The following is a 64,821-nucleotide window of genomic DNA, read 5'->3' as shown; positions in this document are numbered from 1 at the left end:
AACCATAACCCCAACCACACTAATGAGGCCATATTATTATTCCTCAGGGAAATTGATACAACTGGAAAGATCTAACCCTGCCCCTCATATTTAGACCGGTTTGACAATTCATTTCACTAACTGACTATCCCTATACACCTACAAAGTAACCATCTTCACTAGCTCTACCACCTAACTGCTAGTTTCAATTATCGAAACAGGTGGGAAAGTGGGTGCGGAGGTAGTATACGGTTTACCGCCCTAGTAGGGGGGTGTACAGCGAAACGCGGGCTGATGCTACACTTGCACCCATCACCCACTACGTGGGTGGATTGGGAGAGAAAAGTAGGCCAATTCCCAATCCTCATTTACAAAAACAGCTGGCCACGTCATCACCTGACGCCCCTCTTGGTATGACTGGGTGGGGGATTAGGTGCTGGGATAACATACGGTTTACCGCCCAAGTTGGTGGGGGGGGGGGAGGGTACCGCCAAGCGAGGGCTGATGCTACACCTGCACCTACCACCCACTACAGCACCTGGGTAATCCGGATTTATGACCCGCTAAGCAATGCCATAGGTGATTGGTAGCCAATTCTCCCTCAACACTTATACTAACAATATCTATCTGCTTTCTCTTCTCACTTAAGGCATGATGGATCATTTAAACATAAGAATCAAAACTGACCTACAAACTTAGACCTTATAAGGTGGCTTAAACCCCAGCCATCATGACCCGCTGCACAATGCGGCAACGATTTGACTAATTTTTTTGAAACTTAAGGTAAGAACCCAAACATTATATCTATAAGGTGGCTAAAAGCCAAAAGCCATCAGGACCAACTACACAATGTGGCACCCAAAATTAGATAGTTAGGAAGTATGACCCCAAAATTTAGATTTATAAGGTGGCCAAAACCCAGCCATCAGGCCCCCCCACTCCGCACAAGGCAGAAAAACTTATGACTAGAGTACGAACCCCAAAATATTAACTGACTAAATACATTTTCCTAAAATAGACAAGGAAGATCCATTATACCACCTCTATCCTACAAACAGCACAAATAATGATTTTCCAAATTACAAATACGGCAAGACGACACCGTTTAACATTCGGAAAATGGGGAACAAAAAGAAACGATCCAGGATGTAAGCCGCATCTCTCCCAATCAGTCCGACATACCCTTGCCACTGCCAGACACGAATTATGTAAGTGAGTGCGTGTGGGCCATTCCCACTTACCACGAGTCTCGTGAGACATCAATGTCTCGAAAATCGGACTAATCAAATAGCACTTTCTAAGTGCGTTGGGGAACACGGCTCCATACCCCCCCCCCCCTTCGAAAAAGTCAATCAGCCCCAAACGGGGCATTAAACAGTCGTGCATGCCGTATGGGCGGATAAGACTCTAATTGAAACGACCCACCGACCATTCATTCCATTCAACCAGGAAACGTCGTCCAGTGAACATCGAAGAGCAGTACATCCGAGCGTCCACATGCGGCTATGAGTTAACCACCAAGAATGGAGAATGATGAGCCACCAGCACTACAAAGACAAGTGTCAGCAGTGGACAGCAAATGGCATTGCAGAATAACTTCACTGGAAGACAGTGAACGTTGCAGGGACAAATTACACCGGAGCACTAGTCACTGAATGACAAGGAAGGAGAAGGGAGCGGAAAAAGTATGCAGCGCATCGGCCGTGACTATCCAACAAAACAGAAGAAAAGGGAGCACGGCCATATACATGTGTAGCAGCCTCCCTAACCATCGAGTCTGAAGACTTAAGCTCGGATTTCCATCAGTGTCCGGTTATACCCACAAGTCCAGTATCAAGTCTGAGACCTAAAAATACTCAAGACTGCGAAAAGGAAATGGCGGACTTCATCTGGAGGAAGTGTACCTATGTTGTTGCATACGGATGAGGAACCCGTCAACCCGAGTAGCAGTGTAGACCATTTCCGGACTTGCCTGGAGGAGGTTCCTGAACTCGATATGAAAAGATCGAGCAACAATCATATTGCCTGGTTGAATGTATATGGTTCTCATTTTGGCTTGAGAACCATTTTTGATAATATCTGTTTTAATATTCTAATTTGATCCGTTTGGTTACCACCGATAAAATTGTTATTCTCCAAAGTTTATTATGCGTGATACAAACTAGTCATAAGTCATTCCAACTTACTGGTTTTTTTTAATTAGTTTATCGTACGGACACTTTCTACACTAAAGTCCACCTTCATAAATGAATCATTTTCAATTTTTGTTTGACTTAGTTGATTTGAATAATTGGCATTTGTATTGTCCATTAAAATAACTGGACTAGATTTGATAAATTACGGCTTGGCGTTTTAGGGCCTGTGCGTTTGCGCCTGCTTCCGGGTACCTCTCCTCCCTTGCCTCTCCCGGACTTATTGTACCGTGACGGAGATGTGAAACCATTTCCACCCGTCCAAATCAAGGTGTCCCAATGTGACGTCATAGTGGCGACCAATCGTTACGGGCGTCACAGACTGCTTTGGTCGACGCCTGGCTCAGTTGATAGCAGACTGAAATAACATCTAAATAACATGAATGGATGTTGGGTCCATTCCCACTAATGAAAGCCCTTCATTCAGGTCGTTAGGGACATTTAGTCCCACGGCCTGAAGGCTCAGTTAAATAGTGCTCTGTACGCACATAAATGCCTGGGGGATGTGACACCAATTCCTTCCCCATGGATTAATTAAATATCCTGCATTGCAGGAATAAAACAGACGTACATGTACATTCTTACGAAAACCTCTATAATCCAAGCTAAGTAAGTAAGTATTCGCACCATTCAACATTGAATAAACCAAGATGGCAAGTAACCACCTTAATAAAATGAAGAAGCTGCAAGACGTTCTGGATAATTTGGGAATGATAGAAGAAATGTTAAGTCGAGCTGGATGACGATTTTTATTTTTACAGTCCCGATAGAGTCAAGATGGAAATCAATAATCTAAGAAAATCAAAAGACATGTTAAAGGAAATCATTAAAGATGAAAAAGAGGAGAAGGAGGATGAAGAGGATAGAGAATAAAAATGAAGGAATAAAATGAAAAGATAGAAAAGGGAGAGGAGAATAAGAATATGAAGAAAGAGGAAGAGGAGAAGGAAAAATAGGATGAGGAAAACAGAAAACATAAGACAGTATCAATAACAAAACTAAGAAGAAGGTGGAGGACACGAAGAAACTAGAAGAACAAGAAGAAGAATAAACCCAAGGGCCCTTTTCAGGGCCACTCCATTGCCTCGAAAAGATTTGCTTTCTTGCCTAAAATCAGTAACTTTACGTCACCCACCTGTTCCATTCCTATTGTCCTTATACAGAACCAATACTTTTTGTAGCTCTATAGTCCCACCAATGTTAAATTCCCCAGGTTACATCCCCATCGTTCCTACGGTACAATGTTCAAATTACCCGTGTTAAATTCCCATTGCCACTATGGTACAACACTCCTAGTTTAACACTGATATCCCATTATCCCTATACTATATCCTTTAACTACTCCCGTAGGACCAAGAACAGAACGTATTAAGTTTATGGACAGAAAATCTAGCGTTTTCCTGGGAATTTAAATTGTGTTTGCTTCGGGGTTGGAGAAATAATAAATTAAGACAACTATAAATGTCTTCTGAGGTCCATGGATGCGGCTGTTAACATATAATAGTTGAAGAAACATCTATAAAAGCAGTGACGTAACTATCTCACCACGAGCCACACGTCACATTTTTTGTACACCCACCCCCTTACTCTCACTTTAGTTTTTTAATTTTTTCTTGTTGGACGAGGCCCCCAACACAGCCAGCCCCCACAGTACGACTGTACCTGCTATCACGGTAGTTACGCCACTGTATACAGGATGTAAGGGGAAAATTCTAAGTTAAACAAACCACCATACATCAGCAAGATTTAATCATCTTGTCCTTGGTTGCATTTATAATAGGCCAAATAGCAATCAGATATATTTATTATAAACCCAATATCAATCTGGGTTATTCTAATAAACCCAATAATAATCATGGTCTTTTAATATAAACCCAATAGCAATCATGATTTAAAAAAAAAATAGAAGCCGAATTGCAGTCATGGTTGATTATTATAAACTTAACAGTAATAATGGTAATTTTAAAAAAACAACACAATAGCAATTAGGGTTATTTATTATAAACATAATAGCACTCAAGGTTATTTATTATAAACCCAATAGCAATCATGGTTATTTACAATATTGTCAGTAGCAATAAGGATTATATATAAGAAACAAAATATCAATCAGGATTTCAATCAATATAATTCCTGAAAAGGATCTGGTGAGATCGAAACGCTCGATTCAAGGATAAACTTCGAAGTCAACATGGGGATACAGCTCGAGAAATTTTGAGAGACACACGGTGAAACATGTCTTAATCCTCCTCGGTATGACGCCCCAGATCAAGCCTTTAAAGTACCGCTTCGGTGGCCTAGTGGTTAGAGCGTCCGCCTCGGAAGCGGGAGCTCATGGGTTCGATCCCCGGCAGAGTCATACCAGAGACTTACAAAAATGGTACTAACAGCTGCCTCGCTTGGCGTTTAGCATTAAGAGGTTAGTGTTAGGACTGGTCAGCCTGGTGTCAGGATAATGTTACTGGGTGGGACATCATGCTACATGTCTGCGGCATGATGCCCCAGTGCTAGACATCACTATGAACTGGCACGCTGCAGACATCGTAGCGATATGACTGAAAAAGTGTTAAAGCTACGTTAAAAATCAAAATGACACACAAGCATTTGAAGTCACGTAAGCCCCAGATCAAGTCTGTGAAGTCACGTAAGCCCCAGATCAAGTTTCTGAAAAAGTCTCTGAAGTCAGGAAAAGCGAGTAGAGGTTACAATGTGTATGCAAAGGTTGATGGTTGTATAAGTATGGCATTGAACTGTATCTAAAATTATTTCTGAAGAAAACGTAACATATGTATTTAGATGATTTATTTTACTAAAATGCGGTTATCACAAATACCAGCCTTAAGCTTGATACTGAAATGGTTCAAAATCATGAAAATATTAAGTGCAGAGTGTAGACGGCGTATTTCAGACCCGTCTAATAGTGACTCTCTCCGTACATCTTTAATAAGAGACAATGTCAGCAACTGGAAAAATTGGTATTTCATACCCGTCCATCGATTTATTTATGGCATTTACGTTTACAGTGACACTTGAAAACAATCTAAGGGTCCCTTTAATATGGAATAATGCTATTGCGAGTTTTATGCGTTTGTACTCGTGAAAACTTATGAGTCGGACAAACGCAAGTGACCTTTTGTTTGTCTGGTCTGATAGGTCTAAGCTAGTATTTATATTTCTACGTTCAACCCTCTAAAATCTCTAAATGTTTAAGTGGGTTACATTAATTTTTTTGAAGGAAAAAACAACAAAAATATATAGAGGGGCTTTTGAAGATAATTACCGAATATATTCACTTATAAATCGAAAACAACTGCAAACTGCACAGACCTATATATCCTGTCTCATAATGCGCCTGCAGATCTAGATATGTTCAGTTTTTTAAGAGTAATCACTAAAACAAAGAAAATAGACCTTGACCGGCTGGCGCATTCTGCTACGGGAGATCAGGATCTTAGTTGTTTGCATATTTCCTCGGCTTATAATCAAGTACATACGGTGTATATTTGATTGGATCCATTAAGTGGTATTTCAGTGCATACTAACACAAGGAAAGTTTTTGTGCCAAGACGATTGGAGTAAAGTGTTTATCCCAAAGACACGCCACGACGGCCGACCTCTCTTGGTCTGGGCAGAAGTCGAACCCGCCCACTTCTAGATTCGAATTGGACATCGTAGTACTAGGAGACAAAATGTCTGAAATAAATACATTAAAAATATAAGAACACGTACATAGAGAAATGGGATAAAGAAGGAGTGCATTTAGACAATCATTTAGAAGTGTTGGCTTACACAAATAGTTCTGGTGAAATGCTGAGAATAGCTTCAGAATAACAAAGTAGACTGACATCAACGTTCTTAAAAAAATATACAGAAAACAAGTGAAAATGTATAGTGAAATAAAACACTGGCTTATATTAGCTGCCTTGACATGCATTGACTATTTACATAATAACAAACTAAATGCAAATTATTGAGCTATAGAAAAATTATGATGCAATACAAACAAATACCGTCTATACTCACTTATAAAACGAGTCCAACTGCCAACTGCCCAGACCCAGAGCTGCCGGCACACACTGCACCTGATGATCTGGGTCGGTGCAGTTTCTAATGAGTTATCAGTAGAACAAATAACATTGACTCTGATCTGATGGCGCATTATACTATAGCAGATCTGGATCTTTCCTGTTTAAAGTTGGATGAGATTTGAGGTTGTTAGTAACAGTAAAATATTCCCATTCAGCTTCAAATTTATCTTTAATATAAATTTGTCTGATATAAATTGGCCAGTTAATTTGGGAACACCACAAAAATCATAAGCTTACCCCAATTAGAAACCTATCAAAAACGAAAGGGAAAAACAATGATTAATGTAATTTGTTTGGTACAGGGTGTGATCTTGCTATTATGTATCAGCCTTTACATTTTGTTTTTCTATATAAATAAAAAACTATTAAAAAAACAGAACATTTTCTTCAGATTTGTGCGCTTATCTGAACCTGTTTTCATAATCTCTCTTGAGGTATTGGTGCATGTTTCAGATGGTTCTCGTTTGCGTGAAGATTAATCATACAATTTAACCATTCACATCTGACCCATTATGATTCAATTGATTATCTACAGCGTATATTCAGTAGTCTGTGCGAAGTGGAACATGCACGTTCTGAGGCTGCAGTGACCTTTCCATCTGATTATAATCTGGTGCATGTGTTTGGCTGATTGTGCCTGGATTTTTTGGTACATTTGGTTCTCTTCTTGGATTACCCCAGTGGGAACATGTTACCAACTGAGACTGGGTCCCCGAGTGGCCGAGTGATCTAAAGCGCTCTCCGTTATGGATCACTGTCATCTCACCTCTGTCTGCGTGGGTTCGAGTCTCGGATTCAGCCAATGTGGGTATGTGAGAAAGCTTGCCAGTAGCTTCTCGTGGGTCGGTGGTTCTTTCCGGGGGTTTTCCGGGTTCTTCCTCCACCATTAATACTGGCCTCCATGTATAGCCTATCGTGTGCTGAAAAATGGCGTTAAACCCTACAACAACAACAGCCAACTGAGACTGAGGTGGGTGTCTTCGACTCTTATGGCTGGGGTTGAGATGCTACTTCAAACGATTTGCATAAACTGTGTCACTTTCAGTGGTCGATTAGTGTCACGCCGACGAAGCATTATAGCCATGATCAGGTTTGATTGTTACAAAGGAGAAGGATCCACCCCATTTGTGTGTAAGTTTGGAAGACCGACCAATCAATTGTGTTGAACAAGGCTGTGCTTGCCACTTGGAATCTTGGTGCACTTGTTCTTTTGTCCTGATACTGTTTGGTCTTTTCTTTGGCTTTTTGTGTATTTTATGTTTCTTTTTTGACAGACTAAATCTGGTGATAAGCGTCCTTTCTTATTTTCTTTCTGGGTTTCATAATTTATTTAACGGGTAGTGAATGTCTGTTCCGAAAGAATGTAAAAAGCGTAGAACACATACTGATTGCGTCACAGAATTATTTCACTACTTTCTTCATCCTAGAATTTGTTTAATGCTGTTCCCAACTATGTGCTATCACCCTTGTCGAGATCTACTCCAGCTTTTTGTCAGAAACTTTATGCGATGTATGAAGTTCCTGTACCAATATCCAAAAACAAATTTTTCGGCCTCTTATTCCCTAATGAGACATCTGCTGATACGCACAGCCAATGAATTTTTGTTCTCATTTTTTTTTTGTTGAGTTTAATTATAGTAGCGTTCGCACAATTGTGCATGTGCCACTTATTTCTTACTGCACCGCAGCCTGCTAGTTGTTCCTGGGGAAGGGGATGGTGCCACCTCCCCCAGGCTTTATGGATTCAAGGAACCCTGATAGTTTGGCCTCAATCTGTGGGTCCATAAAGGTCCCTACAGTTGAATGGTTGGATGTCATTAGTGGGAAGGAGAGCTCGGGAACGGTCCTGCTTGCTTTACATCGCTGGTTTCTTGCTGCATTTGCTTGGTGTTTCTTGCGATTTTTTTTTTTGTTTTGTTCTCATTGAAAGCTTTTGGTGTTACTTTTTTGTAGACCAGTCGTAGATTGTCCATATGTACTGCGTATGTGCTTATCCAAATACTTTGATCCGTTGGTAGGCGCAGTTTCCTTATGGTAGATTTCATGTTTCATTTTTTTATCGTACACCAACCAGTTTTATCTCAAAATATTCTTTTTATATGCTTGGCATATAGAACGAGATGGGCACGACTTAGTGCATCCACTGCATTCTTTATTCCGCCGTCCCTCTAACTGTAATATATGTCGTTATTGTCTGCATAGGATTTATTACGTATCCTGAGGTGTTGGGGCTAGCTGTAGGGGTTTTGCCAGTTTAAGTAGCAACCGGGGCCTTGGATATTTACACAAGCTAGATGTATACCCCTGTCTGATTTAATGTTCAGTTGGTTCCCCTGCATCATATCCTACCCTCGTTGCGAGCATGAGGTCTTACGTGGACTATGATTCTTTCTAAACAACAACATACCAAATAGCTGTTATCATGCGATGTAGTGTAATAAGCCAAATGGGTCTCTTTAACGAGCGAATTCAACCCTGGCATGAATCCTGATAGAAGTCACTTGTTTTCCTCTGATTTCCAAGGACGTCTCTGCAACAGTCGTTGTCTACTGAAACTCCAACGCTCTAATCACTGCACGACCACAAATATCACAACTACATATTTACATCACAACTTCACAAATGCATGTCAACCTCACAACTGCATGTTTTCTCAGTATTACATTTCCGTAACGTAACGCCAGTATTTCACTCCGTAAAAATGTACAACTCAAACACCAAATACAGGGAACTATTTTTCCTACGCTATCCACTGGTCAGTCAAATCATGATTTTAAACCTCTTTTCGCCTGTAACTCTAAACCATATCTACCATCATTGCAACATAAAAGGCGTATCCATATAATGGAACAATCCCTTTTCAATTATTCCTTTGTACAAAATATATCTCCCTATCACAACAAGTTCACATAGAGACAAACAATCAATCAACACAATTAGATTTTAATAGATACTACTTGGCTAAAGGCCGACTTATGCGGCTGTGACCTAAACTCACTGCTAAACTAAACCATGTCGTCATGAAGTCTCAACAACACTGCACTCTGTGACATTTGCCCCTAGCAATTGGTTAATTACTCGGGCTGAGGAATATTTCCCCAACACCGACTTCGGATAATAATCAAACAACAAATCACGAAAATCTAATAAATCCTTAAAACGGAGAGGTATATACAAATGGTGCATAGCCATAAGTAATTAAGGTATGATTATTGCTACAAATATCTTTTCTGGAAGTTCCATTTGATACGCTTCTTTTGCACCCTTGTACAAAAATATCCACACTTTGTTTGTCCTTTGTGCGCTTAGAATACATTCATATTGTATTGCAAGTTCTTCCTGAATCGGACATTAAATGTATCCCTCACAATACTTAACTTCTTTATAAATTTTCACTTTGTATTCATTGGGGAAACAAATTGTTAAATTTGACAAAATTTGCTGAATTTTGCACTTTTCTTCCACTTCGATTAAGACCATATTGTCGTAACTATATATATATATATATATATATATATATATATATATATATATATATATATATATATATATATATATATATATATATATATATATACATATATACATATATATATACACATTAGATAGACGTTTTCTTTTGTACAGTCTATATTAGTACTCTTTGTTACCGTGTGTGTAGAATTGAACTCGTGGACGTTCTAGTAAATGTGATATTGCTTGCTATCATTATTGATTACACACATACATACATACTTACATACATACATACATACATACATACATACATACATACATACATACACACACATACACACATGCATACATACATAACATACATACATACATACATACACACACATACACACATGCATACATACGTACATACATACGTACATACATACATACATACATACATAACATACATACATACATACATACACACACATACATACATACATACATACATACATACATACATACATACATACATACATACATACATACATACATATATGTGTGTGTGTGTGGTATCAGTGAATATTATATATATGCAAGTGTCCTGATTTCGGGAGGCGACAACATTCTGTTCAGTGGAGAATTACTGATCATAATAATATTCTCAAATGTTATAATCAAAACATCTCTCAATATTGGTATTTATTAACGATACTGTATATGAGCCAATATCGCCCACAGTTCATTGCAACCTGCTCTATTGATCTCTCCCAACGTCACTCGGTTTGTTTGATTTTTGACCCGTGACCAATCGTAGTTAATAGATGAACATCGACCCTTAATAGGGCAGTTTACAACTCGGCAAAACAGTATATATATGCATGCTACTAATGTTATATTTAAATTTATAGTAACGATGCAAACAGTGATTCAAAAGAATAAAACTAATCAGGCAGAACAATAATTGTAAATGTAATCGTATACGTTGCTTGTTACAAGATTCGTGTAAAACACGAGGACATAGATGTGAAATAAGTGTATACTTACTATGTACAGTAGGCCTACATTTGCCTCCTGAAAGAAAAAAATATTGATTGTAAAGGAGGACTGTAGATAGAATCAAACACCGACTAAGCAACCTATTCAAACGCGTAGCTAATTCTGAGTGGATAAATGTAATGATAAAGTGACCGACCCTTCGGTGACTAAGGATTAAAAAAAACTATTAAAAAAAAAACAAGAATCATGTGATGGGACGTTGCCAGACGTATTTGTATTGGCATTCCAATGACATTGTGTTCAAACAAGCGAGACATAAAAAATAAAGCTAAATTACGGACGTTAATCGTGCCAAATTTATTTTTCCTTGCCCAGTGTCAGTATCTTTCCACGAGGTCTTTACACCGATACACATGGGCTGTATTCAAAGCATTTCATTTCTCTGTAGTTATATGGTCTGTATTGAAAGCATCTCATTTCTCTGTAGTTGTATGGTCTGTATTGAAAGCGTCTTATTTCTCAGTAGTTATATGGTCTGTATTGAAAGCATCTCATTTCTTGGTAGTTGCATGTCTGTATTTCAAAGCATCTCATTTATCACAGTAGTTGTATGGTCTATAGTGAAAGCATCTCATTTCTCAGTAGTTTTATAGGCCGTATTGAAAACGTCTCATTTCTCAGTAGTTGTATGGTCTGTATTGAATGCATCTCATTTCTCACAGTAGTTGTATTGAAAGCATCTCACTTATCGCAGTAGTTGTATTGAAAGCATCACATTTCTCAGAGTAGTTATATGGATTCTACTGAAAACATTTAATTCCTCACCATAGTTATTGTGAGGTTCAAAGAAATCAAGAAAGTAACTGTGGCAGTGATTGAAAGGACATATATAGCGGTGCGGTTAATCCGCTCGCTTTGTACTTTTGCGGTTTTGGATTCAAGCACAAGAACTGGCACTTGCAAAAGTTAGTAGTCACCCAGATCATGGGTATCCGCACACATTTTTTCTGAGGGGTGAGGTGGGGCATGCCATAATGGGGGAGGGGGCGGGGGGAAACGAAAACTCTAAAGGCTATATTTATAAACTGCACAATGCATTTAAAATATGGCGTCTTTCTCAATGTGACCATATACATTAATATATATTACCCTTTCATCACACCCATTTGGCAATAAGGGGCCTTTAATTGGTCATTTGGTATAGGTGAAATAAAAGACATGTTAAGAAGATATCGTTTATACAGGAACGGGACATAAATAGCATTTTTGCCCTTTCATTGCTGTTAATAGCCTCACGAAAGAACGACAGTTGTTTTTTAATGTCATACGAGATTGATGGAAGTTCTTTGCTTGATGTTAATTAGACAGCAGTTAGAAGATGATATACGTGATAAATCATACTATTTAATATTCATCCTGACGATTAAAACCAACGGAAAATACAATTTTCTTTTTAAAAGTTAACGAAGTCTTCCATTAAAATAGTATTCTCTGACATCCTGCTTAATATTGACGCATTGGCTGTCTTTCATCGGTTTGCAAACGCTATGTTGCAAAATATGCCCGTGACAGACTCCTGATATGCAAATACGAAACTTTAATCCAGTTATACAAGTAGATTTTAACTCTCCAGTGATGCAAGTAGATTTAAATTCTTACTGGTACGGTACCGACCCACCCAACTCCACCTTGTCTCTCCGTTACGACCTTACCGGCAATAAATATCTTAACGGTACGGAATACCCGACCCTACCGGCTAACTTGCATCACTACTTTTAACTTGAGTTTCGGCAGATTTAGAAAACTGGAAAATGATAACACTGAACAGAAAATCTTATCATTCTCAAGTTTGTCATTGAAGATTAAAAATAGCAATTAGAGTGAGCCCCGTTAAAACCTTACCAGCAGTTGTAATCATGTTTTGAAACGGAGGTCTGCAGTTAGTCAATAAAACGCAGTCAGCAGTCTTCGTTTTCAGACTTTGAGTAATATATTGCTGGTGCAAAATCAAAATGCCATTCTCTATAACTCATTGCGGTAGGTTCTTGAAAATGCTCGTGTTCTATATATATATATATATATATATATATATATATATATATATATATATATATATATATATATATATATATATATATATATATATATATATATATATATATGTATATATATATGTATATATATGTATATATATGTATATATATATATATGTATATAGATGTATGTATGTATATATATATATATATATATATATATATATATATATATATATATATATATATATATATATATATATATATATATATATATATATATATATATATATATATATATGTATGTATGTATGTATGTATATATATATATATATATATATATATATATATATATATATATATATATATATATATATATATATATATGTATGTATGTATGTATGTATGTATGTATATATATATATATATATATATATATATATATATATATATATATATATATATATATATATATATATATATATATATATATATATATATATATATATAATTTGTATGCATTAATGAAAGATAACAAATTTAATGCAGTAAACATGGCACTGACTCCAAACCAAACGCTGTTTATCGTAAACTGTCATAGTATAAAACTCCCAATCCTCCTTGTTTAAAATGTTTAGCCTTTCCTGTCTCAAAATAAACACCGAATTCATTCTATAATGTGCACTTAACTGCAGAAAAAACGCAGGCCTTGATCAGCCATTGCCTTGAATGGCGGAAGATGGTCGCAGTTGGATGTGTGATCTACACAAGCGGATAAAATGACTTCCTCCGCAGAATCGGACGAGTTATCCGAGTTATTTCTTAAAAAATAAATTTCTCATAGTTAATACGTAGTTTCTCATTTGAAAAATATGTAAAAGTTTGTAAACTGTACATTTTTTTTAGAAAATCAGAGAGGAAATACATGTACGTGTGCGAGCACGACAGGTTAATTAACCTGGTTAGAAAAAACAAAACTACAACATGACACACCTAGCTCCTTTGGCAGCGTATATTGAGTGGTAATAGCGTATGACTGGATGGTGTAGGAAATTTATACATGTATAATGACTGTATTGTATAAACTTAAAATATGAACTAACTTTAATACCGTATTTACCCAAATGTTAAAACTGAAGACTCAAATATTATATTACGGCAGATCAGGGTCAACAGTATTCACGTAAATGATAAATAGAACGGAGTACACCCTAATCAACTGACTCATTATATACAATAACTGTGTGACAGTGGGTACGCGATATACACGAACTAGAACGGTACCACCATGAGAACTTTGGTGGCATGTACCAGTAAAAAAATTGGATAAAGCATTCCCCATCAGTATTAATCACAGGTGTTCGACGCGAACTTAATGTTCAAAAAGCAATAACCTGAAGGAAAAAATCATACTGAGTGGCAACATTTTCTCAGATTACCCCAATGATCCGTTCTGACAAAGGACCTATCTATCATACTATACCGTATGATGGAAACGGTCCTATGTCAGAACGAGGCATGGGGGTAATATGAGGTACTTTTGTCAACCACTATGATATTTTTCCTTCAGGTTATTGCTTTTTATCAAAATTAAGCTCGCGTCGAGCACCGGTGGTATTGATTTCGAGTTAGTGGTACTTACTATACGCGATACACATTTGCAAAGCAGTGAACAAAAAGCTTCTTACCATGAGAATAGTCAGTCATAAATTATGATAGCAGAATCGAAGGAATCCACTCAACGTCAAGTGACGACTTTAATATTTTAGTGTATAACAACATATCTGTCCTGAAACGTAGGCGCTCTATAAATAGACACAGCTGTGGGATAGCAGTTATTTTGAAACGAAACAATGAGCGTGCGAGATAGCAGAACTACAGGTTGAATTGCTATATTTGATAAAGAGGTGCTTTTTGTATAAGAAGTTCGCTAGATTCAGACGGAGATGGTAGTACTAAGAACAGACTTTATAAAATGTGTGTTTGTGGGGGACGACGCAGTTGGAAAAACGAGTATGCTGATGAACTATGCCACCAGTCGATTTCCAACACAACATGTACCATCAGTTTTCGACAATTACGCCGGTAAGTAAGAGGCCAGTATCTAGGCCGTTCTAATGCGATTTGTATTCCTATCCTGTGTTTTGACTGGTTTTGAAAAGAGATTTCTCTCAACAACAAGTATTTGAACGAAACTTTGCGTTTGCGCTTCGTGGTCAATCAGGAATGTCTGCGCTCGATAGTCTCATTTCAATCCTTAACAAATAAATTATTTGCCAAGCTAGTGTGCTCTCTCTCTCTCTCTCTCTCTCTCTCTCTCTCTCTCTCTCTCTCTATATATATATATATATATATATATATATATATATATATATATATATATATATATATATATATATATATATATATAGTAAAGTACCCGTTCATGGGTATGACATGCCATAATAACGCAGCTTTAAACGAAAGAAAAGTAATTACTATTCTCTTTATTTGTTAATTTGTTTAATTGTAGATCGGTTAACTTCGTGCGGCACTGTCACTGGTGATTAATAGTCTCTCTGACATTATTCTCTGTTTTAAAGTTCTGCATCGTAGAATAGCAAAGTAAAAAATAAATCTTGTAAAGATATAAACACATTGTGTTTTTGTGGGGTTTAACGACACTTTAAACACATTATAGGCTACATTATGCCTAGACAACAGGAGCTAAGTGCTTTTCACAAGGACACGACAGGCAGCCGACCCTGGGTGGCGTGGGCGGGTATCGAACCGTCGACGCTCTATCAACTGAACTACCGCGGCTCTCCCCCTCCCCACTCCAAAAAAAAAAAACTATACAAGAGACTTTTATATATTCTCATGTTGGAGAGGTAATTTATTGAATTTCGTTAAAAAGCAGCCTGTCAATGTATTTTTATTGATGGCCGCACGACCCTAAAATCTTAACATTAGTTTCGTGTCAAGTCGGACGACAACGCAAAATTTCAAGCGCGTAAAAAAGGAGGAGAAAAAAAGACACAGAAAACCTATCTCGTCTGCTTTTTGAACCCCCTGTTGGACTTCACAAAGGAGCGTAGGCCATATCTCCATACGAATTACAACGAAATTCCGTATGAATCACATACTCGTTTAAATCAGCCACGGGGACTCTTGTCACACAAGAAATATTGTATCTTATATGGCGTTAAATTAAACGCGAAAACGATTTTTAAAGTAATGATGAACTTCGACAGATCAATCATTTTTAATCCACCCATTGACTAGATGCAAATTTTGCGAGATTATTTCTAAGTGGTATATAAGGGTGGACCACTTTGATAGCGTTAGGAACGAATTTTTCCAAAGCCTACTTTTAAAAATTAAAAACACCTTCTGTATACATGTGTTAAAAGAGTGGAGGAATTTATTAAATGTCAGTCTGCTATTGGGCGTGGATATATTGACCACCAATATAGGATTGAATAAGAAGAACTGAGTAGCATATATTAGTACCGCTCTATATAACAAGTGGAGAAATACAAAGGAAATATATTCGTGTTATTTTATCAATGAATGGACTTTGAGGCTTTTAAAGAAAGATATAAAAATGATGCAAGGACTTTACGTATCAAGGTATTAACAAATCTATTAGGAAATGCAATTTTTAAAAAAAATCTTTCAATGCACCCGTTACCACTGAGAGCTATTATCCCTTTTACAGCGATAAAATTGTAGAGACACAGAGACAAATTGTATAAAGTCGAAAGACTACTTGTTAAATTAAATGGCTTCGTTCTCAGGAATTAAATTGACAGAATGATGAATAGAAGTCATTTCACTCAAGCCATACAAAATGACCACGAACACTAACTAGCATTAAGTCCATATCCATATCACCCAGTCTTCTGTCCATTAATTACTATCTTTAACTAATTAATGTATTTGAAAATAAAGATTGGTTGTTTTCTAAGAGTACAAAGGAAACCATTCAGCGTTTGTTTCCGCAAGAGTGAATAACACGGATAAATACAAAACCGACAAGAGTGGAGTTTAATATGAAAGCTGTATTGCCTTGAAAATGTTTAAACCAGGGGTGCACAACATTTATCGGCCAAGGGCCAGATTGTATTTTCTGAGACCACTCGAGAGCCGCAAACACTAATTTCTTTAATATAATTACTGTTCACGGGCCAGATTTCTGTATTGTTTTAATTTGCCCTGAGGGCCGGACAGAACACGTTCGCGGGCAGGGGGTTGTGCACCACTGACTTAAACGGTAAACCGGAAGTATTTAAGGACATTACTCTTGTAATTAAATATTATATAGGAATTAAAACCATGAAATGTGGTACGTTGCGTGTATTAGGATTAAAATTCTCCCTACAATGGCACAAACTATTTAAATATTTTAAAAGATGAAACAAGGATAACTTTGAGAAAAGATTGCGACAGGGGAAAGTGTTAATTGTTGGCTAAAAATGTAGATAAATTTGTATACTGTTACGTGTTTATGCTATAATAAACAGTAACAAAGAAACAGTGAAGACAACAAGCTTTGTAAAATTTAACAAATAATTTATTTCCCTGGAAAAACAAGGTAAAACTGAGGAAAAGAACTCACGTTTTTAAGAATCAAATTCAAAAATAATCCAAGAATAATCCAAGAGTTATAAATTATTGGTCCTAGTAATGAAATTTTCTAATGAATTTGAGTTCGAGACCTGACGAAAATCCGAAATGGAAGGCGATGACGTATGCTATAACCTGTATAGTACGGATGTATCTACATTTCTTTTTTGAACCTCAGAAAATATTGCGGTGTTTGAATCTCGAATACAATTTCAAGAAATGTCTTTGTCCAAGAATTCGGTATGAGCACTCAAATATTTCCAGGAAAAAGAATTATTAATTCCATAAAATAAAATTTCAACTCAACTGGTCACAACAAAACACGTTTCAGTGTCGAAAGTAAAACGCCCAACTAACTAAATTTTCTATAGACAAAGGTTATACATTAATTTGAGACGCAAAACAGATTCCCGGATGAGGGTCAACCCTCCGGTAAAACCAAAATTTCTAGAACATCGTAGAAGCTATTTACATTTCTAAGATCACGTATTCGAGTACAGCATCGATCTCGCTCTGTGTATCCCACAATAAAAAATAAAAACAAATGTTGTTTACTCAACTGTTACTAATTTTGAATTAAGGTCAGGAACTAGGTCAGCATTAGGTATTTATGACTAAATGGTCAGGTCAAAACTAGTTTCTGGAAAATATCAAATTCCAGTAAACAAAATTACATTACTTTAACATGTAATGAAATAAAATAAAACAAATTTAAAACTTACAAACAGACAATTAAATTAAAATATTCATAACAATACGGAATGTGCAACAACGAGTAAGCAATTTAATAACCATGAAAATATAATTTTATATTTTAAAAAATATTTCCTCTCATTCTCTCACGAGAAACTGATATTATTTTTATTTTTATTTTCTAGCATTCGTTGATAAATATAATATATATGGTTATAATTGCATGTTTTTAGAAAGACGTTTGTAAATTTATGTGACAAACCAAAGGCTTTTCAATATTGGCATCAATACTGTTTTATCTCCGGCATTAAAATCAAGACGTCACTTTAAACCTATTTAGAAACATTGACGCCAACGATAAGGGACTGGACAATATAATGACTCGTTATTCAGATACATCATTTTGTTTTCTCGTTCTGATCATATGTATCGTGTCTATTAATCTTTCATTTGAAATATTTTTGTATGTCTATCCATCCTTTTGAATTCCATCACATAACTGTGCGGTGAAAATGACATTTTTAAATAATGCACTAGAATTACTGAACATAAATCGGATGTTTGAAGTTATGAACAAAGAATAGAATCAGATTACGCACTTGTCGTAAACAGTTAATTTCCATAGCACGAACACTTGATGCCTTATGTCGATGCGCTCTCACTTCACCCGAAACGTCATCGCCACCTTAATTTAAATTAAGCCAATTGCTTGCGGAAACAAATGGGGATTTTTCATTTTTTTTAATTTGTTGTGCTTATTTTGCAAGGAATTCTCCCAAAGTAAGGACAGTATAGAAATTTTCAGACGCTGGCCTGCAACTGTTGTTCGATAAATCAACCCCCGCAAATCTGTATTGATACTAGTGGACGATTTTGGGGTCTGGTGTGACCTGTTCATTAAAATGTGCAATTTTGCTGCATGCGAATCTTTCCCGAACCATCCTGCGTACACTTTAGACACATTGGTAACAGCCATATCAAGCGGGAAATTCAAAATGGCCACATGACATATGGTTGTGCTATTCCAGGCGGGTTTTCAAGTCACCAAACATATGATTTGCTCTGGAAATATAATGTACATGTCACCAAAAGAACCCTTCAGCCGACGGTAGCTGCATAGCCACGAGAAACACCGGTAAGTGTATAAAATGTACACCGATGTGTGCAGTCCAAATTTGGACGCAGATAATTGCAGCTTTTAACGAATATGGGATATTAGAGTCTCCCACGAAAATCAATATTATCATAGATGAAGGGCTGATTTATCGGCCTACTGCAACCCTAACACTGTTATTGTTAACATTTAATCTTTTTCCACAAAATTTAATGTAAAAATGACTATGAAAACTCAGAACGAGGCTGATCTCAGGACAAACGGTATGTGCTGTCAGTTCCATTGTTAACCTGCATCACTTAAGACAGCTTGTCAAACTCTAATCCGATAAATCACCTCCACCCCACCCACCCCCAAAAATGATGGACGATTTGTGGAAATGCTAAAATAAAATCGAGGAATTGTTTGCAGACAGACCTGTCTGCAATACATCGGTGCTTGTTTTAGACACTTACTGGTGTTTCTCGCGTCTCATAAGCTACCGTCGGTTGAGTATCATTTGGCAGTATGTACAGAATATTTTCGGATCAGTCCTATGTTTGACTTGTAAATCCGCGTGGAACAAAACAACCCTATATAATATCGGTAAGTGACTATTGTACGCTGTTGTGTTTCGGACAGAATTATATGCAGCATAATTGTACATTGTAATGAACAGGTGACATGATGTCCACCAAATCCTCCACCAGTATCAACACACTCTCTGAAATACTTCGATGGAGTGATACAGCTTAAAAAGTAGGAAAACGCTCCTCAAAATTGGCGGACAGTCTAGTCACACGCAGAAGTATATTAGACAAATAGAACCATGTCAACAGCATTAGGAATACCGAATTGTATTATCATGACTCCATGGTCTTAAACTAAGTTCTAGAAAAGAGCGAACACTAATAGTTTAGTAAATTCAACAAAAAAAATATTCCTTGGAAAAAGGGTTAAAACTTAAAAAAGAACTTATATTTTTTATGAATTATATCCCAAATAGTCCAAAAAAGCTATATCACCAGTCCTTACGAACAGTTCTGATCAACTTCCAGTGGTGTTAGAATTAGCGCTGAAGTTGTTGATGTGCATATAGTCCTGAATGCACTAATGTACCAATGCTCTTAAGTGTGATGATGTGCTAACAGTCTTCCAATTAATCAGGGTAATATAATCGAATATGCCCTTGTCTGAATTCACTATAAATCCAGATTAATGTTTCTGTCCAAGAATATTATTTAAGAGCACACCGTATTTCCAGTGAATAAATAATCTGGTTGTTTACAAGAACAAATCTTACTAAAACTATAATAAAAACATGGTAAACATAGCGTTCTTGTGGCAGACTAAGGTAAAGATCCTAAACGATAAAGATCCTAATATTTAACCCACACTCTTATAAAACTATTAGCTACGTATTATTTGTTTGCGATAATAAAACAATATCAGTGCCTCTTATCTGGAAGAACAAGAACTTGATTTTGGACAAGTTCAAGTCCAAAATACAGTTATACACAATCATGAAGAAAACTAACAATGACAAATTAAATATACATAAGTGTATGCACAAGTTCAATAAAAGAAAATGAATAAAGTAAATTCATACCTTAAGAAAAAAGGAAATACTGGAATGTTTCAACTAAGAAGCCATCTCAATCGATCTACGCCATGACGAACCGTGATCGAGTGTTACATGAACATGACGTCGTTTAGTTTGCGAATTTCATGTAGATGCAATCTCAAAAGTCAAAATTTTCAGAGGTGGGAGTGGGTCGATGTTAAAAGTTGTAACCAAGGTGGTAATTTGGGATTATACACTTCGCAGATTTGGCACGATTCATTTATGCTGCTTCTAAGCTAATTCTTATGAAAAACGCAAATGAAACTTGGTTTCCGATCTATTTTGTTGAAAGGGGCCGCGAGTGGCCTAGTGGTCTAAAGCGCTCTCCGTCACGGATCACTGCCATCTCACCTCTGTCTGAGTGGGTTCGAGTCTCGGGCTCGGCAAATGTGGATATGTGAGAAAGCTTGCCGGTAGCTTCTCGTGGGTCGGTGCTTCTTTCCGGGATTTTCCCGGTTCTTCCTCCACCATTAATACTGGCCGCCATGTATAGCCTATCTTGTGCTGAAAAATGGCGTTAAACCCTATAACAACAACAATAATTTTGTTGAAAATGGTGACTGATAAAGTGCTGCCCTGAGGTATACCCTTTGTCGGAGCATATTGTTCTGCGATTACAGTACTTATCTAAACTCGGAAATATCTATCTTTAAAAGACAGTTAGGCAGCCCTTTAGACCCAGGTTGAATCGGACATTCAGTGGTGGCGCGAGGAGGCGATGTTCTTTGGTGGATCCCTACTTTTCCACGGACCTAGAATAGCTGCAACCAATTGGTGTCCAAATCGAACCTTGCAATGGCCCGCCCCCCCCCCCATTTCTCTTCAAATTTAGTGCCCCATTTAACTTGGCGCCATAGGCAACCACCTAGTTCGCCTATATAGACGGGCCTCTCCTGCCACCATGACACTGCTACTGCGGCCATTTATTATACCGCACTTCCATTTGGTTTAATAAGATTTTGAAAAGTCAAGAAAGCAGGATACGGTATGTTCTTTCTTTATGAACGCTTATCTAATAAATGTGTATCATGTGCAACCACGAATAACGTATTCCCAGATCTGCCATCAAAGTACGTTGTGCCTTTTACTTAACATATCAGTCAAACAGCGTAGTTGTTGTTGTTGTTGTTGTAGGGTTTAACGCCATTTTCAGCACACGATAGGCTATACATGGCGACCAGTATTAATGGTGGAGGAAGAACCCGGGAAAACCCCAGAAAGAACCACCGACCCACGAACCACCGACCCACGAGAAGCTACTGGCAAGCTTTTTCACATACCCACATTAGCCGAATCCGAGACTCGAACCCACGCAGACAGAGGTGAGATGGCAGTGATCAGTAACGGAGAGCGCTTTAGACCACTCGGCCACTCGGGGCCTCCAAACAGCGTAGTAGACCCATATCTGCTAGTGCATTATGAGTCGGTAGAACTGGTGGTAGTTGTTTTTAGTACGACATACGAGTAGTAGATAAAGCAGTAGAGCAATAGCACTTGATAAAATAAATTCTAAATGATAAAAAATAATGATGAATATATAATAATGTGGGCTGCTAATCTACAGATTTAGCCTAATGTTGGCAAACAAACCCATTAAGAAGGCGGCGCGCTCTATGTTGTCTTGCCCTGGAATGAAAATAACGCTGTCAGATGATTCACTGTTTTTAATAGAAGTTCAAGGACATTTGCGTAATTAGTGCTTAAGCAGTAGCGTGATGTATATTATTAATACACGTAACTCAAAGCCTTGAACTTCACACGTATCCTACATATGCGGTAAAAGAAAGGATGACAGTTTTTGAGTAAAACAGATCGGCGGCAGATTTTAAGTTGTTGTGGGAATGGACCGTCTGCTCTGTAGAAACCCGTCTCGGGATATTTTTCTAACTTTCTATAAGTGAGTGCTTTATACAGGTTTAACGTCATACTTTGACATTAACACTACATTGAAATTAGAATAAACTGATTTTGGACTCGGCATGTGTCCGAAACGCAGGGTAATTTCATATGGCTGCAAGCAAGCTGTGAACTTATCGGTTCTTTAACATATTTGAGGGGAGATTTCTGCTCATCGTTTGTGTGATTAACTCAGTGGTCATGTAAAATTTATCAGCAAAAGCCCTGACATATATTTTATGAACTGCATTTTGTTAATCAACAGTCGCATTCTTAAAAAAATAGTAGAAAAAAAAAACATAAAACATCAAAAGTAAAACTCGTTCAAGTAAAGAAAACACATGGAACATTAAAATTGGACATTCATTGTGAAAATCATCTTTTCAGTGTGCAGTTCGGGTAGATTTGATGATAACTTGTACAAATGAACGGAATCCAAAAGAAATATCAGTCAGCAATGTTTTCTCTCCATTTACTTTCAAGTGTAGATATTTTGTTTACGGCTCGATGGAGGTTCATGTTAACACTGACGGTGGCAAATATAGGTAATAAGAATGTGAAATTAGGTTATTATTAGCCTAAAAATTTCCTAGCCTCCAGGTGTTCACTTCATTCCAAACCTACAGGGGACCCGATTTGTTGGTCCTCCCAAACGAGACTGTTCTGACCGAGATTTCACGATTTTATTTCCTTCCTTGAAAGAGGTAGTCGGCCTAGTTACAATGTCAAGTGTTTGACTGCTTTTAATGTAACGTATTTTCGTGGCTAGAGTCACACCTACGGCAAGGAAGATTTAATTTATTTTGTGGTTGACACAAGTAATTAAATTTATGCAAATTCAGTAATGCACAGTTTGTCACATGCAATTAACTGTCAGTTTGGAACGAAAGGTAATTCAGAAAACACAGGTATTTATTATAATAAATGCTGATAGATAATGAGTGTTCGCTTAAGTTAAATTAAAGTATCAGATCCGGGACGGAACATTCGGTATCTTTTGACGTTAATTAGATAACGTTTTCAAGAACTACTTGAGCAGGTGATAAAATGTTTATTGCAATAATGTAAGTTTTAAAGGAAAATATGATAGCACAGTGCAAACCAGTGCAAACTTAAGGTGGCAGAACTATTGAAGCAACCAAGATTATTTTATTTTTATAGCACTATTATTGCATAATTATTCTTCTCATTTGTCCCTCTAAAAAGACGTGTCTCCCCCAGATTGGAGAGAGGGGGACTCAGTGTCCACTGCCCATGGGATACGGCAGCAATGGTCATTAGCTTCAAACCTTTGTATGGTTGCTGTAATAGTTTAAATTATAGTCAAATGAGAAACATTATTCTGTAACATGCATGCACCCACACCCTTCTCTTGATACCTTGAACACGTCAAGTTCACTTGAAAATCTTGTTTAAACTTTCAGTGTATATTTCTCTATATGGTCAAAAGTCCCGTCCATTTCGAGTTTACGTCAAGAAATCGTGTGGTACTGACAATTGGCCATCCATTTTCATAAGAATTCAGCAAAGTTGCCAGGGATCTTACCGGTGTAATCAGATCGGAGAGCGCCAAGCCTTGCTGCCAATTGTATATAATGTGTAAATCGCTTGATATCCAGTTCAAAGATAAGTTCTATTTTTTCCGAGTACAAGGAGCTCTCATAAGCCAGGATTACATGAGGTGATGGGGTAAGGTAAGGTTATGGTAAAGAGCTAGAACAGTACCTGTACAATTCAAAGATGTCTTCTCGAGTCGACAGCTTGTATTCCATTTTACTATTAATACTGTAGTTATTGGAGGAATGTACTATCCTAAATTCAAACACTGGAAATTTTATTTATGGAAAATGTGTATCGTTTCATAATATGAAAAATACGTGGGGATGTTAAACTATTTTCAGTGCAGCGCACGTACCGTGCTAATAAAATAACGCTACCCTACCCACACAATATTGGCACCAAACACGTACAATACCGGTACCATTTACATACACAACTGGCAAATATACACATACAATACCGGTACCATTCACACACACAAATGGCAAAATACACATTCAATACCGGTACCATTCTTACACACACACACACACACAGACCTGGCAAAATACACATACAATATCGGTACCATTCACAAACACAACTGACTAAATACACATACAATACCGGTACCATTCTTACACAAGCACACACACACACACACACACCTGGCAAAATACACATACAACACTGGTACCATTCACATAGACACCTGGCAAAATACTCATACAAGACCGGTACCATTCACACACACACACACACACACACACACACACACACACACACACAAAAATGGCAAAATACACATTCAATACCGGTACCATTCTTACACACACACACACACAGAGAACTGGCAAAATACACATACAATATCGGTACCATTCACAAACACAACTGACTAAATACACATACAACACCGGTACCATTCACATAGACACCTGGCAAAATACACACACAATACCGGTACCATTCACACACACACACACACACACACACACACACACACACACACACACACACACAAACAACTGGCAAAATACACATACAATACCGGTACCATTCACATACACAACTGGCAAAATACACATACAATACCGGTACCATTGACTTACACAAATGACAAAATACACATTCAATACCGGTACCATTCACACACACAAATGGCAAAATACACATACAAGACCGGTACCATTCACACACACACACGCACACACACACGCACACACACACACACACACAACTGGCAAAATACACACACAATACCGGTACCATTCACATACACACCTGGAAAAATACTCATACAAGACCGGTACCATTCACACACACACACACACACACACACACACACACACACAAAACTGGCAAAATACACATACAAGACCGGTACCATTCACACACACACGCACACACACACACACACACAAAACTGACAAAATACACATACAAGACCGGTACCATTCAAACACACACACACACACACACACACACACACACACACACACTACCGGTACCATTCACATACACAACTGGCAAAATAGGTACCATTCACATACACAACTGGCAAAATACACACACAATACCGGTACCATTCACATACACAACTGGCAAAATACATATACCATTCTGGTATCATGCACTTACAATACTGCTAACCTCCATGTGATGGTATCATGCACGGTGCCCCGAGTGGCCGAGTGGTCTAAAGCGCTCTCCGTTACGGATCACTGCCATCTCACCTGTCTGCGCTTGTTCAAGTCTCGGATTCAGCCAACGTGGGTACGTGAGAAAGCTTGCCAGTAGCTTCTCGTGGGTCGGTGGTTCTTTCTGAGGTTTTCACGGATTCTTCCTCCACCATTAATACTGGCCGCCATGTATAGCCTATCGTGTGCTGAAAAATGGCGTTAAACCCTACAACAACAACAACAAGTATCATGCACATACAATACTGTTACCATACACAAACAATACTACTACCATGCACATACAATACTGCAAGCATACACATACAATACTACTACCATACACATACAATACTGCTAGCATACACATACAATACTGCTAGCATACACATACAATACTGCTACCATACACATACAATACTACTACCATACACATGCAATACTGCTAGCATACACATACAATACTGCAAGCATACACATACAATACTACTACCATACACATACAATACTACTACCATACACATACAATACTGCTAGCATACACATACAATACTGCTAGCATAAACATACAATACTACTACCATACACATACAATACTACTACCACACACATACAATACTGCAAGCATACACATACAATACTACTACCATACACATACAATACTGCAAGCATACACATACAATACTACTACCATACACATACAATACTGCAAGCATACACATACAATACTACTACCATACACATACAATACTACTACCATACACATACAATACTGCTAGCATACACATACAATACTGCTACCATACACATACAATACTACTACCATACACATGCAATACTGCTAGCATACACATACAATACTGCTAGCATAAACATACAATACTACTACCATACACATACAATACTACTTCCACACACATACAATACTGCAAGCATACACATACAATACTACTACCATACACATACAATACTGCAAGCATACACATACAATACTACTACCATACACATACAATACTGCAAGCATACACATACAATACTACTACCATACACATACAATACTACTACCATACACATACAATACTGCAAGCATACACATACAATACTGCAAGCATACACATACAATACTACTACCATACACATACAATACTACTACCATACACATACAATACTGCAAGCATACACATACAATACTACTACCATACACATACAATACTACTACCATACACATACAATACTGCAAGCATACACATACAATACTACTACCATACACATACAATACTGCAAGCATACACATACAATACTACTACCATACACATACAATACTACTACCATACACATACAATACTGCTAGCATACACATACAATACTGCTACCATACACATACAATACTACTACCATACACATACAATACTGCAAGCATACACATACAATACTACTACCATACACATACAATACTGCAAGCATACACATACAATACTACTACCATACACATACAATACTACTACCATACACATACAATACTGCAAGCATACACATACAATACTGCAAGCATACACATACAATACTGCAAGCATACACATACAATACTACTACCATACACATACAATACTACTACCATACACATACAATACTGCAAGCATACACATACAATACTACTACCATACACATACAATACTACTACCATACACATACAATACTGCAAGCATACACATACAATACTACTACCATACACATACAATACTACTACCATACACATACAATACTGCAAGCATACACATACAATACTACTACCATACACATACAATACTGCAAGCATACACATACAATACTACTACCATACACATACAATACTGCAAGCATACACATACAATACTACTACCATACACATACAATACTACTACCATACACATACAATACTGCAAGCATACACATACAATACTACTACCATACACATACAATACTACTACCATACACATACAATACTGCAAGCATACACATACAATACTACTACCATACACATACAATACTGCTAGCATACACATACAATACTGCTAGCATAAACATACAATACTACTACCATACACATACAATACTACTACCACACACATACAATACTGCAAGCATACACATACAATACTACTACCATACACATACAATACTGCAAGCATACACATACAATACTACTACCATACACATACAATACTGCAAGCATATACATACAATACTACTACCATACACATACAATACTACTACCATACACATACAATACTGCTAGCATACACATACAATACTGCTACCATACACATACAATACTACTACCATACACATGCAATACTGCTAGCATAAACATACAATACTACTACCATACACATACAATACTACTTCCACACACATACAATACTGCAAGCATACACATACAATACTACTACCATACACATACAATACTGCAAGCATACACATACAATACTACTACCATACACATACAATACTGCAAGCATACACATACAATACTACTACCATACACATACAATACTACTACCATACACATACAATACTGCAAGCATACACATACAATACTGCAAGCATACACATACAATACTACTACCATACACATACAATACTACTACCATACACATACAATACTGCAAGCATACACATACAATACTACTACCATACACATACAATACTACTACCATACACATACAATACTGCAAGCATACACATACAATACTACTACCATACACATACAATACTGCAAGCATACACATACAATACTACTACCATACACATACAATACTACTACCATACACATACAATACTGCAAGCATACACATACAATACTACTACCATACACATACAATACTACTACCATACACATACAATACTGCTAGCATAAACATACAATACTACTACCATACACATACAATACTACTACCATACACATACAATACTACTACCATACACATACAATACTACTACCATACACATACAATACTGCTAGCATAAACATACAATACTGCTAGCATACACATACAATACTACTACCATACACAAACAATACTACTACCATACACATACAATACTACTACCATACACATACAATACTACTACCATACACATACAATACTGCTAGCATAAACATACAATACTGCTAGCATACACATACAATACTACTACCATACACATACAATACTGCTAGCATACACATACAATACTACTACCACACACATACATGAATCTTAAATTTGCAAACAGCGATATCAAAAACCTGTTTACTATTATTGTTAAATAAAAGCCTAAACTTAAAACGTCTTCTAGAAAACGAATATCAGTATGTACTACTACCATTAGCCAAAAACGGCTGGAAACGTGTACTTTCAACATGTACTCATAGAAGAGTATGCATGTTTTTTTTCTGGGTAATAGCAGACATCTTGAATTTGACAACCATAGCTTCTCTGAAAACTTGTGATCAGGAAATGTGTAGGTTTTGGGGGCGTTTTCCAGCAAAGGTCTTTGTAGCTTTTCACCGACGCTGATCGAAGTTGACATCATCATTGGTTCGGAAGTGGAGGCAAGAACAGGTAGTGGATACTATGGTATATTGCTAACAGTAATGATATTCGGTTTATGTTTATTTTATGTACAGTTGATATTCAGTTCTTGTTAGTTTATGGTTGACTGGAAAAATCTTATTGATTTGCCTGACAACAAGACAAACTTTGTCCATTGTTCACGTGAGAACGAATAACTTCGAAGGCTCTTTCACTCGAAAGACACAATTATTGTTGGTGGAGTTCTTCATGTTTATTTATTGGCTGGAGATTGTTTTTTTGTTGTTGTTTGTTTTGTTTTGGCCTTTACAGCACATCAACATATGAAGGTTATACCTTGCGGAGGCAAATACTGAGCAAAATATTTTGACAGGAACTCAGAAAGGAAGCCGCTCTAGACTGATCCGACGGCAGAATGTATTTGCAAATCTGGCAAGCTAACCACTAAACCAAGGCAGTTGTATTATTAGCAGTAAATGATTGTAGCAGACAATGGTTAGACAAAGAGGACGCTGACGCTAGAATCAAATAAGACAAAACAGATGCCCATCTGCTGGTTTTTCGAAACTGAAAGAGCTCATTCTTAGATTTCTGGGACACTTGCTGTTCTTTACCAGTTAATCAATGTGGAAGGATATATGGCTCTGCATTTGCAGTGTAATGCAAGTTATATTGTTATGATTAATAACATTGTGAGATCCAAATTATTTGAGAGAGAGAGAGAGAGAGAGAGAGAGAGAGAGAGAGAGAGAGAAGAGAGAGAGAGATGATGTCAACCAGTTTGTTTTTGCCTTTAGAAAACAATTAGTTGAAAACACTTCTCAATATCGTATGACTGGAATTTGTGCAACTTTCCTTTTGGGCTTTTAAACCACAGAAAAATGATGATAGGGCCCCCAGTTTGTATCTGCAGGTGAGGATGAGAAAATGCAAGCAAAATATATTTCAATTCATGAACATTGGAAAGCTTTCATATTAAATATATAGTTTCACTGTTGTTTTTTTAATAAAAATTCGCAACAGATCGTATACTCCATAAGTCACCTAAAACGTATCCCATGCACGCTACACCCACTTTAGATAAACTCTTGTAGTGAATTAGTATGACCAAATATGACTTTAATAATTCACGCACTTCAAATAATTGATGTATAGTTTATTTAATGAGAAGTATCGTGTTCATCTGTAAAGCACTTAAACACGATCAAAACGATGTCGTTCACACTGGATTCCCCAGTTTTACAGCGACTACTAAATTCATCCACGAATGTTCGAAAAACGTACCCCACTCTTAACATCCATCTCTGTGTATGGGCCTTCTCTTAACTTTGCTCTCTCCCATGCAAACAATAATTTAATTTCGTTTTGTAATGACTGAGTAGTAATAATCGTTTCAAGGTGCGTCTTTCAGTTAGAAATGATATCGCAACTTGCACCAATGCCCGTCCAAACAGGTGGCTCTCAAAATAACGTTAAGTTGACATTATCCCTAAAATATAGACAACTGTTTATAATCTGTTCGAAATGAAAACCGATTTGAGCATATTGTGTTCGTGCAAAATCATGCATTAGAGCGATTTCTCCATTTGAGGTGTTGTACACGGTGAATGTTAAGTGCTTTATATTGTTCATCATTGATTACGCGCATGGCGGGACCTAAAACCATGGCTTTCCTATCCCGAGTCCCCAGTGTATAACAATAGTCCAGGAGTCATCTTTAAACGTACGAAGTAACTCAGTACAACGTTTAGCATTCACTTTGCACTTCTGAAAATTTGGGATCAATTCCGACATCAGTCCCATGCAGTGATAAATAGTTGTTCGTTCGTGGTTCGCGATTTTGAGTTATCTGAATTCCTCGAAGCGTGTTTCGCCGCCTACACTTTGACACGGCTCCTTGCGAAATGCAATATTTTATTACACAATCAAATCGATTAATAAAGTTTAGGATAGAGAGTAATGTGATAGAAGGCGATTTGACTTCAGGAAAGGGTTATGTCTTTTTGAAGTAGCTTCGTCGTGAGAGATATATTTTATTTTGTTCTTGACATTACAGAAAGAGTGCAAGATATTATATTAGACACATCGTAGATAATAAATGACAGTTATTGTAGCGTAAACCACTTTTACCTCTGAAAAGCAGACCGTCGTTTATTTGTCTCTGCTACATGCTTGTTTCTTATGATTATTTCGTGATATCATTAAACTAAATGACTAACTTAAAGCACATTGTTTTGGTTTGGTTTGCTGTTTTACGGCACAGAAACACAAGTAGGTTAATTACTGATGAGGCAATTGGAGTAAATTTCCTTACCGAAGAACACAAGAACGCGCCACGGTAGCTGATCCTGGCTGATCCTGTTGTAGGACGCGAACCTTTACAGTTTCGGTCTCCAAGTCTGCAAACGTGAACCACTGGGCCACGTTGGCACCTCGATGTCACAAAGCTCAGATGAGATCATCATCTGTAAATTCCATTGTCAAATTGAATAGACATAAAGAAAAAAGTCAAAACTAGTGCATAGGCAGTGTGTGTAGACACAAGATTAACGAAGTCTAAACTATTCCATAGTCAGTGTGTAGACATGTCAATAACAAAGTCTAAACTATTTCAGTGTCAGAGTGTATAGAAATAAAAAGAAAAAAGTCAGTACAACTCAATAGTCAAAATACTTACATATCAGAGTAACAAAGTCTAAACTATTTCATAATCAATGTGTAGACATATTAATATCAAAGTCTAAACTATTCCATGATCAATGTGTAGACATATTAATATCAAAGTCTAAACTATTCCATGATTAATGTGTAGACATATTAACATCAAAGTCTAAACTATTCCATGATCAATGTGTAGACATATTAGTATCAAAGTGTAACCTATTCTATGATCAGTGTGTAGACATATTAATATCAAAGTCTAAACTATTCCATGATCAATGTGTAGACATATTAATATCAAAGTCTAAACTATTCCATGGCCAGTCTGTAGATATATTAATATCAAAGTCTAAACTATTTCATGGCCAGTCTGTAGACATATTAATATCAAAGTCTAAACTATTTCATGGCCAGTCTGTAGACATATTAATATCAAAGTCTAAACTATTTCATGGCCAGTCTGTAGACATATTAATATCAAAGTCTAAACTATTCCATGGCCAGTCTGTAGACATATTAATATCAAAGTCTAAACTATTTCATGGCCAGTCTGTAGACATATTAATATCAAAGTCTAAACTATTTCATGGCCAGTCTGTAGATATATTAATATCAAAGTCTAAACTATTTCATGGCCAGTCTGTAGACATATTAATATCAAAGTCTAAACTATTCCATGGCCAGTCTGTAGACATATTAATATCAAAGTCTAAACTATTTCATGGCCAGTCTGTTGACATATTAATATCAAAGTCTAAACTATTTCATGGCCAGTCTGTAGATATATTAATATCAAAGTCTAAACTATTTCATGGCCAGTCTGTAGACATATTAATATCAAAGTCTAAACTATTCCATGATCAATGTGTAGACATATTAATATCAAAGTCTAAACTATTTCATGGCCAGTCTGTAGACATATTAATATCAAAGTCTAAACTATTTCATGGTCAGTCTGTAGACATATTAATAACAAAGTCTAAACTATTCCATTGTCAGAGTATGTAAAAATAAGAAGAAAAAAGTCGGTACAACTCGATACTCAAAGTACTTACGTGTCAGAATAACAAAGTGAAAAAGTAACAAAGTCTATTCCTTGAAGTGCTTAGACATCAGAATACCAGTCTAAGCTGTTCCATAGTTAAAATGAATATACACAATAATAACAAAGCCTAAAGTGTATGTCAATGTGGTCATACAGGCGTGATTACTCATCTTACATTATATATTAATTGTTCTGCATTGTAGTTCTACTATTGTGTAACCAAAGCCTATTCATTCCTAAGCGGACTAAAAATTACTTGAAATGAAGAGAAACAAAAAAAAAATATTAAATACATGTAACTTTAAAGAATGATAGAACCAGACCGACTTGAAACCACATGCACTTGGTTCCAGTAGGCCGTAGCTTAGTTGGTAATCAGACACATAATTCAAAGGTTGCCGGTTTGATACCCGAACAGACCAATCCCATTCAGCTAACCTTATGTAAGGCGCTTGGCTACTGTTTGCCTCGGCACAGTGAAGCCAACCAACCATCCGTTTTAAGATTACTGAGTGTTTCGAACACTCAAATATAAAACACGGAGTCTCTATAGCTCAATTTCTTGAGCGCAAGACTCGTAATCCAAGCGTCGATTGTTCCATATCCGCCCAGTCCAGCCCAGGTCGGCTGCGTCAGTGTGTCATTGGAAAGGCAATTTTATTCCCATTTCCTCATCGTTACATTGCCAATAATGTGTCAAAACTGCCATAAAAAACAACCAAATTAATATAAAACACCACAATAAACCAAACTAGTAAAACATGGAAAGATGCATTTTATTTTTTAAGTACAATGGTATTGATGGATTTAGAATCTGTCCTGGGAACAGGCAGTATGTAGTCTCTGTAAAATAACGCTACGATCTATAGAAATTATCTTGACACCCATAACATAACTGACCCAATTGCACAGTCTAACGTTGTATGCAAAGCTGAAATGAATCCTATCTTGACAACTCCCCCCCTCTCTCTCTCTCTCTCTCTCTCTCTCTCTCTCTCTCTCTATATATATATATATATATATATATATATATATATATATATATATATATATATATATATATATATATATATATAGAGAGAGAGAGAGAGAGAGAGAGAGAGAGAGAGAGAGAGAGAGAGTTGTGATTCAGTTGGAGAAAAACAGCAATATAATTTTTCAAAATGCAGTTCATGGTTCATGTATGAATCTCTGAGATCAATTAACAAACATGGAAAATGCAAATCGTCATGACATGGTAAAACTTTTCTGCGTGCAGATGTCGGTGTAAAAAGAAAATGCAACTGTAGTTATTTATTTTTGTTGTCATTTAGGTATATGTATCAGATTTATTATACTGTGGAACGCCAATAGCTTAGATGGTAGAGCGTATGAATTGTAATCTTAAGTTCGTGGTTCAGTACCCACCCAAGCCCCAGCCTGGGTCGACTGTCTTGGCGTGTCCATGGAAAAGGCACTCAACTCTCATATCCTTGGCATGTTATAGAAGTCTATATGCCTAATCTTGTACATCAAATGACAATTTTTAAATACTTTTAAGAGAGAGAGAGAGAGAGAGAGAGAGAGAGAGAGAGAGAGAGAGAGATGGTTTATTGGTGTATTTGTTGTACATTACTATTTGCGAAGAAAGTGGAAAAATCCAAAGTGTTCACCCTGGTTTGTATGGATGAATAATCATAAAGTCTAATTCATATGTCTTATAGATAGTTAGAATTTGTTGCGATTTTGAATACTGGAATCCATTTCAGTCATTTTGCTGGACAAGCAACAGTTGTTTTGGACATATAGGAGCTAGATATACATAATCACTGAGTTGACCATTTCATATTCAACACATGGCTTGGCAAACTTATAACCATATCCCACTTGCAGCTCTAGGGCTGCCCTAAATTTGACAGGTCTAATATTAGGGCGTTCCAAGACTCACGGTACTAATTCAGTTCCCATAGTAATCCTAAGCAAACACCATGCTATTAACAATTCATTAACTATAAATTTATGAGCGCTCATGATCAAACCTATATTTATCAGTATAGAGCATCCTAGATGACAGCTTCTTTGCAGAGAAAACCCACGTGAGCCGCAGCATTTTCTGGATCTACGTGTGTTTGAAATGTGTGCTTTCATTTCCGCACCAAAGAGTCATCTGCTAATTTCAGTAATGAGTGTAGCAGCAGAGAGGGTGAACAGACCACTTAGGGGAATGGTCACCCTTGTGTTTTACCAAAAAAAATAGTGACCACTCATAGAGGTCAATTACCACGTCTACGATTATTGTTTGTCCCAAACAGAACCGTAGACGCCCCTCTCTGCTGCTATCAATATTGGGAATCATCATCTGAATCATGGGAATCTTCATCTGTTTCATCTTCATCTGAATCTTCGGAATTTGTTCTATGTTTCAAGTAATATTCAAGTTCTGATGGTGGTTTTTCTATTTTTGGATTTATGTTTTTTCTGTGTTTATAATATATCATCAAACTTCTGTATTCCTCTTCTGCTGATATTAATTAAATTATTATGTTATAATAAAATGGTACATCCAGAATCTCATACTGCAAGAACAGCACGAGAACGATTAGAAACAATTAAAAAATTTCTTCCTGTCAGAGACTCATTTAGAAAAAATCTACAAGCGCAGCAAGAATCAAAAGTTGAGTACGAAGAGGACACTAAAAAACTATTTAAACCCGTCACTGCAGCTACTAAGAAAGCTGCATCGGCTGTTGAAAAAACTATATGGGGAGATATTGCGGAGGAAGATGAGAAGAGGAAAAAGGGTATTTTTCCGGTATTAGAACAAACTGCAGTGCAGGCTGAAAAAACAGCAAGAAGAACCAAACAGACAAAGAAGATTTTACGAGACCTTCCAACTGACATAGCTGCAGCTCAACCTCCACCTGTTGATGAGGAAATACTTGAAGGCATTGAAGAACTTCGTACCGGAGTCGCCGATGTGAGAAAAAAACTTGCATCTAAATCCAAACCAGCAGGAGAAAACGTAGAATTAATTGCAAAATTTAAAGAAGGAGTTGTTGAGGAAATTAGAAAAACTGAAAGAGAGAGATTACCTGAAGCAATATTAAATAGTATATCTAATAAATCTAGTATTTTAAAACCCCGTTATGAAAAAACAAATGATGATAATTTCATTAAATGGATATATCGCGTATATTACAACAAAAAACAAGCTAGAGGTCCAGAATTTGAAAGACTTAAAGAAGAAGTAAAAAGACTTTATAGAGAGAGATGGGAACAACTAGAACAAGGAGAGTCCTCCCAGTATCAGCTTCCTCCACCTCTGCAACAAATAGAACAACAACAACAATCTTCTTCGCCGCAGCAAAGGTTGAAGTCGGAAATTAAAAAGACTACAGAGCTAATTAAATTACTCCCCTCGAAGAAAATTTCTGCACCGAAAATGACATTTACACCGACAGGTTCACCACATGGATTTCGAGAAGGTTCACCCCCGGCCACCACTGAAGTACTTGCTCCGGTAATGCAACCACCAGTATTTAAAACACCTCAAGATGAACCTAAAACAGGACGTGGTTTATGTCCTGATAATATCATCAATGACGTATCACGGTTAGAAGTTCTCATGGGAGGAAAACGAGCTGGAAATAATTCACCAGAAATAACCAATGAAGCAGCTGATATTTGTCGGCGACTATTTCAAGGTGGTATCATGGATATCGGCGTTTACCGAGAACTTATTGATGAGCTCGTTGATGACTAGTTGTTAGATAAATGGTAAATAAAATAAGATGATTGTGCATGATAATCATCGTAAACCCACACAGGTTAGAGCTGTAAACTCACGATTACCAATCTATAGTGTTATTTACGGAGATGGACTTGGTGATGTTATTCGGGGATTATTCACGAGGATAGCTCCAAAAGTAGCACCTGTTGCAAAACAATTATCGATGAAGGCTATTGATATTGTTCGTGATAAAGCTCCTGGTGCAATTGTCAATGTTGCTGGTAAGGCGTTCTCGGCGATCAAAGAAAGATTATCACGATTATTGCGACGAAAACAACAACCACCGGTGAAACTGGCAAGTACTGAGGTGATGCCCGCAGATGTTAGTAAAATAATAAATCAGGCTGCAAATCAAAAACTAGCGGCGTTAGCAGATCAAGGACTCGGTGAATCTGGAAATAATATCTCAAGTTTGATATCAGGAAGTGGAACTTCCCGAGGTGGAATTTCCCGAAGGCGGTGATCAACGTGTTAGACGAAAAATAATTATAATAAAATGTTCAAGCGCGTATCCGACACAGCATTTGACATGGAAGCACCCGTCCTTAAGGATGAATCTGTACGTGATTATCAATTTTATTCCTATGACGCAAAACAACCAGATCAACGTGGAAGAATTGAACTACAAGTTCATGACACAAGTAGATACTTTTTACCCGCTGATGCCTTTCTTGAGGTAGAAGGTACAATTATAAAAACGGATGATACTGATTACTTAGATCCAGTAAAAATTGGTTTTGTCAACAACGGGATCATAGCATTATTTAGTGGCGCCACATACATGATTGATGGAAAAAATATTGAATCAATTCAGAATGATGTCGACGTTGCTACAACAATAATTGGTCTGGCGAGATATTCTGATGATTATACAAGATCAGCAGGTCCTACAATGATGTTTGTGAAAGATAATTCTGATCACCCTGAAAGTACTCTGTATAATACAGGACGACCAAGAAATTTTGCCAATAACGCTGATGCTGATGTGGAGTCAGTGGTTAAAAGTGTTAATGAAAATTTCAACTTGGGATTTGCAGCACGTAGAAATATGTTGCTAGGAGGCAATAGAGGTTTTTCATGTACAATTCCACTATCGCATATTTTTGGATTTTGCAGGAATGTTAAAAAGGTTATTTTTGGAGCTAGACACACGGTTGTTCTTGTAAGAAAAAACGATGATAATGATGCTCTGTGGAGACCCGTTGGTGACGCTGGTAAAGTAATATTATCAAAACTTTCATTGTGGATGCCGGTAATGACTCCAACGATCGCAGAAGAACAGCGATTAATTTCTTTCATGGATGCAGGTGGTAAATCCTTGTTGTCATGGTTAACAACAGGCACGGATAGCATGCAAACTAACGTTAACGGTCAGTTTACATGGCATATAGCATCACAACAGGGTGTTTCTGCACCACGACATATTTTTATTGCGTTTCAGAACCGTAATCGTTTAAACTCACAAATTCACTCTCATATGATATTTGACCAACTAGGTCTCACAGATATTTCCTTACGGATAAACGGACAACAGGAACCAACAGAAAATGTACAACTAAATTATGCATTAAATCACATAGGACGTGCATATCATCGTTTGATGTCATTTATGGGACGTGATCAAAATGTTGATACTGGGTTGCAAATATCACAACTAGATTTTAAAAACTTGTACCCGATTTATTATTTTTCATTAGAACATCTTGATCTATCAAAACAATCTGTCGTTGATATACATCTCAAAGCAACATTAAATACCGGTGGTGTTGATTACAGAGCGATCGCGGTCATACTTAGCGACAAGGCCATGTTACTTGAAGGTGGCAGTGGTCGAATGAGGGTCGTTGATGCACCGGTGGAAAATCTTTAATCGTGTTGTTTAGAAAAATATATTTTATATAAAAATGTCGTATGGTCATGTTAATGTTACTCTGACCCCGGGTCAGGTAAAAAAGCTTCAATCAAAAACCGCCAACAAATGCGGAACTAAAATATCACTAAAACGAGATCAGATTGGTGGTGGTCCAAACAAATTATCGTTGACAAATAATCAGATTAAACATTTCAATAAGGCTCTGGAATCAAAAACTGGAGTTCAATTCCATCTCTCCCCGAGCGCCATCAAAGACATGGTTAAAACGGGTGGTATATTCCCATTTCTTGCGGCCATTCCGGCATTACTAGCTGCGGCTGCTCCAGCCTTAGCAAAAGCGGCCGCGTTAGGTGTTGCTGGAGGTGTTGCTGGAGCGGCGGGTAAAAAAGTTTTCGAAAAAGTTACTGGTGGACGATATAACAAAAAAAAGGGACGCGGTCTAAGATTACCGGGATCTCGTTGGGGGAGAGGCCTAAGGCTTCCAGGATCATTTCGTTAGACGTTCCATCATCAAATTTTGATTTACTTGATGCTGCTAAAAAATTAAAAATATCTGCCTTTAGAGGTGTTTTTATGCGAGATCAATTACCGAAACAACCAAACAAACTAGAAACAGGTATTATTAATCTTGACAAACGTTCTGGACCTGGTACTCATTGGGTATCATACGCGGTTGATCCACGTGGAATTGTTTATTTTGATTCGTACGGGTTAGCTCCACCTGTTGAATTTATCAAGTATGTCGCACCACTCCACGCAACAACTAGCGGTTCCAAAGTTTGGTATTCAACGCTACCCACACAAACAATGACAGATCCGCCAATATGCGGCCGTGAAGTAATTAATGTACTCGACGCTATATCAAAATCATCCAGGCCGCCACATAAAGTCGTGCACGATTATACAAGCAACCGATATGTTGCGCGTAAAGCATTTTAAACAACGGATCTTATTATAATGGTTGACATTTACGGAAGATCTTCTACTAGTAAGAAAATAAAATCCGACGTTGATCTGTCAAAGTATGCGACTAAAGATGACCTCGCTGATATTATGAACCTGGCTGGAGTTGACCCAGATGAAGTTGTTATTTTTCAAGATCGATATGGTAAACTAAAAACCAGCAATATCAAATGGAATGATATAGTCCGGCGAGTACTCGGTGCAGTTACGGATAATATTCCCGTGTTTACTGACGGTGGTAGAATCAGAGATTCAAGTATGTCACTTAAAACCATCAGAGATGAAATTGCAAAAAGTGTTGCTAATCGCGTGAGAAACACCGGTGACACAATGACAGGTGAACTTAGCATGAACGGGAACAAAATAGTAGCTGTAACAGCTCCAAAATCTGACAACGACGTCGCAAACAAACTATACATTGACGACGTGGATGGAAAACTATCCACGCTACGGGCCGAGTATGACGTTCACACGGGCGCGTTTATAAGGCTTCGAAGAAATTTTCAAAAAACCGATGATGCCATAAATAAGTTCTTTGGAAATCCTTCCGTCATTGACATGAAACTCGTTGATATCAAAAGTAACCTAGACACGATCAAACGAACACAACTAGACATCGTAGCGGGAATTCCTGAGATTATCAATAAAACCAATCTGATTAAAATTCCAGCTGAAATAACTCCCGGGCATATTACAAACATCGTATGCACGGTATCATCGGGATTTGCAACATGGTCAAAACAAAATAATACTATCAAATATACCGCAACAAGTACTGGCGTGTACAGGCTGTCTGTGTTTAGTGCTGCAAAATTTGAAATATTTACAACGTTTCCATGGCGTCATTCCACCGACAGGTTTTCCGGGGTTGTATCTGTTATATTAAATATCGGAGCCGAGGAAATATTTATTCTGGAAGCAGCTGATAGGACATTAACCGCAACATCTTACTGGTGGTGTTTGGAATTTGTAGCTGAAGCACATCAATTGGTTACTGTATAAAAATATATATGGACGGTGCACAATACAGATACAATCAAGCGCGTGAATGGCAGGCGACGCTAAAAGATCAAGTCGATCAATATACAGTAAAAGTAAAAAGATATCGACGACGATTGGTTATCGTTGATGTGATTGTTTATTCAGTATCCGCTGTTGTTGCTGGAACCGGTGTAATATTATCAGCGTTGACAACGATGGCACCAGTAGCTGTAACTATTTGTATTTCAGCAGCAACAACTATTGCAGGTGTGCTTGGTATCATCACAAAAAAAATATGTACTTGTACGAACGAAAAATTATCCGATTACACAATAAAATTGCATACAGCGACGGTAGCATACTCGAAATTATCCTCGTTGTTATCAGCGAGTCTCAGTGATGGAATTATATCTGATTTCGAATTTTCAATGATGACCAAAATATACGATGAAGGTATCGGTATTAAAGATACAAGTATCAATAATGACAGAATTACTCCAGCAGATCGTGACCAACACAACTCCGCCAAAGATAACGATGATCTCGGTAAGTTCAACTAATCCTGAATTTAGTGTTAATTTTCCTACTGCAATTCCAGTAAAAGAAATAGCACTAGAACAATTACGGGTATATTACAGCTGGCCAAATATCAGATCAAAATCATTTAATGGTACACCAGCAAATAATTCGCTTGTATTTACTAACAAGAACAAATCCGATGGAACACCTGACTGGGTTGTTGTTGGAATACCAACCGGCAGTTACCAGATTGAAGAGATCGGTGAGGAATTTGCGCGTAGAATAAAATCAATAACGGGAAAGGAATCAAAAATATCAATAAACGTTCATGAGCCGACGTTGTCCTCGACGGTTGAAATAAACTCGCCTGATTATGCCGTTGATATTTATCAATCTTCAATCAGATCCGTGCTAGGATGGCCGGATGTTCCCCCGGTGCATGAAGGACCACCAGAACCGAAAAAGTCTGATTATGTCACGGATAGACAATCATATCATGAAATTAATCCATCATACGGGGAAAAACTACGTGTTTTTAAAAATAAATTAATATTTAGCCATTTTCTCTTTCATACTCCCGTGGAGGCATGGACTTTTCTAAGTCGGGAGGGGGAAACAGGACATGTTTTGGGTTTTGATCGGAGTGATATTATTATATATTTTCAGGAAATCAATCAAAAATGTAAAAAACAACTAGATCAACTGAATCAATATTTTAACGAACATATGTTTGACATATCAGCGTCATCGCGTGAAAAAATCATCACGCGTGTGGAAATATTAAATCAGCTTATATCAGATATGGAATATTTTAATAACCGAATAGTTCAAGCGATGGTTAGTTTAGGATCATTTAAAAAATTTGATGCATATAAATGGTTAGAAAAATATAAATTAACAGAAGCCGATGTACCGAATTATAAATTCCCGGGGTATAGTGTAACCGAGTTAAGAAAATCTGTCAATGATGTCATTGATGAGTTTTTTCCTAAAATACTCGATGCGTGGAAAAAACTAGCACCATTAGCAGTTGTTCTTAGACATGATAATGATCCACATGACGGCGGAAGGCACGTATCCCCGCGGATCGTTAATATAACACCGACGGTCGCGGTCAATCTGGTTTGTGACGTAATCGATGGCAGCTATCAAATAGATCTCGGAAGATCAAATCAGGCTCAACAAGGATACATCCTATACACGTTCACACCACAAGTTCCCCCTGGAAATTTAATCGTGCAAGAACCAACTAATCCCGTGTATTTGCGGTGTCACAATAATATGTTAACACGAATCAATTTTAAACTCACAGACCACCTTAATCGCTTGATTGACATACGTGAAGAAGAGCTTGTAATAAATCTGTATGTAAAGTCGTAAAGACTTCCGTCTTAAGGATTTCTGTCGTAAAGACTTCCGTCTTAAGGATTTCTGTCGTAGATCTTCAGAATCAAATTCGATCAACTTAAAAAAATATTTTATTATTACTGGCACAAATTTGTGTTTGGTACAAATTAATCGGCCCAGGCAACTAAAAAAGGTAGTCGATGAAAGTAAAATTAAAATTTCTATCACAAAAAAAAATAATATTTATTAATTTTCCTGATTTTTACTGAAATTGTACAAATTACTTGATTTTGACTACCAACTACCCCCTCAGAAACATAAAAATGCACGAACTACTTGATTTTGACTACCAACTACCCCGTCAGAAACATAAAAATGCACGAACTACTTGATTTTGACTACCAACTACCCCGTCAAAATCAAGAAAGTTCTAACCTTGTCAAATTTGTTCCTAATAAATTTTATTTATTAATAATATTATTTTTACTGAGATTTTTAATTTTTTTTTTACTAAAATACAACGAAATTGCTCAATTTTTATGATTTTTACTACCAACTACCCCGTCAGAAATCAAGTAATTCGTGCATTTTTCTTTGATTTTGACTACCAACTACCCCGTCAAAATCAAGTAGTTCGTGCATTTTTCTTGATTTTAGTAAAAAAAAAATCCTCAGTAAAAATAATATTATTAATAAATAAAATTTATTAGGAACAAATTTGACAAGGTTAGAACTTTCTTGATTTTGACTACCAATACACGTGGTCAGCGTTGACTTGGACCCCAGTTACCAAAACTTTCATTTTCATTATCATCAGTAACGAGGTTACCTTGGATCGTTTCACCAGTAACGAGGTTACCTTGGATCGTTTCACCAGTAACGGGGTTACTCTCTGACATAATTTTTCTTAATAGTCTTATACGGGTACTAATCGTTTTCTTTGCCTCATACTCGTGGGATAATAACGACTTAATTCTTTCTACGGCGGTAGAAAGAGGAACGAACTCCTTCACATGATCATCTTCTACGGTAGCTAGCGACTGAAACATTGCCGATTGAATCCGTTTCATGAGCCTGTATTCAGATGATAGTGTGTGTGTCCCCATGGTTTTACGTTCTTGTAAAATCTCAAAGTCAGAAACTATTTTTTCAGGATTAAGTTCATCAGATATATTAATTCCATCTTTTTTTAATTTTTTAATAGCGACAATTACATCATTGATATTTTCATGGTTCATTATATAATATATAAATCTTTAAAATAAAAAAAAATATCCCTAGAACACGTATCGAGTGTATTAGCGAGTTCGTCGGGATGTTTCAGGGACAGCACAGCCAAGAACTCGTAGCTTGCCACCGCAATCTACCAAGTTCATTAGGCAAATATTCCCTCTACGAGAGCCCCTAACCCGCCAAACAACGGTCTAGAGGCCCAAGAGGGAGGACAGCACAACCCTCATTAAACTCGTAGCTTGCCACCGCAATCTACCAAGTTTAGAGGATATACATATAACATATAACTAACTAAGGACAGCACAGTCCTCATTAAACTCGTAGCTTGCCACCGCAATCTACCAAGCTTAGAGGATATACATATAACATATATACAATGAATGAAGAGCCCCTATCGAGTGTATTAGCGAGCTCAGATTATGAATGAAACGGCACTAACTAAGGACAGCACAAGGACAGCACAGTCCTCATTAAACTCGTAGCTTGCCACCGCAATCTACCAAGTTTAGAGGATATACATATAACATATATACAATGAAATGGTTATATACAATGAAATGGTTATATACAATGAATGAAGAGCCCCTATCGAGTGTATTAGCGAGCTCAGATTATGAATGAAACGGCACTAACTAAGGACAGTACAAACATATACGCTCAGCAAAATCACACCCACAATAATTAATCCAGTGGGTGATACGAAAATATGTATCAACCACAAGTCAATATTGTGGTTTGTGAATTTGCTGAGCGGAGGGGTTCTTGCGGTTCCCCCCACTATTATAAAAATCGCAATTATGCGCACCACCGACAAATTGTCAGCCATGGGGGTTTGATCCTGGACCGCGAGCGCCACAGTCCAATACCATACTGATCGAGCTATCAAACATTGTTACGAACATATGTTTCGGAAGTTAATATATAGCTAGCTATATAGCTAAGGAACCAATATTTACAGTAAACAGCGGTTTCTGAATAATAACGGTTTCTGTATTTAACAGTTTCTGTATTTGTAGCGGTTTCTGGATAATAACAGTTTCTGTATTTATAACAGTTTCTGAATAATAGTTTCTGTATTTATAACAGTTTCTGAATAATAGTTTCTGTATTTGTAGCTGGTTTCCTAAGCAGACCGAAAATCAATAATAACAGTAGCATTAATGCACCAGTCAAAGAACTTTCCAGAGTGTAAGTTCAGTGAACACACAACTGCAGGTCGATTACAATGAGTAACGGTTTCTGTTTCACACACAGCTTCCTACGGATCAATAATATTATCATGTGTTGTATGATGGGGAAATATTTAAAAACCATAAATAATACTTATGAGTCTAATGAGTTAGGTTCGTCGGCACTATACGATGTAATTAGTTAAACTGACTAATTACGATCATAAAAAACCAACCATCTACGAAGAAAACTATATATTACAAAGTAATCTCCCTTATATAATCAAAAATTCAGTAGTGTATGGAGGACCTACTGTGACATAAATTAAAAAAATTAATTCAATGTGGTGATGATAGTTAATAATGTGGTGATGATAGTTATTGATACTGAAATGTAATTTTCTGCTTATATTTTTTCGAAAAAGCTGTTTTATATATATTTTCTGCCACTCTTTGTACTGAATGTGAGTGAATATCAAAATATTTTGCAGCTGAACGCATCGAACGAAACATAATTATTTTACCGGTTTCTATGTTTGTAGAAATTACCGCCCTCTTTCCGATTGTCTTACATCTTCCTGTATTACCGCGTGTATTATTCTCGCTGTGAGAGATAGCTTGTAAATTGGATAAATTATTGTTTTGAGTGTCCCCGTCAATATGATCAATAACAAGACCATCATTGATCACTCCGAAGAAACATTCATACGTAAATCTATGACAGAAATAATGTTTTTTCCCAACTGTAAATCTAAGATAACCAACATTATTAATACAACCAACTGGTCTCTTCAACTTGCAGTGTCTGATGATACCATTAATATTTGATTCATAGTTTGTTATGACAGGATGTGGGACAAATATATTTTGCTCCATTATAATAATATTATATGTTTAAATCATTGTTTGTCTGAAATCTTGATATATAATCCCTCACGGATTTTATAGCGTTTTCACCGCTATTATTTTTTTTGTCATAATATCTTTTAAGCTCTCTGAACCGTTTCCCGCCACACTTTCCACATAATTCTGTCTTTCCTCGCACTCCAATACCACACCGTAGACATGGTATTGGTCCTAGACTTCCTCGTCGTATGTTTTGTGAGTGCATCCAACAAAATTCCTTTCTACAGGATTTGTTGCATCGATTTACTGAGCCGATCATCAACCATCTACATTGGGACATTGTATATATATATATATATATATATATATATATATATATATATATATATATATATATATATATATATATATATAATTTTCTTTATTTAAATATTTGTTTTAATTATATGAACGAGTTTGAGAGATTATCCCAAACTAGGCCTGTTAAGTATAAATTCAACCTTGACAGATTATCTTCTGACTTGCCAGTACGAGATCTGGTTGATCCGAAAAATAAAAGTTTGATCTCGAAAATTCATGACGCTAAGAAAGAATTTTACACGGATGGTGCATCTCATACATGGTCAACGTTCAAGATTATACGCAACACTGTCACGGACGCCACAATGAACGACAAGCGAGCGGCAACTATCATTAACTACATCGCTGAATACGAGGGCAATCAAAAATATTTCTTCAGAGTAAAATTTATTGTATTAACAGAAACAGATAGTTGGATTATCCGTGACAAATATGATCCTGTCCTTGGTAATAATAAAACTATCATATTAAGTAAAAATTCCAGACCGGGTCTATTGACTGGTATTGATAAACCGTATTATGAGCGAGCATATCCTGTAACGGCGGTTATTTATGGAATCTATGAGATAAATAAAAAACCTAACGTTGATAAACTAGCGCCGATGAAATTTTCAAGGTTAAATTGTGTGGCTGAACGAGTAATAGAACACTTTACAAACGCGATGCGTGGAAATGGATTAACTGATTTAAGGCGTGAAAAAATAAACTCGTGGGCTGATTCAGTTAAGGATACTGGTGCTACAATAAAAGATGTTGCTGAGTTAGGAAAAATATTAAAATTTCCAATAACTGTGGCGACAATAACGGGAGAAGTACTGTACCAATCGAAATATAAATCGAAGGGAGCTCCAATAAATATTATCGATCATAACGCGCACGCATGGACTAACGCAGTAACAATATTTCCACGTGATCGAACTGTTAGATTTTACCCCACAGATATGTTTGATTTTATCAACGAAATAAGTAAAACCGATCCTGTATCGGTATGGTTATTCAAAAGTAATGAGGAGGGTGAATTTGATCAGTTTGTCAAACCGAACGGTGAAATATATCGCACAGAATCCCTCCATGACGAGATGAAAAATCTTGCGACGTTTTTACAGTGCAAGCACGCGGAAAATACTGACAAATTACTAACTAATTGTTTTACCGTTCCATCTGTTGCGGCTCATTTCGCCAGGGAACGAAATTCATGGAAACCAACACGATTTGATTTACTCGAGGACGTACGCGCAAGTTGCGTCGAATATGGACATGGCGGATTATGGAATACCAAATACAATTACAATGATGTTATTTCGGTTGATATGGTTGCATGTTATCCAGGAAGTTTTCTGGGATACGGAGATTGTTCTACGTACTTTGAAAGATTTGGTCACCCAACAAACGAGATGACGCGAGTGGCAATTAATGGACCATTACCTGATTTTGATCTGACTGGATTCGCCTGTATTGAATCATTCGAGTTTAACGAAAATCTTCACAAGATTTGTTATGTTTGGTTTGGCAGACATTTTTGTGAAAAACGTTGGGCACCTATAGTTTTGTTGCGATATATGCTAGATTGTGCGATACTGACATCGTTGGTGGTCAGTGAGGCAATTATATCATATCATGCACAGACCAAAGTTTGGTTGCCCATGTCAGATTCTGAAGTTATTAGCGAGTTTAAGGATGATATTCCTAATAAACTCAAAACCGCAAAAGATCTCGGTAGAAAAATTATAGGTAAATTTACTCAAGGTGGTGCATATGATTATAAAAGACATCACGCACGATTAATTCTAGATGATGCCGAGTACGATTTTATAATCGCTGATACAACGGCGAAAAATACATTTGTAAATCGAGAGAGTGTTTATTTATCCGACGGAACAAAATTAGGTACGATCGTTAGTTACATAAATGACGTATCCCCGCAATATACTCATCTAAGATCTTCCATGTTGGCTTATGTTTCTATAAATTTATTATCGATGATTAATAGATTTCCTGAGGCCGCAGTCAGAGTCGCAACGGACTCGTTTTATATTTCAAGTAAATATTTAGAACCTGTTATGAAATTTACAAGTAATGATGAACGATGGGGTTCGTGGAGAATAAAAAAGGAACTATTACACAATTATACAGAATCAGCAGATGTTCCAATGAGAGATGTTTATCGTGAGGGTAATAAAATATCAGAAATGTCGAAAGCACCATTGTTGAGTGATCCAATAACCAGATATAAGACAGTATATCTCAATGGACCTGGTGGATGCGGCAAAACAACTCGAACGATTAATGTTTTTAGAAATTCAGATATAATCGTGCTGACACCCACACATAGACTTGCACGTGAGATGAAACAGCGGCAAGTACAATCGTGTACGTATCATAGTTTCTTCCGATGGCGCGGGGATACATGGACTCCTGAACGGATGGGAGAAAAATATATACCTAAAATAATTATTTGGGATGAGATATGCACGGTGTCATTGGATACATTAAAAATGTTTCTTGATTGGTTGTTGACAAAAAATACCGCCATAATAATGTGTGGCGATCATGGTCAACCGCCGCTTTTTGTTGGACCATCTCCACATGATTGGTTAAAAAATTTCGTTGATTATTACGAAGAAATAGATGATGATCATAGAGCTCTTGATGCAAATTTGAAGGAGTTTAAAAAATTAATCAGATTACAATCAAACAAAATTCAGTGTGAAATAATACGTGGAGTGATCTCAGAGACATCAATGAGTGATTTTTTGAACTCATGGAGACCCAACGATTTGATCGTAGCAAGTAGAAAAATAATCAGAGACGCTTTACAACAGCAGTTATTTCAACTACATAAAGAACAATATTCAGAACTACCCGTTCCGTTATGTTATAGACCATCAGATACACGAAAACAGAATATTAATGTTGATATTCCAGGACCCTTGACAGAGTCAAGGAAACAGAATCTCGTATTAAATGATATTGTCGCCGTTGATATCAGTGTGGTTGAAGATGCAATACACGCTGACAAATCTCCATGGATGTTGGGATACGCTATGACAATCCACTCGTCTCAGGGATTAACTATTTCTGATACACGAGTCTGGATTGTAGACGATCGCATCGAGTGGTCAAATTTAGTTTATTTGGCGGTATCGAGGGTCAGAAATATATCTCAATTACGTAGAATCATAATTCCTGAAATCGTTGATAAATTTAACATCATCGATGATGATATAATAAGAAAAAAATTAATCGGATACAAACAATCTGATAAAAAAAATAAACGTGACTTTGATCTTGATGTTGAATTTATTATTGAGTTAAAACAGCAGCAGAACAATCATTGCGCCAGTTGTAATTGTATAATGTTATGGCGGTATTCGAGTAATGATTCAAGACAATTTACCGTAGATAGAAAAGATAATAGTCGCGGTCATACACGAGAAAATACCATGTTGACCTGTCTTGAGTGTAATCGACGTCGGGGTGCAGGCACCCTTAGCGCTGGCACTAGTGCTAGTTAAGTGATCGAAATCACCGGAGTGATTTTGGTGGTAGTTGTGTATCCGCGGGAATTATTTGTAGTTGTTCACGTGTAAATCCACGTTGAGGAGCAGCTGAATCTAATCTGTAGATTGCAGGTCTGGAAACGCCTACATTTCTTCCAGTGGATCTTGTCACGGTAGATATTTTGTGTGTGGTAACACTCCAAATAGGATCAGTCGCTCTCGCGCTACCACCTTCAAGTTCACCAGGCTCATATAAATATCTGACTGTGACATCACCTAATATTTTTTGTTTTCCAGCATCTTTTCGTTGTGTTGGTATATTTTTTTTTGTGACCGCGCTAATGGGTTTCATGTTGGTTGTTCGCGTGATCTCATTATTTAATGCAGCTATCACGTTTGGTAATCTTGCAACCCATTCACGAGATCTCTTATCCTGAATAAATTCCCTCGCGTATTGATATCCAAATAACCGTTCAGCAAGTGTTCGATTAAATCGCTCAACAATTGCTTGATCACGGTGAATTGCAGTATGACCTCGTCGTATTTTGGTATTATGTTGTTTCATCAGCGATGATACTGGACCAAGAAATTCCTTACCAGGATCAACCTGTAGCAGCTGTGGCCATCGTAGACCACCTCGTGGTCCGAGTCCTCGTTGATAAATTCGTTCAAACGCATCGGCTACTTCAGATGATGTTTTCGCTGATAGCGGCTCTGCTTCTTTATATCTACTTGCAACATCAACTACGGTTAGCGCGTACTTGTACGTTTTTCCACGTACAGTATCATGCGGTAAAAACAGAATATCAGCTTGATGAACTTCATTAGGAACACTGACATCGAAATACGAGTACTGAATTTGTTTAGGACGTGGTAGATAAATTTGCCATATTGCTTGTTTAGATAACCACGTTTTAGCAGTAGAATGTTTAACCGATGCTGCATCAGCGAGTTTACCAATTGCTGCTTTGCCTCTCCAGTATCCTCTCGGTGAATAATAAATTGATTCCATTATTAATTACCAGCCCCAATCGCTAATTTACCTTTCATCGAGGATCTTACTAACCAATTAGCTAATGATTCTCTAATATTTTTATTTTTTATAGAATTTAATGAATGAATTAATTTTACATCTGCAATATGCCTATCTTGTAGATTTTGACTTTTATAAGCTACATCATGAGCATGACAAGCTCGATCAATAGCATTTATTGGTTCCTCGCCTGGTTTTGGTTGATCTTGATTATCGAGCCTGATATCGAGTCGAGTACCAGGACCGCAATAATTATATCCCGGTAGATGTTTTTCTCCGCTGTATTTAGCCCATGGAGCACCTGGAAACTTTGACATCAAATTAGCAATATCACCACCGCGCTTATTAGGTAAAATCGAAAATTTCTTTCTACCGCATACAGAACATTTTCCACCGTACGCTATTTTTTTATTTTTTGTTATAACCGTAGCTAAATCAATAGTTGGAGTTTTAACTTTACAGCGTAAACAATATAAATTCATGTTATAATATATATGGATATAATTGATTTCTCAGCAACTCGGCAGCGAGAGCCAGTTAAGCATCATCCTGCGCTACCGAACTCCATCAGAATGATTATCATAGGACCATCTGGATCGGGTAAGACGCAATCATTACTTAATCTGATAATGAGATGGTTGAAATGGGATAAGTTGTATTTAGTAGCACCATCCGTTGATGATCAGCGATGTTATGATGTACTTAAAGATTTCAATGAAAACGCGCGATTACTGGATGAAGATAATGATGTTATAGAGTTTATAACCGATATTGATGAAGCACCATCCGTAGATTCCATAGACGGATTTATTAATAATTTAGTCGTATACGACGATGTGATGCTAGATAAACAATCAAATCCAGCCAGAATATTTTCCCGAGGTAGACACAAAAATACAGACGTGATCTATGTTACTCAACGATATACACAAATTCCGAAGGTGATCAGAGACAACTGCAACATTTTAGTTGTGTTTAATGGCGTAGACACACACACGTTGCGAAATATTCATCAAACCTGGTGTGGTGGTGACATGGATATAATTAAATTCAAAAATTTCTTCTCACGAGCGCAAGCTACCCCGCATGGATTTATAACAATAAATTTACATGATCCAAGAACAAGATATCGTGTGGGTATTGATAAAATATTTGGGTAACAGGGGTGATGATAAAATTAAATTGAATTAAACAGATATCATTAATATAATGAACAACTGTGCGTGGCTGCGTCAAGGAACAACAGATAAATGCAACAAAAGGTGCCGTGGAGAATATTGCAAGAAACATAATTATCTTATAAAGAAAAACCCTCATGCTGGTCCACGAAGATGTGTTGGATGTAACAACGGCGTTAGAGGATTATATCAGATTTGTAAAAATTGCGGTGGAGATCGATACAGAAGTTTGATGAACTATTACAGAAAAAGAAAAAACATAAATCCAAAAATAGAAAAACCACCATCAGAACTTGAATATTACTTGAAACATAGAACAAATTCCGAAGATTCAGATGAAGATGAAACAGATGAAGATTCCCATGATTCAGATGATGATTCCCAATATTGATAGCAGCAGAGAGGGGCGTCTACGGTTCTGTTTGGGACAAACAATAATCGTAGACGTGGTAATTGACCTCTATGAGTGGTCACTATTTTTTTTGGTAAAACACAAGGGTGACCATTCCCCTAAGTGGTCTGTTCACCCTCTCTGCTGCTAGTGTTCCAAACTCAAGTCTGTTGCAGGACTGAAATTCCATTTTAAAACAATGTCTCTTTTCCTCAGTTACAAAAAGGATAACCTCTGAAAAGAATATTTTTTTTATTCAAGTTAAACTTTATCAGCCAATCCTGGCCAGACAAACCCGCATATACTTCACCCATTTCCACACTGGTTTCCATTTTCCCGCTTCATAATAAGTACCGTAAGTCCTCCAAGAGCGACCGTGTGTCAGCAGCTTTCTCAATGGCAAATGTGTTGCTTCTGGGCTTAAACTGGTTTCCTTAGCCATTTCATGATAGATAAAATAGATTTCTCCTCGCAATAACTTAAGTACCATAGCAATACTTATAAATATGCTTTTAAAATGACGCAGATCATTTGTCAAACAATTTTCTACTTCGCCTTACTCTTTTGTCTTAAGCTGTTTTCAGGAATGTAAGATGCACCATGGGCTGAGTCAGGACCTTGGGTTGGTCCCGGACTACCAGAGGTGCCGGCAATTAGGCTGTCCCTGACTGGTCCCAAGGCCAGCACAACTTGTAAAAGTGTAAGAAATAAAAAATGTCTAGACCAGCCCAGGTCAGCACCTGGACTGGCCTAAATTTATAGTGTAAGACAGTGCTGTCCAACCCGCGGCCCGCGGGCTGATTTTAAATGGACCGCCGGAGCTCGAGCAGTTATACAGTAGTTGCTTTTCAGTTTTCTGCTGCGGCCCTCTGCTTCAAGAAAAACATTTGTCAGTGGCCCATGGTGTCAGAAAGGTTGGACAGCACTGGTATAAGATAACAATGTACACTGCTTGGTCGTCACACTCACTGTTTGGATGTAATATGAGCTGCCTCTGTCCAGATATAAAAAATTAGGGTGGGACGGGTCAGAGGAAACTAGGATTATGGTTGGATGTAGCTCATGCCTGCAATTTTTTAAAATTTCCTTCAGTCTCATTCAGGTACAGTTTTAAGATTTAGAGATTTTCGACAATAAGTAATATCTGAATCAAGTTCATTATTTTGTTTCAGCTAAAAATATTGTAACAACTAGAGATTTGACTGCTCTGATTCTGTTGGCCTACATCGACAAAATATTTTACGGCCTGAATCATAATTTAGACTTGGCTCCAGTGGAAAATCAAATCAAGGAAGCTGTCTGGTGCTTCTGGCATTCACTTGAAACCCAGATGACTATATACTTTGATATATGACTTTGATATGAGGTCGTATGAACTCGTACAATCGCAATTTCATGTATCAGGGTGAAATTATAACCGACTTAATCATCATTTAACACTGTATGCAGCATGTGAGGAACTCGAAACTGAAGATGGTTGTCTAAGCAGCTGTTTAGCTTCGATAATAATTTTTACAGTATCTTGAAAATTTATTACCGTATTTTTCGTAGGCGATGCGCGCTCTTTTGAGAACAGCGAGGATCAAATAGGCTGTCACATAATGTGCAAGCTGATAGAAGTCTACGTTGCTTCTACTATATATGATTTCAAGCGAATAACTTGTCGCTGATTTATCAGCACATCATTGCAAAACCAGATCTTAGTATCGACTGTTCTGGTTGCGTATTATATACCAGAATAGCCGATATCTATAGCAGACAGCCATCCAAATTAAACTAAATTATTTCACGTTAAACTCTCAAACTTTTAATCTTCTTTCAAGCGAAATGTTGCAGTAAGGGATATCAGATCTTCCTAGCTTGATACTGCGTTCATAATGTTAAAATTTTGGATTATTCAAACTTGTTTCACTCAGAATGCTAACCCCTTTGTGTGTGTGTGTGTGATTTTTATTTTTAACGTAGCTTTAACAATTTTTCAGTCATATGGCTACGGTGTCTGCGGTGTGGCAGTTTATAATGATGTCTAACACTGGGGCATCATGCCGCAGACATGTAGCATGATGCCCCACCCAGTCAAATTATCCGGAAACCAGGCCGACCAGTCCTGACATTAACCTCTTAATGCTGTGCGCCTAGCGAGGCAGCTGTTTGTAACATTTTTGTAATAGTTGTCGTGTTAACGCCAGCTTATAATGAGTTGCATATATATTTTGTCTTTACCATTTTAAACTTTGGGGGTGGACGTGGATATTAAGTCTTGGCATATGCTGTTTAAATGACCTCTAAATAAAACCACACACACACACACACACACACACACACACACACACATATATACATACATACATTTCACATTGTATGCACATTATCTTTTTCTGCATATCCATGCACAATCACCTTAATGTTAATTGTTGTTTGTATGATATGATATACTTATAAGAGTTTAAAAAAAGGATATGGATTTAAATTCGATTAAATTTTTGTTAGTTTTACATCTATTTTTGCATTACAGGTAGCATTTGCCTGGGAGGAAGACATTACAGTTTACAGCTGATTGATACGCTAGATGAGGTAACGATACCTTTACAAAGCATCGCCTTTTGTAAACATTGCTTTTGGGAAAATAAAATAGACATCAATAATGATTTCCGTAGGAATTCTTTATAACTGGATAATTACGGTACGTCATCACTGACCTTCATATTTTCAATGTTAAATTTCCAAATATCCTGTTTAGGTCAATTGCCCCCACCATTTTCGACCAATGTACAATGCACCACTCTATTGTTGCCATTGCATACTAAGGGAAGCAACTCGTGAAATCCAATAGATGTCGCTAGGACAAAACACCAACCTATCTGTTCGATCCGCCAATGTGTCGATAGGGTTATCGTATCGGAACCTTGTCTAGCGAAGATGTACCAAAGACTTAACAAAAAATGTACTAGCAGCATAATCTTTTGGCGCTCAGCATTAAAAGGTTAGTGTTAGGACTGGTCGGCCTGGTGTCAGGATAATGTGACTGGGTGGGGCATGATGCTACATGTATTGGGCGTGATGCACAAGTGCTGGACATCACTATAACCTGTTACACTGCAGACGTCGTAGCAGTATGACTGGAAAATTGTACAGCTACGTTAAATCTCTCTCTCTCTCTCTTATTCTGCTTTTCATTTGATATCGTTTTATAATCTCTTTTTTGTGTAGACTTTAAAGTTTACACATGTCTTGCCAGTTACCAGTGTTAATTGTAAATGGCGCAGAGTGTAATTCAGCTCATAAAAGTACGTGTAAAATTAAGCATGTAGCACTGACACTGTTGTTTAATGGCATGTAGACCTTCCGTATGATCAAAGACGTCTTACAGGAATATGTCTGTGGGGTGGACTACCCCCCACCCCCCACCCCAAGGGTCCATGGGAGCGAAGCCCCTGCGAGCTGGAAGCACATGCTCTCTAGCCGTTTCCCGATTATAAATGTAATCATCTAACTGCAAAGAAAACTTAATGTTGGAGACGTTTAGGTTGTTTCGCGTTCCTTTTTTCAGGACCCACTTCCCCCAAACACACACAGTCATTCCGCCTATCATCACACATTGTTTTATAGATGTCTCTGGTAGGATGGATGAATGACACAATGTCCGATACAATGATAGACTGGTGTAATGTTTCCTTCACATTACAAAGCAACACTACACAGGATGGCACTATTGAAAAGACGGGATCTATTTTGACATGGGTGAATGCAAATCAGGACCAGTTTATAGAGAGAGGTGTATTCTGGACATTTATATCATTTAAATTCAAAAATCGAAAGTCAGTGCCTATGGAATAATGGTTTACTTAGGAATTGAATTAGCACCGCATGCCCTTCAGCCAGGATTTTTACGTTCAGATTTACAACACGTCTTGTCACACCTACGTCTTAATGGTACTGAAGGCAATTAATCAATAGCTGTTCTGTATATTACAGGGTGCCAGTGCGGATATCAGACGACTTCTTTATCCAGGAGCAGATGTTATTGCAGTATGTTTCAGTGTCATCAAACCAAATTCCTTTTTAAACGTGGAACACAAGTGGATTCGGGAAGTTAGGCGAATCATGGGAGACATTCCCGTAATTCTTGTTGGTACTCACGCAGATTTACGCCATGATACGCTAGTTGTTCAGAAACTTCACTCCTGTTCTCAAAGACCTGTGTCAGTAGAACAAGCCGAAGCACTCTGCAGGCGTCTTGGTGTGGCCTGTTACACAGAGTGTTCTCCAACTATGGAGCGAGTAGTGAGAAAACTTATAAATGCTGCATTAGAGACTGCCTTCAGACCAAAAGGAGGATGGAGAGGAGGGACAAGCGGAGGAGACTCAGCCTCATGCACAGTTTTGTAATAGCTTTATTTCAACAATCAGTTGTCATGCTCACTCACTGCCTAAACTCTTACTTAACAAGTTGTGTAACAATTCTTGCCCTCGTTATTTGCATTATCTACACGCTTCAGTTATATCCCACTATATTATCAGTCAGTTTGAAGAATTAAAGGGCTATGAGATGCGAATGAAATCAAACGGTGACATCAAAAATTACAGTGTAACTTAAAAAAATCTCACTTGCCTGTGCAGATAAGTTCGGCCCTGTAGAACAAATTAGTTGAATTCATTCATGTCGACTGGAAATATTGTCTGTTTGAACTTACAATATGTTTAAAATCATATATTACAGCTCTGCACTTTTTTACTCGCCGTAATAAGATCAGAAAATGACCCAGTCCAGGTTATTTTCAATGTAACTCTGACCGGCTAAGGAAATCCGGTGTTCCATGACTAACTGAACCAATCAGATTTAGGCTTGTACTCAGTGTTTGGTTTTGCTTCAAAGATGCCGATCACTTTGGATATAGAATGTTGCTGACGCTCAGCCTAAGTAAATTCATAAAGAGCAGTGATCTAATTTAGGTTGGTTGGTTGAAAAGAGAGAGACCGTATTGTCATGCATTATATATATTTTAAAGGAGGACTACCATTTTAAAGATTTTTAATCTCCGGAATCAGTTTTATATTTTAACTAGAATCTGTGATAAAATGCGAACTTTTTAACTTCAAATTTCAGGAAGGGAACACTTTCTTTAAAGATGCATACTTCTTCAAGTCGCTACCCCTTCAATTGCTAGTTTGATATTTATAATTATTGATACGGGAATCTTTACAACTAATCTGAAATTAAACAAAAGATTTTAGGTTGATAAATTTCAGCAAACCATTATTGACCTATGTAACATTTTGAAAAGCTCATGATCCTTCATCTTCACCGATGTTTAAACAAATATAGCTCAATGCATAACTCACAATCAGGTTTCATAGAAATAGAGCATCCATGCCAAACTGCTCTCACGAAATTTTTATTGTTGAAAATTGTTGAAGTTTTTTGTTGTTGAATGTTTTTAAAAAGCGTTTGATTTAGTAGATCATGAAATATTGATGAAAATAGTGGAGTCTCTCAAGGTTCTATTGGCTCATCATCTTCTTCATTAATGAGTTACCCCTTCTTATGACAGCCACTCAAACTGATCGGTCTGCAGATGACACAACCTTTCATGCCATGAGTGATACAGTCACTTCCATTGAACAAATTGTTTGCAACAGGAGACTGAGAGTGTTTTACTGTGGCGCAAAACAAAGTAAATAATGTCATAAATCTAGTATATGCGCCATTTGTATTTATGTCTCCATTATTATGGATTTATTACATTTTTGTGATTAGCTGTTTGATTATGGGAAGTCGGTTTTGGGGAAATATTCATCAGCCCGAGTAATTAGCTAATTGCTTGGGGCAAACGTATCAATGAGATTTCATGATGACATGGTTTAGTTTCGAGTTCAGGTCAGAGCTGCCTAAGTGGTCCTTTATACAAGTAGTTCCTATTAAAATCTACCTATGTTGAGTGATTATGTATCTCCAAGTTAACTATTTGTGAGAGGGACTGATATTTTGTACAGTGGAATAATTGAGAAGGGATTGTTCCATTATCTGGAGACGCCTTTTATTGTTGCTATGATGGCAACTGTCGTGTAGAGTTACATGCGCAATTAGGCTTAAAATCATGATTTGACTGACCTAGGGATGGTAGAGTAGGAAAATAGTAACCTGTTTTTGGTGTTTGAGTTGTATTTATGTTTTCCCGGCGTGAAGTACTGGCCCTGCGTTACGGAAAAAGCTAATGGGAAACCACACAGTTGTGAGGTTGGTATGCAGCTGTGAAGTTGTTATGAAATGTGAAGTTGTGATGTTTGCGGTCATTCAGTCATTACAGGAAAATTATTCATAGTTTTGGCGCGTTGTTCAAATTTCCAGTACACAACAGTTGTTTTCAAGAAGTCATTGGAACTAAGGGGAAAACTAGTGACTTCTAGCAGAATTCAAGCGAGGGTTGGATCCGCTCGGCAAAGATACCCCTTTGGCTTATTAAAGAAGAATTATTATTAAACACAGAAAAAAGCTGACCGTATGGCGCAAAGAATAAAGAAATTTGAGGATGTCAATATAGTTGTTCACATTTCTGAACTAAGATCGAAAATCAAGATCTTCACATGTGTGATTGAATTAACTAAGATATAAAATCAAACACTTCATATGTGTGATTATTGACAGGCATTGATCGTTGAAAAAGTGTGTGCTCGGCAGAATCCTCCAGAATAGCCTAATTGAACGGACTATACGTATTTATCAGAATCAATGCTAACATGTTTTATAATGGATCTATACTGCCTTTGACTGATGATGGTTGTTCCATTTGCGTTAATGACACGTCTGCCTGTCTTAATGAGGTAATTAAACCCCGACAACAAGTCGCTAGAATTATTGCAAGAAAAGACTATCCATCCTCTCGTTTGTTCATTAATTAACTGTGGCTGCCTTTTAATTAATGACTAAAGTACTTTAAATCTATTTTAATATATAAATCTTTTCATAACATGGCTCCACAATATATCAATTATTTCCTAATTACAGCTTCCAGTATCAATTCACATAATCTTCCGCAGTCTGTTTCTAACCCTCATCTTCATTTGCCTAAATTCAAACAGCTGTGTTCAAAACATCTTTTGCGTATTCCGCAACAGTGTTGTTGAAACATCAATACTCTCTACTTTTAAGAATGTGCTTCACAAAAATACGAAATAGCTCAACAAATTGCTCAGCACACTGAGTTACCTAACTTGGATTACTAACTACTCTCCCATCTCCCAAACCTACAGGTGCATGTTATGTATGTTTTAATCTAATGTAGGTATGTTTGTATGTATATTTAATTTCTACGTGTGTGTGTGTGTGTGAGATACTGTAGTTAGAGAGTTATTTGTACATGTACGTTGTGTTTATATATTTAATATCCTATTATTGAGGACTACGTGTAAATTGTATTGATTCAGAAGCAAATGCTTATCCTCAGAGTTATTATTATTTGTATTAATGATATTAGTATTATTTCTGCGTGCGATTGGCCTATCGCTAGAAGAGCACATCGATTTTCTACATCGAAATTCGAGAGTCTGATATTTTCTTTTGGTTTCATTGTTTACTAAATGAGAAGATTCATTTTTAGGATTCAGGAATCCGCAGTTTTATTGACTAACTGATGCATCATCGGAAAATGGCGTGCAAATGTATGGTAATGTTACGTCGATAAAAACACGAGCAGAGTTTGAAAGATGCCATTTTTAATCAAATTGGAATAAAGTCGAATCATCTAATCTCCTTTCCTTTGCATAATTGCAACTTTGCTGGAAGAGCATGCATTTGAGTACGATCCAGATATAGCAGAAAACGGCCAGCTTTACATCAATATTTATCCCGGTTGTTCACGTTACTAACGTTTGAATAAAAAAAAAAAAAAAACTTTATTGTGTATCGAAATATTGTTTGCAAATTGTATATAATATAATTATCATGTGCTGTTCAGAATCTCACGTTACTGTACATTATACATATACACATGTATATATTGTATTTATGTTAGTTATTGTAACTACGCAATAAGTGTGAACACTAACATTATTTTAAATTTAGTTTAGTGACGATCGATCAACAACATGGCTTACTCTGTATCTTTATGATTAAGTCTGTTCATACATTTATCTGTTTATGCGCACGTCTGCATCAAACTGTCTCATTGCTATCGTGTGCAGTGTAGTGTAGTTAGTTTCCATGTATATCCATATTTCTCTATAAATGCGTAATGATGATGTACAGGGTACATTATTTATAATGGCTCATTTTGCCTATTTTATAATGCTGATTCTTGTTCATACAATATTTTACAGTAAACTAAAAAAATAAATAACGAGTTTCATTTTGTCACGTAAGGTAGAAAACACAAATATGAAAATAAGAGGTGTCATTACGACGGAATAATGAATATTTGTGTTTTATAGTAATGATGGTCCCAAGGGGTCCAGAATACGAGGACCGATGTACCGAAGCCGGGGAAAGTTCTTTTGAGCGAGCTAGTACCCCATCGCACCAGATAGGGGGTTTGGGCGAGAGCTGAGAGCTCCCCCAGCGGGTCCCGGAGCGGAGTCCTGTCTGCCAACGATTTTCCTGCAGTTTAATGTAGTTTGAATTACTTATTACAAAAACACATTACAACAGAGGCATTTAATTAACAGTTTAAATATAAATGCTAAAACTTCCTTTCTCATCAAAACATCGCACCCGACTTTCTCTGGTTTAAAACTAAAATAAAATCTAACGCATATTGTTCCCCAGTAATAACAGTACAAAGATGTGAAGAATTTTCGGCAAATCTAAGAAACATTTCACAGTGTATGCATGCGTAATTTTTCCTTTATATAAAACACACGCAAAAAAGTTAACTCAGAAACACAATCCTTCAGCAACAGTCGATGTAACGTGAAATTTGAAGTCGTCGATCACTATCAAACACAACACATAGCTGGCAATATACATACGATTCAAAGCAAATCACAACTGACAAATAAAAATGTCAATATTAAAAGAATCGGCGTTATTTCAAATCAACGACATCTGCCGGCGTTTACAAATACATAATCCCCCAAACTCCATCCCATAAATGTAACTGTTAGTTGTTGCCTCATTGATTTGAAGATAAAACGTCTATTTTAACTGATTTGTGTACAGGCGATAATATTGATCGACGTTTGGATCCCTCTCTCTCGCTGTGATGCGAAAGAGGCTTAGCGGGTGTTGAGGGGCACCGATGATAGAATAGCAGTTTTTTCATGAAACACAAAATGGCAGCAGAAATGAGTTTGCTAATTCTTGTTGTACGTGTGCGTCATGCAATTTGCTGAAAGGACGGATTCAGGAGTAAAAATTTACAAACATACAAGTTTGGTCACTTTCGAAAAAAGTTATGAACTGTTTTGGCGACCCAAGACCTCTAACGCCCGGGGCAACCCGTCCCTCCCCCCAATCAGTACGCTTCTCGTTATAAATGGTGGCCAGTATAACTGGTGGAGGAATAACCCGGGAAGACCCGAAGAACGAACCGACCTCCTGGAAACTACAAACTTTCTCACACACCCACCTATGTTTTTTTTAATGTTAGTAATTTATTAGTTATCGTGACGGTTGCAATCCTATTAAATGAAATATGGGCGCACACTTAGCGGGGACCAGAGGACAATATTGTGAAAAAGATCGAATTCAAAGAGGTCAGTCACCTTTGTTTCCAGTGAGGGTAGGGATATGGATAGATGATGGTACTGGCATAAAAGAGACAGAACTATGTTCGACAACTATCGTCCACAGGTAGGTAGCAGTAGCAGGAAATGAACGTAGAACTCCGAGGCGACAGAACGAGTACGCTGTCGATGCCACAATCACATGAACATACAGAATAGTATGCACCGTGCCACAAAGGTGTACGCAAAATTTGCAATTCACTGGAGTACTACGTCATCCTGCAGTTTAAATCTCGTTTTCAATATCACTACAACAATAAACAAATATTACACATTTTCATAACAGGAACCCCGGTCATCATCTCATTTCCTTGTACGATTAAAACTCCTCTCTACCTCTGTCTGTTCGTCTCTCTTAAAAACAGTTTCTTCACATGAGTACTAAGCAAAAACGAATATATAGATTGTCGACTTAAAATAAAATCAGATAAAATGAACATAGTTCTAAGATGAAAACCTCATCTTAAGTTTTTCAACTAGTCCGGAAGCAGTACGGATGATCCAACTTTAACATGTTCCAAAACGAAATGACCGTTAATTTATCACATTTAGCTCAAGGTGGTTTTCCATACTTCTGTTTTTTTTTTCTTTTTGTGTGACTAGCAGAAGAATATATGACGTCTGGTAACGATTCAGACATTTCAGCTGGCAATATTAATCATAACCGAATCGTTTTGTTTTGATCATTATTTCCAACGGCCATGCAGCCCAAAGACAAACAAGATTATTCTTGTTGTTTTGTGGATCTTCTTGGAACTGACCAAAAATAAATGGCCCTGTGGGTTCGTTCTTACGACCATTGCTGACATATATATTTCTTCTACACCAACTCTTACTAAACCAGGAACTTTGAACTTGCATTTGAAAGGCAAAACTTGTGTACTGTTGTCGTGACCACAGGTACTGCATAACTTGTGTGTGTTAGAGACCAACCACTTAAATTCCTGGGTGGGAATTTTTCTTTCGAACAAGAATATATTTTTTTCTTTTACTTCATGATCAGTTTTTCAACTGATACACTTGATATAATTCATTTTTGTCTGCAAATCAGAGCAAGAGTGAAAAATAAATGGCCAGTCCCTTACATGTAACCTTTTTTAACAGTGTTATAATGTGACCAGATTGCAAACTGTTATAATTCTCTTGGAAGAAATGCGAGACTTGTTTTACTGAAATGATCTTTTACGATTAATTAAAAGAACACAGTTCACAAGCGTTGTAATTTTATGTGAAAAGTTTAATTAAGCACACAATAAAACTTCTTTATTTGAGGTTTCATCAGAAGAAGTTGGTATAGTGTCGAATTGGTCCTACATGAAAATGAGTTGGCCTTAATATGGCCACCATGGTGGTTGCCTTGCAAATATTGTTACATGTACTCCTCGCAAATGAATGGTATATCGATACAGGGTTTTCACCAACAAACTTCTTGTGATACCTAGCTGGCTCTAAATGAAAATGGCGTCAGTCGTGTATTCAGTATGACTGTCGTAGTGTATGTCACACAAATCTTGTTATCACTACTAAAAGTGAATGGGCGATTATTATGACATACTATCTTCACAAGAAGGCTTCCACCAAAAGGCTTCACATGATGTCTATCTTTGTCCTAAATGAAAACGATGCCAATCTGACACCCGATTTATCCACCACATCAACTGATTTTTAAAAATAAAGTATCGCTGAAGAGTATCAGAAATAGTTTCACACACTCAGCATTTAAATAAAAAAATGGTCTTATCTTGAATTCCTTGAAATTCATTTCTCCCAGTAGAGGAGGAACTCTTATTCACAAAGTCTCAGCGCTCAACACACTGGACGGATCGACCAAAATATGTCTCGGCCAAATAAGATAAGCCCACTGTCTTGTCAATAATGCAAAAAGCCAGCTTGTTAAAAATGGAGGGCTTTGAAACGATAAAGAAGAAGCGTCTGAAGACCCAAAATAGACTCCCGTACTGTTAATAATCATCTCAGGTCTATAAACAGCATCAATGATTTATAACTGTGTCTTCAACACGCAATCCTGCAGGTAATTACAGAATTTGCGTTGTGGTTGCGTTCATCGATCACAAATATCAGGTTTCCATAGAAGAACTTTCTAAGAAAAAGCAAATGTATTAAAAATGAAGAGAAAGCTGGCTAATTGGCAATATAACGTCCACTGCGAGTATAACGAAATACCAGCAACGTTTGAATTGTTTCTTCTTATCCGCATTTCAAGATAAATGGGCGTTGCTCTTATTTCAGGTAGAAAGCATTCAGAAAACAGCAAAGTGTCTAAAGACTATCATTCAGTGAACTCATCACATTATCAACATTTTAATACAAGTGTCGACTTCTGTTTAAATGCTTCAGCACTCTCAAGAAAATGGGATGATTTAACCTGTAAGAAGAAATGCGCAACATTTACCTATGTTACATATGGCCAGGTAACTTCAGCTATGCTGGATATGTCTCTACACACACAGAGAGAGAGAGAGAGAGAGAGAGAGAGAGAGAGAGACAGAGACTGAATTATGCACTTTAGATTTTCTTAAAGATGCATTCCTAACTAACCAAAATCTAGTTTAGGCCTTCCCATGCCTCATGCGTCGTCATAATCGTCATTTACCCGTAAACGGGATTGAATGTATGTGTGTCATCCACTGGTCTATTCAATATGTTACTTATTTGAAGCAATGGGCGCAAACATATCGGAAGTGCCCGGTAACATATGAGCCTTGTTCATCTGAAACTTAAACATAAAACGGGTAAGCATTTGATCACGCCTAGGTGAGTTCATTTTGACTGATATGGAGAATATTCTACGCTGTAT

At 37.1% G+C, this 64,821-nt stretch overlaps 2 protein-coding genes and 1 long non-coding RNA gene across 3 annotated transcripts; 1 reads left to right on the top strand and 2 right to left on the bottom strand.

The window, feature by feature from the left end:
- Positions 1 to 4,150: 4,150 nt before the first annotated feature.
- Positions 4,151 to 14,520, bottom strand: LOC149808279 (uncharacterized). Its single transcript, XM_089975522.1, has 4 exons — positions 14,418 to 14,520; positions 10,745 to 10,771; positions 6,195 to 6,356; positions 4,151 to 5,864 (listed from the first exon to the last, which is right to left on the bottom strand). Exons 1-4 carry the CDS (start codon positions 14,434 to 14,436, stop codon positions 5,710 to 5,712), a joined length of 363 nt encoding a protein of 120 aa, XP_089831648.1. The 5' UTR covers positions 14,437 to 14,520; the 3' UTR covers positions 4,151 to 5,709.
- A 155-nt stretch (positions 14,521 to 14,675) lies between these two features.
- LOC149808277 (uncharacterized) lies at positions 14,676 to 60,619 on the top strand. Its single transcript, XM_089975510.1, has 3 exons — positions 14,676 to 14,814; positions 54,799 to 54,857; positions 56,259 to 60,619. The coding sequence occupies exons 1-3, from the start codon at positions 14,676 to 14,678 to the stop codon at positions 56,670 to 56,672; spliced, it is 612 nt and encodes a 203-aa protein (XP_089831636.1). The 3' UTR covers positions 56,673 to 60,619.
- LOC149808278 (uncharacterized) lies at positions 31,436 to 33,673 on the bottom strand. Its single transcript, XR_016424358.1, has 2 exons — positions 33,132 to 33,673; positions 31,436 to 31,880 (listed from the first exon to the last, which is right to left on the bottom strand). It is a non-coding gene; the product is annotated as an uncharacterized LOC149808278 (long non-coding RNA).
- Positions 60,620 to 64,821: the final 4,202 nt, after the last annotated feature.

Source organism: Sinohyriopsis cumingii, chromosome 1 (genome assembly GCF_028554795.1).
Source record: "Sinohyriopsis cumingii isolate HCF-2022 chromosome 1, ASM2855479v2, whole genome shotgun sequence".
Classification (NCBI taxonomy): Eukaryota; Metazoa; Mollusca; class Bivalvia; order Unionida; family Unionidae; genus Sinohyriopsis; species Sinohyriopsis cumingii.
The sequence above is the reverse complement of the archived record's forward strand: the minus strand, read 5'-3'. Positions and strand labels throughout refer to the sequence as shown.

Bases quoted from the DNA above. Each gene is read 5' to 3' on its own strand.
- LOC149808279 (XM_089975522.1), bottom strand. The intron at 6,357-10,744 runs GTAAGTATACAC...AACTTTAAACAG, and splicing joins ATGTAGGCCTACTGTACATA to GAAAGATCCAGATCTGCTAT. The intron at 5,865-6,194 runs GTGAGTATAGAC...TATTTATTTCAG, and splicing joins CAGTTGGACTCGTTTTATAA to ACATTTTGTCTCCTAGTACT.
- LOC149808277 (XM_089975510.1), top strand. From the start codon at position 14,676: ATGGTAGTACTAAGAACAGACTTTATAAAATGTGTGTTTGTGGGGGAC. The intron at 14,815-54,798 runs GTAAGTAAGAGG...TTTGCATTACAG, and splicing joins AGTTTTCGACAATTACGCCG to GTAGCATTTGCCTGGGAGGA. The intron at 54,858-56,258 runs GTAACGATACCT...TGTATATTACAG, and splicing joins TGATTGATACGCTAGATGAG to GGTGCCAGTGCGGATATCAG.